General features: G+C 38.0%; 4 protein-coding genes, 2 long non-coding RNA genes and 1 pseudogene across 15 annotated transcripts; 4 read left to right on the top strand and 3 right to left on the bottom strand.

The window, feature by feature from the left end:
• Positions 1-15,290: 15,290 nt before the first annotated feature.
• LOC147273189 (uncharacterized) lies at positions 15,291-16,546 on the bottom strand. The gene is made up of 4 exons (XR_015119774.1): positions 16,426-16,546; positions 16,159-16,260; positions 15,720-15,922; positions 15,291-15,562 (listed from the first exon to the last, which is right to left on the bottom strand). It is a non-coding gene; the product is annotated as an uncharacterized LOC147273189 (long non-coding RNA).
• Positions 16,547-17,212: 666 nt separating this feature from the next.
• On the bottom strand, positions 17,213-19,093 carry LOC147273188 (uncharacterized). The gene has a single exon (XM_086228091.1). It carries the CDS (start codon positions 19,085-19,087, stop codon positions 17,213-17,215), a length of 1,875 nt encoding a protein of 624 aa, XP_086084217.1. The 5' UTR covers positions 19,088-19,093.
• A 3,475-nt stretch (positions 19,094-22,568) lies between these two features.
• Positions 22,569-26,928, bottom strand: LOC147273187 (pentatricopeptide repeat-containing protein At5g15010, mitochondrial-like). 4 transcript variants are annotated; one of them, XM_086227450.1, is made up of 6 exons: positions 24,708-26,928; positions 24,246-24,472; positions 24,073-24,156; positions 23,865-23,967; positions 23,257-23,628; positions 22,569-22,723 (listed from the first exon to the last, which is right to left on the bottom strand). In XM_086227450.1, exon 1 carries the CDS (start codon positions 26,879-26,881, stop codon positions 25,463-25,465), a length of 1,419 nt encoding a protein of 472 aa, XP_086083576.1. In that variant the 5' UTR covers positions 26,882-26,928; the 3' UTR covers positions 22,569-22,723; positions 23,257-23,628; positions 23,865-23,967; positions 24,073-24,156; positions 24,246-24,472; positions 24,708-25,462. The 4 variants fall into 4 exon arrangements, with proteins under 4 accessions (XP_086083576.1, XP_086083577.1, XP_086083574.1 ...); XM_086227448.1 differs by lacking the exon at positions 22,569-22,723 and having other exon boundaries at positions 23,116-23,628; positions 24,246-24,484; XM_086227449.1 differs by lacking the exon at positions 22,569-22,723 and having other exon boundaries at positions 23,116-23,628.
• A 14,859-nt stretch (positions 26,929-41,787) lies between these two features.
• Positions 41,788-47,611, top strand: LOC147273186 (uncharacterized). Of its 7 annotated transcripts, XM_086256934.1 has the most exons (9): positions 41,788-42,291; positions 42,392-42,436; positions 42,805-42,882; positions 43,985-44,088; positions 44,836-44,907; positions 45,092-45,282; positions 45,461-45,583; positions 46,761-46,818; positions 47,304-47,611. In XM_086256934.1, exons 4-9 carry the CDS (start codon positions 44,084-44,086, stop codon positions 47,398-47,400), a joined length of 546 nt encoding a protein of 181 aa, XP_086113060.1. In that variant the 5' UTR covers positions 41,788-42,291; positions 42,392-42,436; positions 42,805-42,882; positions 43,985-44,083; the 3' UTR covers positions 47,401-47,611. The 7 variants fall into 7 exon arrangements, 6 of the variants coding, with proteins under 6 accessions (XP_086113060.1, XP_086113059.1, XP_086113063.1 ...); XR_015124223.1 differs by lacking the exons at positions 42,392-42,436; positions 43,985-44,088 and adding an exon at positions 46,205-46,245 and having other exon boundaries at positions 47,304-47,384; XM_086256933.1 differs by lacking the exon at positions 42,392-42,436.
• Positions 47,612-54,304: 6,693 nt separating this feature from the next.
• LOC147273185 (uncharacterized) lies at positions 54,305-56,038 on the top strand (annotated as a pseudogene).
• A 4,800-nt stretch (positions 56,039-60,838) lies between these two features.
• On the top strand, positions 60,839-61,282 carry LOC147273184 (uncharacterized). The gene has a single exon (XM_086228171.1). It carries the CDS (start codon positions 60,839-60,841, stop codon positions 61,280-61,282), a length of 444 nt encoding a protein of 147 aa, XP_086084297.1.
• A 2,543-nt stretch (positions 61,283-63,825) lies between these two features.
• On the top strand, positions 63,826-66,542 carry LOC147273183 (uncharacterized). Its single transcript, XR_015119728.1, has 4 exons — positions 63,826-63,889; positions 64,403-64,480; positions 65,573-65,676; positions 66,424-66,542. It is a non-coding gene; the product is annotated as an uncharacterized LOC147273183 (long non-coding RNA).
• Positions 66,543-66,599: the final 57 nt, after the last annotated feature.

The raw sequence follows: 66,599 nt of genomic DNA, 5'->3' as shown, positions 1-66,599 counted from the left end.
ACAATAAAATATCAACCCAAACGACCAAATAAAGTAATCCTTAGTCGACATAGATAATATACACGATATAACCTAATTCAAGACTGTCAAACATAGCCACTCATATCGGATCATAAGAAATCAAATGTATCTTTCTGCATAAGCACCTTATGTTCACGATATCGGCACTTGTGTTCACATGAGTCACCACAAGATATAGAAAAGTTTAATATGAAACAACTAAATGTGATTACTGTAACATGCTTCATATCATGGTCCAACTTTATGTCAGTGTATAAACAATGACCCTTTATGCTTCTAAGAAGCTAGTATGCTCATAAGATTTAAGAACACACTTCCATTTATTGTCAAAACCTGAAGACAATAATCTTTCATATAGCTATATATAATCCTTAAGCTGCAACAAAATATGTAAGAAACCAACAATTTAATATTCTTTAAGTTGCAGCTTATGTTAAAAACCAACAATTTAATATTCTTTATGCAATTGCAAAATAATACTAGAATAAATCCAAAGTATCAAGAAAGATAAACAAGCACTCCAAAGTGAAACAAATAATACTGTAAAGAAGCTAAAACCAATTACAGTCTAGTGTCTGTAAAAACGCTCCCACTAATCTATGACATCAAAATTCTCCACTAATCCCATGCTCTTCATGTGCTTGTTGAAAACTGCAACTGGTATGAATTTGGTGAAGGGATCAGCTACCATTTCTGATGTCCTTATCTCCTCAATAACAACCTTTCCTTCCTCAACCCTCTCCCTTACATGTAAGAACCTGAGTTCTATATGTCTCGAGCTAGAAGACCGCTTGTTGTTCTTCGCAAAATAGACATATGACAGTCCAAGTGAAAGAATGTAAGAACCTAATTGGACATATATATAATTATTAAGATTACACAATATTATATGTGACACTGTGCGAATAAAGTAAAAGATAATACATGTAATATATCTAGTAACTATAATATTGTGATTAATATTATGGCATTTGGGTCTAATTATATGGGTTTTAATAAAGCCCAAATAGGATATAAAATTAGGTTAAGATGTATCCTGTACATGGCAGGAAACCTGTAACTGGTAGGTTTCTAGCACATGACATCTATATAAGACAAGGTCCCTGCTCTCACAACTTAATCAGTTCAATTGTCTTTCCCCATTGAGAGATAGAGCATACAGACTATTGGTGAGAGTGGAAGATCTTGTCTTGCCTAGATCAAACCTGAAGGAGATGGCTTCATCAGGTATGTTTTTATTTCATGGCTAATAACATGATTGAACATGTGTGATTGTGTCTTTACCTCTATGTAGTATAAAGAAGAATTATTTGGTTAGATCTATCAAGCGCACCCAGGACCTGCTGCCGTCGCGTATAAATTAATTTATGTTACAATTAAAGTCAATTCTTATACGGAAATATCAATTATTTATGCTTTGAAATAAATAGAAAATTACATTAAAATCAATCAAATATTTCTAAATACTAAAATAGTCAATGTGGAATTTTTTTTAGAGCAAATTAGGCATAGATCCCTTGGAAAAACAGTGCTTAGACAAAAGTCGGCAGTGATTCAAATTCGTAGTCAAGTCCTTTACATTCTCAATTAAGTCCTTTTTCAAATGCCACATCAGACTATTAATTAAACGTAAGCAATTTTTTTTTTTATTTGATTTTTTTCATTTCGCAAATCACCCTTTCCATAATCTATCTAATTACAAAATTTAAATTTTAAATTGATTAAATATTATCGCATTAAATTTAAATTCAAATGATGTTGAGATCGATCACCAGCAATCAATTTGATTTTCAACTCCTTTAAACCCTCTCTCTCTTTCTTTGCGAATTTCATTGTATTACGTTATTGGCAATGTGGCAATTAATGAAGACCATCTAGCATTGTCTTGTGCAAAAATCTATGATCTTATTATTTTTCCTTTTGATTAATTTTCTTGGGTTCCACACAAGAGTCGATGTTGGTACCTCCATGGCTTTCAGGATAGGGCAGTGGTGAATTGGTTTCTTTCTTCTTCTTTTTTTCTTTATATTTATTTATAAGTTTTTAAGTGTTTGTGTTTGGCTTAGTTGATTTATTTATTCTCCTGTGTTGGATTATTTAGTGGCAAGTGGACAACAATGTCAGAAAATGAAATGACAAAAGAAAGCAATTACAATTGACATGCACTAATTGTTTCAATTTGCACGTAGTGTTATTGTCGCATGCAATGATCTTTTTTAATAAATTTGAGAATGAATTGACAGAAGAAAGCAATTACAATTGGCATGATTGGTAACACCACATCAAGATGACACGTGGTATTACAGTTACACACACTAATTGTTTCAATTTGCACATAGTGTTATTGTTGCATGCAATGATCTTTTTAATAAAATTGAGAATGAAGTTGACAACTTCTATAGATGGTCATTACAATCATTTTGGAAAAAAGTAAAAATGCTTTTGAAGTCACTATACAACTAAGCTGATTACACGGCAAATAGTAAGTCCTCAAAACACAAAAAAAAAAAAAATCATATGAAATAGAATGTAGGCAAAGAGGGCGGCAAATTTTGACACGACACGATAACACGACTCGAACCCGATACGAAGTTAGCGGATTTGGGTTGACCATTTCTTAACACGAGCACGAATATGACATGACCCACTAAATACGTATAATAAACTAGTATTATATGAAGATTGAATAGTTTTTCTCATTTTTTAATGTGTATTATATGACCTATTGTAGAATTATGACTTATTTGTATATGGTTTTATTAGTATTATGATTAAATATGTTTTTTATGTTTTAAAGGTAGTGCATAAGTAACTACTTTGGTTTAAAAATACAAGAAATTATGTTTAAGTTTTGGTTCACGAGATATATATGTTAACCCGAAAACGACACGATTATAAACGGGTTGGGTTAGGGTTGAGTCACTCGACACGATTAATTAAACGGATCAGGTTAGGGTTGACTAGTATTTAACACGAACATGAAATGACACGATGTGAACGCTACATGACACAACCCATTGCCAGCCCTAGTCCATTAATGTCATTACTTTTTTTACTTGCTTGAATGGTGTTTATATGCTCTCTTTCTTGTTTCAGGTGTTTGCATTTATGGAGCAAATTTACAATTATGCTTCCAATTTAGAGAAAAATAGACGTCTGCAAGATAGAAACTTTGAATTGGTTTTATTGGGAATCTTGCGATCTAGTTAATGCTGTTTTGTAATAGACTGATGTGCTTAAAAATACACGGATAGTCTCCTAAAATGTTCATGATGAAGAAAATGAAGACATATCATGCTTTTAAATAACCTGTGCTGAGACATGGTGAAGTTAGCAGGAATCTAACTATCTAAGGTCTTGCGTTTTATATTCACGTACAGTTTTATCTTCGGTAAATTCTATGTGTACCCAACATTCTTCTTATTTTACCCAACAAAATTTTTAATCATAAATGGACAATTATGTCCTATGATGAAATAACCATTAAGGACAAATACAACTTTAAAAAAAAAAAAAAAAACTTTGTTTCTTTCTAACCAATAGCTCCAAACTCCAGCACCGAAAAAAAAAATAGCTCTAGAATTCCAGTAGCAAACTAGCAATTGACCAATAATTTTTTTGATCGACCAATAAAAACACCAATAATTAGCTCTTCAACCTAACTAGCTCTAGTTCTAGACTTCCAGTAGCAATTGACCAATTACCCAACCTCTTCCATCTTCATCTTCAACCTCTTCTACATTTTTTTGTGGGTATTAAAAGCTTAAGCAAATTTAGGTTTGCATCTTGTTCGGTGAACTAGCACCGAATACGATGCTATTATTCGGTCAGAGTCCACCGAATGTTGATAACTTATTCGGACGACACCCACCGAATGTTGATAACTTATTCGGATGACACCCACCGAATTCCACGTTCGGTGGGTATCTACCGAATAGAAAAGGCTTGTTCGGCGGGTAGCTGTCGGAGAAAACATTCAGGTTTGGAACTAGTCCGCCGAACCTGCTTTTTTTTTTTTTTTTTTTTTTTTAAGTTGGTGTTCAAAGGGGAAGGAAGAGAGAGGAGCTGGGCACGAGGCGGGTCGAAGGGGAAAGAGAGAGAGAGTGGTGTTCGGAGAAGAGAGAGAGAGGATGGTGGTGCTGTTGGTGGTTCTCGTGGAGGTCCGAGGTGAAGGTGGTGCAACTGCAGGGAGAGAGAGAGAGAGAGAGAGAGAGAGAGAGAGAGAGAGAGGAAGGCGGTGTTGCGGGGAGAAGAGAGATAGAGGATGGACGAGAGAGAGAAGGTGGTGCTGCGTGCGGTGAAGAAGATGGAGGAGAGAGATTGGGTATGATAGTAATTTAGGTTGGGTAAAATGAGAAAATGTTAATTTCAAAAACATGATGGTTGGGTAAATTAAGAAGTTGGGTAAAATAAGATAATTTTTGGGTATGTATAACATTTCCCTTTATCTTCAAGCTTTTTCTTGCTGTCATTCACTAATTTATTATTTTATTTGTATTTTTTTTCTTATTAAATAATCTCATGATTTTTTATGTATAATTGAAGGTTTTCAATATAAATCAATATATTTTAAGTTAATTTGGTGTCAAAGTTTGTATATCAAATAAATAAATAAAAAGTTTGTATATATCAATATCATGTTTGGTGTTGCCCTTGGAATTAGCCCAAAGGTCCTATGCTCAGAGAAATTTTACGAAATAACTCAGTTTAATCTAACTCTCGCCTTTTAAAATTAACAATTATGACTTATTTTGGCATGTGAATAGACTCAATTACCCTTGATATAAATACTTTACTAAATGCCATAAAAATTCATTTCTTTCTCCCCAAACCAATCCACAAAACACATTAATCTGGGCCTTTCCTTGAAAATTTCATTTGAAAACAATTTGACATAAATATATATACATATAAAAACACTATTTCCCATTTATGTTGAGGATCTTATACTCAAAGTCAAGCCCATGACAAGAAATGTAATTTATTTATTGAAATTTTGCAAAACATGTTCATAAACAGTGTCCCACTAGAAATCACAATTTTTAACTAGAACTCGAGATAACAAAACTAAATTAAAACATGAGTCTTCAAAAAATACTTCCAAAACCAAAAGTCCAACTCACTTTATTATTTTTCAATTAACTCGAAGTGTCCAATATGAGTAAACATAAATTTCACAAATATGTTCATAAAACAAGGTCCACTCACAAACCTTTTTAACTAAATCCATTCTCAATTAAATCAAGAAAAGAATTAAATTATAAAATGTGCAAAACATTTCAGAAACCAAAAGTCCACTCACCTCGAGAATTCTAACTTTTATCCTTAGTCAGATCGTCTTGTGCCACGGTAGTCTCGCCTAGAATCAGGATGACTGGCGCTGGATTTGGCTGGAAATTTGATGGAGGAAGTTGCGATGATTTCTGGGTGTTTTTCCAAGTAAAACTTGCGCACAGGGGCTGGGCTGTTCAGGGGCGTCGGTGGGATGTTTGCGCCAGTGAAGGGAGACTTGCTGGTGGCTTGGGCTGGTCGGGTGGTCACTGGAATTGACTGGGAGGCTCTCAGACTGATGTGTGCAGGGGTGTTGCGGGCTGTGTGTTGTGCTCCTCGAGGCTGTGGTGGCTAGCCGGTGAAGGAGGCTAGTCTAGGGGGTTGGCGCCGACGAGAGAAGAGCTTGCCGGTGGGTTTGGGTTGTCGGGGAGGTGGCAGGTTGGGCGGTGGCTTGTGCTTGCAGAGAGGGTTGCGTGAGAGAAAGTGTGTGGGCAGAGTGAGGGAGTTTGTGAGAGAAAGAAAGTGTGTTAAAGAGAGACACAGAAAAGTGTAGAAAATTCTAGAGGGAAGAAAGAGAAATCAGATCTTAGTGCATATTAAAAACCCTTAAGTTAAAAGTCTAAAATACCCCATACTTCATACGTCTATAACTCTTAAACCGTAGCTCTGATTGACGCCTAGTTTGCGTTTACGAGCTCGTGGGCTCAACACTCATCCAACGAGATCAAAAAGAAAACCAAAAACCCAATAGATCAAAAAGTCAAAATTTGGGTCAAACTAACCCTTTACTTAAAATCCTAAAAATCCCCTCAATGAAAATTTAAATAAAAGTTCGACAAATAACTTAGGCTTAAACTCCAAAGGGGTCCGTTCGTTACACAAAAGACTTAGATGTGTGGGTCCTGCATCAGCACTACTATACCTTGACATGGATTTGAGTGTATAATTCCTTTTCTGCTTGAAACGAGAAGGCTCAGCACTTCATTAACCACAATAATGTAAAATTTGATTTATTTATTTTCCCTCATTTAGGTGAGAAGCTGTTGTAAATTGTAAACTTTATATTGTGTAAATCGTTCGACTCAATACATAAATTCAAGACCTAGAACTTCATGATTTTCACAATTACTTAAGGTGGAAATTCAATTAATCATAAATACATATCTTGATTTATGAGAGCAATCTTAAAATAAAGTAAGATGGATGCCTTAATCAATCCATAGACAAACCGTTAGTGTAGAGGGAATAGGTTACTTTCTCTTAGCTTATTGCACGATAAAACCCTAATATGTGTTTTCTTGATACACACAACTAATGGATATGTGCACTATTTATAGGCAGAGAGAGGACCAGTTTCCGAGTGTAACCCTAATTATTTTTACCATCCATTATGGTAAAAGTCGAGGAAACTACTTCTCTTATTTGACCAATAGGATTTTCCAAATAATCTTTATTAAACCTTGATGTCACACATGCTATATCATGTTGGCCATAAAGAATATTAATAAAATATTCTTACATTCTCTCACTTGGTCTATATGACAAATTTACTTTATGGTTTGATAAATAAACATTAGGCGCGCAATAAATTTTGGAATAATCCTTATTGTTAATTGGTTACCAAAATACCATCATTAAGTGATCCACTAATATGGGTCATGGCAGTCATACACCAATAGGCGACATAATCCATTTCATGTACCACAATATTAGCAAATCCCCTAAAATGGCCCATGAGAAGCATCTATAAAGGTCCAACAATAATGTCTTTGTCAAAAACTATTCTAGTTATCATTCATCCAATCTCATACATGTATACATATATTGAAAGACAGGAAATATCAGGAACATAATCAATTATTGAACTCGGAGTGTCAACTCAAAGAAATAAACATTATGCGTCTTTGGTCATAACCCTTTTCCTTAATAGGTTTGAAAGCATAAGCTTTGTCCTTATACACTCATTATTTCTTAACCTCCTTCATAATGACTAGGTATTTTGATTCTTATGTTTAGCATCCAAATCATAAACACCAAGTCCTGAGATAAATTCTACAACTCCAAATCATGAATTGCGGTCTCAAAGCATGCCACAATTTCTACATTAGATGCATAAAGAAAAGGGAAATTTTATTCATACCCAACAATTTTCTTTTCTTACCCAACCTTAATTCTCACTACACCCAACATTAACTTTTTAATTTCTTCATTTTCTTATTATACCCAACTCAATTGACTAGTATACCCTCATTTTGGAATACCCAACACTACCATTGAAATTTCTTTTCTTACCCAAAATAACTTTCATACCCAACATCACCATTACCCAGCCATACCCAGCGTACCCAGGACCCGCTACCGCCACGTATAAATTAATTTATGTTACAATTAAAGTCAATTTCTTATACGGAAATATTAATTATTTATGATTTGAAATAAATATAAAATTACATTAAAATCAATCAAATTTTTATAAATACTAAAATAGTCAATGTGGAATTTTTTTTACCATAATGGTCAATGAGATTTAATATTCTCTTCTATAATGGTCAATGGGCCCAAACCTATTTGTTTATGTAGCCATTTTAAGTTGCATGAATTAACCTAATTTTGACAGGACTGCCCCCGGATTTCACTCTGAAACCCAGAGAGGTCCTGTGGGAATCCAAAATCAAGGAAAATCCTACCGAAAATTCGGCAGAACCTCATCTGAAAATGGACTAACCCAGAAATTTCAAAAACCTGTTAAAAATACTTCTAAATAGCAACCACCTCTACCACAACCAAAAAGGGTCTCAGACCCAACAATACAGAATAACCTTATAATTTAAATATGGTCATCAGAGCCACTACTCCTATTACAAAAATTTTTACAATTCAAGAAAAGGAACTTCCACAAAATGGAAATGATGCTTACAAGATCCGGGAATGGAAAATGGATGCTATGCCTCGACGTGTTTGGCTCGACCTCCACCAAAGCTACTACCTGGGGGAACAATGTAAGACAAAACCAGAAAACGGTGAGATAGGCTCAGTGAGTGGACAATTAAATGGAAATGAAAATTAAAGATTAAATATATTTTCAAAAAAACCCTTTTACACACGTTTAACTCTAAAACCTTACGATGTCCTTTGAAATTCCCCAGTTTTTAAAACGCTTTCAGAAACTCGTTCAAAACTGTTTTCATAATTTAATAAACCAAATAGAAGTATAAGCTATTTATCAAATAGGATTCAAATATTTGCAATTCAGAATAGTTTTATAAATTTAAAATAAATTATCACCATAAAACCGTATAATCCATATATAAAATAACACACCAAGTCAGTTACCCGGAAAAACTGTCATATATGCGCAGAGCCGAGAATCTGTCATACGCATGCAGAGCCATAAATTCTGTCATACATGCGTAGAGCCGAGAATCTGTCATACGCATGCAGAGCCATAATTTCTGTCTTACGTGCACGCAGAGCGGCCCCCAAAGGGCGAAGCATCCCGACACACGGCCCAAAGCCTATATGTGTGCCGTGATGGGTCCCAAAGACCTATCTAATCTGATAACCTGGAAGGGCACTGAAGTGGGTGGTTTGAAAATCAATAACAACTCATAAACTCATAAAACCAATCTCAAGTCCTTTCATTTTCTTTCTAAAACTCCCCGTAACAAGTCTAAACTCATCAAATATGCATTTGTTCAACTCACAATATCTAAATTCATAAATTCATGAAACTTTGAATACAAAAACCATAAATCTCAATTTAAACTCAGGAAAGAAGAATTTAAAAGCCAAATTTTAATTCAAAAATCCTTTAGCTTAAATTTAAACTCAATATAGCCAAGTAATATAATTTAATCATCAACATATAAAACATTTCAAAAAAATTAAAAGTTAGTCCACTCACAGAATAACCAAGCTATGCACAATCCTTTCCGAGATTTGTTTCCTCTCCCGATTCAACACTTGTTCGCTACTAGAAATAGCCGAGAGAGGATACTTTATCAACCTAACTCAACTCCATAAAAAAAAAAAATTATTAAATCCTAATCAACCTCAAATCTCCAAACCAACTTCTCACACTTATCCAAAATCACCATACCAATTACGAAAGAGAGAATTATGGGTTAAACCTTAGCCAGAGCTTGTCCGAGTGCCGATTGGTATTGATAAAGCGTCCATTTGTGTCCTGATTCCCAGTTTCAGTTTCTCTAAGCACTTTCAAATCACCTAGAGAAGGTCACAAAACTATTGGGCAATCGGTGGGTGGCCGGAAACACGGCGGTGGCGGCCTGAGGTGGCAGCCCAAAAGGGATTTTTGCAAATTTCACTTTCTCCTTAAGTTTTAATGGTCGGAAACATCCTACAAGGGTCCTAGGATTTTTTAATGGTTGGAAACTACCTCAAACACACCTGCACCGCCACCATGTGCTGTGGATCCGCAGTGGTTGTGGGTGGTCTAAACGGGTTTCCTATTCGGGTCAACATCAGGCCAAACCAATCATACAAACTTATAGAGAATGAAGAGATGATCGATTTTGATACCTGGGTCGAGGCCAACGGTGGCCGGAGTTGGCCGGAGAACACGAAACCCGCCGGAGGTGCCGCGAGCTTCTCCTCTTCGAATCGCCGCTTACAGTGGTCGTCTTGGCAAGGTGATGACACCTTTGTGCTCGGCTCGTCGAGAGGAAGAGATCTGGGGTGGTCGGAGGTCGCAATGTCGCCGGAGTTGAGAGATCACCGGTGGGTGTCGGACTGTTTTCGCGTCGATGTGTCGTCATCGGCCTCTGCTCGCCGGCCTTTGGTTGCCATGAAGATGGCCGAAGCTGGCCGCGCCGGTGAGAGAAGAGAAGAGTGAGGTGCGGGGAGAGGAAAACAGGGAGAGAGTGCGGGGTGAGAGAAATAAAAGGGGAGAGAGAATATTCTAGAGAGAGAGAGAGAAACTTCTTAAAAAAATCTGATTTTTAAATCTAATTTATCCATTTTATGAAATTGCCCCTCGCTTCAAACGCTCATATCTTTCAAACTGTAACTCGGATCGACGCGTGCTACGTGTCTATGAACTCGTGGACTCAAGACCTATCCAACGGACCCAAAGTCAAAATCGAAAGCCCATTTATTTTAAAAGTCAATTTTGGATCAAACCCAATTTAAAACAAAAATAAATAAAAATTTAAATCATAACCCTTTTTATTTTCCAAAGAAATCTCAAATATTTAAAATACAATTCAACATCCTTTAAAAACTTCTTAAAACCATAATTGAATAAAAAAATTTAAATTTCTAGTGAAAATTTGGGTCGGGTCGTTACAAATTTGCCCTTAACTTCTCTCATATTTACACTATGCAAAATTCAATAACCACTTTTTTTTAGTGGACAACACTCTCTTTGTATCATCTCTCTCTCTCTCCCTTTTTCTTTTTTAAAGTATTGTAATTAATTATGTAATTAGAATATTGTGTCTGTGTGTTGGTGTTGGTGATTAATTGTGTAGGACTCTAATGAATGATGAGTGAGAGAGAGAGAGAGAGAGAGAGAAAAAAAAGTGGGGGTATGACTTAAAAATGGTGACTGTCACATAGTTACCAATTTAGAAACGGTAACTGTGTGACAATTACCAATTCAAAAACGATAACTGTCACACATTTATTAATTCAAAAACGTTAAACTCTCACACAATTACAATTCAAAAAAGGTCACTATAACATAGTTACCAATTAAAAAAACGGTGACTGTCACCAATTAAAAAATGTGATTGTCACATAGTCACCAATTTTGATATGTTAATTACAGTGAATTAACGTTAATGGTAGTTAGTTAGTTACTTTAACCTAAAATTGCCACGTGTCAGCTTGTGATTTTTATTGACATATATGGAATTTTTAAAAATTGAACACTGTTGATGTCATCAACCTGTCAGCTTATGGTTATTGACTTTTTTTGTAATTTTAAAAAATTAGAGAATCTGTAAATTTTTTATTTTTTTTTAAGTCCGATTACTGTCTTTTTTGTTATTTTATTTTAGTCAATGCACATTATTTGTATAATTCATTAACCATTTTGATATTTGAAATTTTTTTTTTTTCTGTAATTGGCCCTTGAATAAATTCATTAAAATTGATTTAATACATAGAAAATTAATTTAATGCATAAAGAATTATTTTAAGAAATAATTATCATATACTACATGTTAACCCATGTATGTAACCACACACCCTATGCTTGATTATGTAACAATTAGGTAATGTGTATTTAACAATCAAGTACTCATTTTAGACATCAAGTACGGCTTGCCATGTGTCCTTCCAGTAGTCAATTTTATTGTTTTTTTTTTCATTGTTTTTTTTTCTTTTCGATATATTTCCAAATCTCACAATTAAGCTCCAGATCTCTCTATATCCCCTTCTGTTTTCTCTCTCTCTCTCTCTCTCCACAAATCCTGTGAGTTCGAAGAGATTGGAAATGAAAAACGGCCTCCAGATCTCTCTCTATCTCCCATCTCTCTCTCTCTCTCTCTCTCTCTCTCTCTCTCTCTCTCTCTCTCTCTCTCTCTCTCTCTCTCTCTCTCCTCGCTCTCCATAAATCGTGTAAGTTTGCAGAGATCAAAAATGAAGGACGGCTGCAGATCACGACCTAGAGTACTAGGCTCCGCCGCCGGCGGAAAAGAGATCGTCATCGGAGCTGAACTCATTCTTCGAAGGAGAAGAGAGAGGAAAGTCACCGCCCACATCTGACATGACATTTTCCGAAGGCCATGAACTTGAGCGACAACTTGGATCCTTGTGGGGAAGGTGTGGTGGCGTCGCAGTGGTAGAAATCACATAAGGGACGTGTTGTTGGTGGCAAGATTGCTTTGTGACATTACAGGCGTTGCTTTGTTTGTGGCATGTGTTTAGTTTCAATTGCGGGTTTAGGTGCAGTTTCAGTTACAGGTTCAGTTGCAGATTTAGTTGTTGTTTCAGAATTCTCAAATTTGTTATACCAATTTGAATATGAAAGGTCTTAGAAATCTTAAATTTTTTGTTATGTAGCAGTTTCTTGATCTTGGAGATGAGATTGCAGTTTCATGTGGTGGTTAATTTCTAATCGTGGATGAGTTGTGCGCATGACATTTGGTAAAGTGAAAATGAGTAGTGTCTTGGTAGTTTGTTTTTTTTTTTTTTTCAAAATGGCTTTTGTTGAGTCCGGTTTGGAAGGTTGAGTTTGTTATTTTTGTTTTTGTCACAAGCGACTGGATGTTTGGCATTTTAGAGTGTGACCTGGGAGTTAAATTTGTGGGATTGAGTGTTTTTGATGAACTTTTTGGGTTGTCAGTACCGTAAAGTTAACGGACTCTTATTTTAAAGCACAAATAATGACATTTTTTTTTTTTAACAAATTGATGAATTTTTCAATTTGTCTGTAATCGTAACATAAACTAAACTACAAGTACCTTATTGAAAACATTGAAACTACATGACTTAATTAGAGAGAGAGAGAGATAAAACATGAAAGTTCCCTTGTAAAACTTTAAAATAGTAAATTGTAGAGGTGTGTAATTGGTCCATGTCATATGGTGAGGATGTAAAGATCCTTAATAGGTATTGTCCTTGAGGAAAAACATGAAAACTTGAAGAACAATACTTGGGTCACCCCTAAGGGTGACCTCAATATACACCCCCACCCCAAAAATACTTGTTCGGCAGTGCAGGCTCAGGATCAGAACCATTTATTTTTTAGATCACTTACTAAAGATCATCTCTGCAAATAATCAACTTCATCATAAATCGTTTGGTTATATAACTGTTATTGAATAAATAAAATAAATAGACAGTTTGTATTTAAAAAATGTTTTATTGACCAAACCGTCCATTTATTCGATAACAGTTATATAACCAAACGATTTCCGATTGAGTAGATTTTTTACAAAGATGATCTTTAATATGTGATCTAAAAAATGAACAAATCTGATCCTGAGTTTGCACTGCCGAACAAGCATTTTTAGGGGGTGGGGTGACCCAAGCATTGTCCAAACTTGAAGTTTCAACAATAACTCCTCTTGGGTACAGAGGCGCACTGCATGTTGGAGAAGGCGGCCATGGGCGCCTCCTCTGTATTGGAAAGTAGGCGGCATTGTTCTTAGGCTTTTTAGCAAGATAACCACCTGAATTTTGACTCGATTTGCATGTTACCACTTAAATTAACCCTAAATTAAATTTTATTTGCAAGTTACCACCTTCATCCAAATCCTCATGGGTTTTTTAGTCTTTGAACTTGGGTGGGGAAGCTTTTGCCACCTCAGCAAGCTTAGTGGCAAGGCCCAACCAATTACAAGTGCCTACATGTAGAATCATTTTTCTATTTCTATTTTCTTATTTTTACAAACTTTGAAAATTAATTAAAAATAGCTCCGGACTCAAAAAAATATACGAAAAATTCTGACGAACTCGTCTTGACTAATAGTAATTTACTATGGAGTCAAATTATTAATTTGCACTCCAAGAGTTTCTAGAAAATTTGGGAAGTCCAAATTTATTTCTAAAAATTAAATACTCTAAACTCTTTGAAAATTCATAGGATAATTTCCCGAACTCCAAAAAATACAAGGCCTACACCATTGGTTTTTTTAAAAACAAACACTACCTTTCTCGTAAACATTTGCTACCCAAAAGACCTCTCGGTCTTAGAGGAAAATAAATTCAAGAAAAATTCTAGAATTTTCATAAAATCTCGAAAGAATTCTCTAAAACAGGCTTTTGGTAATTTCCAAAATATTTTTTATAATTCTTCTGAGACTTTACGGAAATTTAATAATTTTTGTAGAATTTATTTTATGGCAGGAAATTTATTTTAATTTTTTTAAAAAGAAATTTGGACTTCCCAAATTTTCTGGAAACTCCTCGGAGGGTAAATTGGTAATTTGACTCTATTGTAAATTAGTATTAGTGAAGACGAGTCCATAAGAATTTTCTGTGTATTTTTCTGAGTCCGAAGCTATTTTTAATTAATTTTTAAAGTTTATAAAAATAGGAAAATAAAAATAGAAAAATGGTTATACATGTGGCCACTTGTAACTGGTTGGACCTTGCCACTCAGTATGTTGAGGTGGCAAAAGCTTCCCCAACCAATTTCAAAGACCAAAAAACCCCTAAAGATTTGGATGGAGGTGGTAACTTGCAAACAAAATTTAATTCAGGAGGCAACTTGCTTCAATTTTTAATTTAGGTGGTAACATGCAAATCGAGTCAAAGTTCAGGTGGGTATCTTGCTAAAAAGCCTTCTTCTTATTGTGCAAACGTAGATATTTTGGTATGTAACCATATTCATTTTACCTTTTTTCATGTGAGGTTTTTTTCTTTTGTTATTTTCTCTTACATTTTCATGCTAAGATTCATGGAGAAAAAGCAAGTTATTGTGATTTCTAGGTACACTACCTCTGGTTGCTTTTATTTTTTATTCTTTTTGGGTTACTATTTTTGTTTCTTTTCTTTATTTGCTTCGGATCTCGAATTTTGTCTATAGTATTCTCATTTGTTCAACATTTTCTCCTCTTTACTTGAGTCTTTTCTTTGTTTTGGTCCTTCAAATTCAACAAAGCAATCGCCATTTTTCTTCCATTGTGATTTGGCTGTCTGTGCTAGAGGTTTTTTTTTTTAATTATACGTATATCAATACTACATTTTTACAATAGAAATTGTTACTTATTTAAACCTCAAATTTAATTGTACAACACTTGCATGGATAATGCCTTTTCACAACATATCATAACTTCTTTGAAAGAAAGTGCCTTATGTGTGGAGTGCGTGCCCTTTAGTTTATGTTTTTTCTTATATTTTTTTATCGTTAATTAGAAACCACTAAGTTTGTAATGCAGCTACTCAACAAACAATCCTAAAAGCTTTTAACGGTAAGGTAAATCAGACCTCAATGTTTCTTCTTAGAAACTGTGATAATATCAAATTAATAAATCCCAAACTCCATCACTACCGAATAGTGATACAACTTTACCGGCCGATTTGGAACTCATAACATTAATGTTCATCTTGCAAAGGCTTAGACAATTCATAGTTCAATCCTATAAACTAACAAATCTTAATTCTGTTGTTTCCAAAGAAAAGAAATCAAACGAAGCAGAAGTTTAAATCTCAATTATTAAGACCCAAAATGAACTCAATAATGTGTCATACCTTTAACTTCAAGAAACACTGATTACAGATACAACTGTCTTCTTCACCAGTATTTCTACCTTGCTTTACGGATCTTTTTTCAGTCAATTCTTTCTACTCGATCGCCCTATGCATCAGACTTACTGTTAGCATATACATGTCAGCCATAAACTGCAGAAGAAGAAAATACATTGAAAATGACTTTGTAGGATTGAATAAAAGTAATAAAGGACACAATTGCAGTAAAACAAATGCAAAAGAAAAGAAAAAAGAGGGTAGAATACCTCATAGTTTCTCAGCAGCCAATAGTTTCCTCCTGCTTTTCCACTTCAAATATTTCAATTCAATGTGAAGACTAAACATGTTTATTGCATGGGAGCTCTGTTTAGTGCAAGTTGTTTTATTTGATTGGTCCTCCTCCTCAACCCTCTTGATCAAAGGTCCTTCCTTTTTCTTTGCCATACTTCAAGGTCCTTCCTTTGTCTCTCTGTAAATGATTATAGAGGGACAATGATCATATTCAAGTGTTGTTTGGATTTCAACTACACAGAATTAAATGACAAAAAAGGAAAGGAAAAGGTTCAAAATACATGTTGAATGTGAGTTCATAATGCAGCAAGAAACTTACAGAACCCTAAAATTTTCGTTTCTGACCTCAAACAGAGAAAAAAATGGTAAGAAATTAATATAAACAAAGAAAAGAAAAGAAATCACAGCAAATACCCTTTAAATTCTGGCATTTACGTATTTCCTCGCCACTCGCCAGCAATAGTACAGTAAAATACAGTAGTGGATTGATTACTGTGTGAACGGACTACAAATGCTCTGGTGGAAGAGAAAAGAAACTTTAGGATGACATTGCCAAAAAAAAAAAATCAATTACACAGACATTTATCAAATATATTGCATTCATCATATACTATCCCGCATAATATAAAAATGAGGACATAAATAAGTTTTAAGAGAAGAACAAAGAACATAAATGATTACCTTTACATGAACTCGTTTTTCTCTGCCATTATTCGAGCTGCATGCAAAGAAATGAACAAAGCAGCTGAGTATTCAAATGCAAAGAAGAACCCAATTTTTAGAGAAATAAAGAGAAATAAACTACTTGGAACATTTCTATGGCAGTTGTGAGGCAACTTGGAGATGCAAAAGTATGCAGCATTAGAGTGCAGCAAAGAAAATGGAGAGAGCGGTCAAGAAAGAAACATAAGTAAATTGAGCAACGGTAAATGTACTGAGCCTCTTTGGCTCTTTGTTTAAAGAAAGTAGTGCATTACCAGGCCAAAAAAAAACTATTTCTCTTCTCAAAATTAAGCATATAATCGTATGTGTATTATAAACTTTTCCATAAAAGAAGACTGTAAGCATCTTAATTAATTCATGTTTTCTCGAAACAATTAGAGCCCATGTGACTTTTTAAGGATTTTTCTTTTTCTTTTTCTTTTTTTAAGAGTAATGGGATGACTGCCCTTTTGTTTGTGTCAGAGAAATACCCCATTACCCCAATATAAACCATAAATTGTTCATTCAAGTAGAACAATATGATTGATTAGAGCTTCTTAAAATCACCAAAGAAAAAGGGGTGTGTACCTTAGAGGGGCTAATAAAAATTCATGGAATACTGATGTTGATGTTCAGTGACGGATCCAGGAATTTGATTCCGGGGGGTCATAGTGTATACTATGCCATAAATTTTTTTTACAAATATAACACTAAAAAAATTAAATGATAATTGTTTCATTTATAATTCATAATAAAAACATACAAGTTACAATTGTCCACGACGAGTTTTCATATTCTGAAAACGTGTCATTATAGCTTCATTATCAATGCAATCAAAAACATCTTTCTCAATGTAAACAATCAAGCTATCGCTCAACCATTGATCTCCCATTTTGTTGCGGAGTGGACCCTTGATAATATTCATGGCGGAAAATGCCCTCTCCACTGAAGCAGTTGCAACCGGTAAAACCAAAGCCAATATAATAAGCAAATACACATAAGTATATGTCCGATCCAACCTTTTCTCCACCAATTTTTTCGCAAGATCACCAATTCCTTTCAATTCTGAAAAATCACTACTTGAACGCATATGATGAATATAAATCCTAAGTTGATCTTCAAGTGCCAATAGATCTCGATCCGAAAAATCTTGAGGATAAAATTGAGCAAGACGAAGTAACTTTTGTATGTCAAAAGCTACGAAAGAATTATCCGGACTCAAACATGCCAAGCAAATAAGTAACTCACTATTTACCTCATTGAAGCGATCCTCCAATTCCACAAGTTGCTCATCAATGACATAAACAAAGAGCTCCACACGATAATGATGATGATATGTTTTTATTGGAGCATTGCGCCGTGACCTCCCTCGAGCTACATATGTCTCATCCATGTTAGGAACCTCAATATGATTTTTAGCACAAAAAGAAGCTACTTGGTCAACCAAAAGATCAAACTCATTATTTCTCATATGGTGTAGTCGTTCCTTACATGCTTTGACTAAAGCCATTGTACTCACAATCTCTTGATCTTTCTTTTGTAATGCTTTTGACAAAGCATTTGTGATTCCCAATATATATCTCATCAAAAATAGGTGAAACACAAACTGAAAAGATAGTATTTCTCCCAATAATCTATTTGCTTCACCCACACTATCATTGTAGCGATCATCAACAATCAATTCAAGCACCTTCACAACCGATGCAAACATAGAAATCAAACTAATCAACGTACCATAATGGGAGTTCCAACGTGTATCACCGGCACGTTTGAGACTAGATTCTTGATTTAAGCCTCGACCCGTTTGAAGACAATCATTTTCAAAGGCTTCCATAAGCTCTTTTTGGAGTTGCTCTCTCAATGCATCACGACGCTTACAAGATGCTCCAACAATATTAACCACACTATTACAAGATGTGAAAAAAGTGGCAATGTCGGCATTTTTCTTTGCAATGGCAACAAGAGCTAGTTGAAGTTGATGAGCAAAGCAATGAACATAAAATGCACAAGGTTGTTCTCTCAAAATCTTTGTTTTAAGACCATTGAACTCACCTCTCATATTACTAGCTCCATCATAACCTTGCCCTCGTAGCTTGGAAAAGCTCAATTTGTTGAAAGAAAAGAATGCATCAATGGCATCCTTTAGTGCACTAGAAGTGGTTTCGGCAACATGTTGGACCCCCACAAACCTTTCAATTACTTGCCCTTTGTCGTCCACATAACGCAACACCATAGCCATTTGCTCCTTTATTGAAATATCACGTGAATCATCCACCAATATAGAAAAGAGTCGATCTTTCATATCATTCATGATAACCCCAATGGTTTCCATGGCACATGCATTAACAAGATCTTTTTGAATTGAAGGAGCTACTAACTTGAGATTCCCCGGGGCATTTTCCAACACAACGGCCTTAACTTTCTCATCATGATCTGCAAGAAACTGCAAAAGCTCTAAATAATTCCCCATATTGCTTGAAGTGGCACTTTCATCATTGCCACGAAAAGAAAGTCCTTGTCGCAACAAAAACTTTGTGCAATCAATTGATGCATTCAAGCAAGTGCGATAAGCAATACGAGCTTTGTCTGACTGTTTTTGCACAACTGTTTCAATATGTGAATTTTGGTTCATTAGATTCATAGCAGCTTCTCTAGATCGATTGTGAACACTATCAACTGGCCCAACATGCGTGCTAAACTTTTCTCTCCCTTTCTTCCAATTCCTGAAGCCTACCCGAGTAAAGACGTCACTACCCGCTTGTTCAAAATTGGATTTAAATAGATAGCAATAAAAGCAAAATGCGGCATCCTTAGATTGACTATACTCCAAACAATCAAACTCATCAAACCATTGGGTAATGAAGCGTCGATCAATTCCCGATTGATTAGTTTGTGGGAATATATGACCTCTAGGTTGACAAGGTCCCTTTTGTAGATATGCTCTTCGGATCTCATCTCGAATATTAGGGCTATAATCCGCCATTTGAGTTCTTAGTCCAGGGTCTGCTTGAAGATTAGCCAAAATATCATCTAACCCACTTAAAGTTGAACCAAAACTTGAATTAACCGAATTATTTGAACTAGGCCTCACCAAAAAGCCCAAGGCCCGAAGCCCACCCGAAGCCCGCCCGGCCCATTAGGCCCGAAGCCCGATTTGGCCCGAAAATTGGGCCGGCCCGAAAGTCTCTTGGCTTGGGCTTGGGCCATCCCCTTGAAGCCCATGGGCCGCCCGAAGCCCGGCCCGTTTAGGCCCGCCCAAAGCCCGACCCAAAGCCCAATTTGGAAATCATAACATATTTAATAGGTTTTTTATTTGTTTACTATAATAAATTATTAATATGCTTATTAAGTTATTATATAATACTATAATGTTAGTAAATAGTAATAGTGTAAATTATGTAATACCATAAATAATAAAGTAATAAACTTTTAAAATTATATACAACATTATAAGTATAATAAAATATAAAAGTATATGTGTATATACAACTTTTATAATACAAGTATAATTAAAGTTATTAAACCACAATCGTCATTTCATTAATTCAACGATTTGAACCGTTTATTTTCTATTTTCATAGTCAAAGATCATCCTTACAAAAAAATCGCCTAAATCAGCATTCATCTACCCATTCGATTATCATTAGAAAAACCACGATCGTTCATTAATTCGACCACCGTTACATTTAGAAAAATCACTTTTACATCTTCGATTAAACTAATTTTTTGCAAGAATTCTCTTTGAGTGGAGAACTAAAACTTGAACGGTTCGGATCGTTGAAAACAAGATCGATATGTGAGCTTCTACATATAAATACACTTGAAGAGTATAATTTTAATAACTTTCCCATTGAAACCTTATTGTTTCCATAATTATGAAGACCACAACGTGATTTCAACAATCTGACCTGTTCATTTTCTATGTTCATAGTCAAAGATCATCCGTACAAAAAATCGGCTAAATCGAAATTCATCTACCCATTCGATGATCATTAGAAAAACCACGATCGTTCATTAATTTAACCACCATTATGTCACTTTTACATCTCCGATTGAGCTAATTTTTTGCACAAATTATCTTTGAGTGAGGAACTAAAATTTGAACGGTTTGGATCGTTGACAACACAATTGCATCGTTTGTTTATAAAAATATGTAATAAAATATATAATAATACATATGTACATTTATGTTTTATTATAGTTGTAATATTGTATATAATTTTAAAAGTTTATTATTTATGGTATCACACTATTACTAACATAATAGTATTATATAATAACTTAATAAGCATATTAATAATTTATTGAAGTAAATAAACGAAAGAGCTATTAAATATGTTATGATTCACAAACTTGACAAATAAACTAGTCAGCTCAGTTGGTTGAGAGTTGAAGCTTGTTATTTAAGGTCTCATGTTCAAATCACAATATAGCCAAAATCCTTTTTTTTTTTTTTGAAGATATATATGTGTCTAAATAGGCTTTGGGCCCATTTTGGGCCGCCCGTTCGGGCCTAGCCCGGCCCGGCCCTCCAAGCCCGCAAGCCAAAGCCCGATGGGTGGGCCTTGGGCTTGTGTATTAAAGCCCAAGCCCGGCCCGGCCCGGCCCGAAAGCCCTATTGGGCTTCTATAATTCAAGCCCGAGCCCGGCCCGAACCCAAAAAATTTGGGCCGGGCTTTTGGGTTCGGGCCGGGCTAGCCCGGCCCGGCCCATTGCCGACCCCTAATTTGAACTACCCGTTGGACATTTTCTCTTAAAATATCGTTCCATAATTCTACACATATAAACCAATTTTCAATAATCAATTAAAGTCCAATAATCAATTTATCAAATTTATCAAAGTAATAACAATAATCAACCAAAATCCAATAATCAACTTAATATAATAAAAATCCATAATCAATTAATCAAATTATCAAAATAATAACAATAATCAACAACAATCCAATAAATCAATAATCATATTAATGCAATAAAAACCCACAATCAATTAATTAACCAATAATTAAATCAACATCAATAAACCACTAATTAGTCTAATTTCATTACAATAATCTTATCAATTAATTAAAAAACAACATATATTATAAATTTAAGGTGAATTGAAAATTAGGAATTAGAGTTTGAATTTTAAACTTACTTGAAAAAATAAAATTGAAACTTCAAACTTGAGTTTTGAGAGGCACTGGGCAGCAGCCAGCAGGGGCGACGGCGGGTGGCACTGCAGCAGGGGCGATGGCGTCACGACTGGCTGGGTTGGGCACTTCGGCTCTGACCTCTGTGTGTGGCTGTGTGGCGACTGGGTTTGCTGTTAATGAATAGGATTGATTATTTGATATTGACGAAGAGCGGAAGTGGCTGGGAGCAAAAGCCATTCTGTTTTGTTTTAATTCCTAGCTCAAAACGACGTCGTTTTGAGTAGGAACTTAAAAAAAAAAATACACAGCCCGTAGGCCACAGCCCACTAGCCCAGCCCACTAGCCCAGCCCCTAATTCAGTCTTTTTTTTTTGGCCACGCAGCCCACGCCCCCACGCAGCTCCTCTTCTCCTCTCTCTCTGTTTTTCAATTTTCAATTTCTCAGTGGAGCAGCGGAGCTTTCATGACGTTTCATCACCTGGAAGGCTGGAGGCTGGAGCAGCGGAGCCCTGGAGGTCGCCTTCTTCACGTGATCACGTCGGGCTGTCGTCGGGGTCGGGGGGTCGCCTTCTTCACGTCGGGGGGTCGCTGGTGTCGCCGTCCAGAGGTCCAAGCCTTCGTGCTCCGCCGTTCGGGGGGTCGCCCGACCCCCCAAGCTTGGCCGTGCGTCCGTCCCTGTTGATGTTCACAGTAAACCTTTATATTATTTAAAAGTAATATTTTAAAAAATTAGATTAAAGTAAAAGATTAGAGAGAGAACTGAATCTACCCAAATTCACCGACTCCCAAATGGTGAAATTTTAGAGGAAAAATATGAACTAAAAACCTCCTCTCCGCCTGGCCAAAAGAAAAAAAAAAAAACTCTTCTCCCCACCTTTCCATCTCAACCAAGGCATATGTCATGGCACACTGCCAGCACAACAAACTTATTCCCACACTAAATTGCACTTAAGCAACCGTAAGTGGATCATATGACGAACAAAAAACAAATCATAATTCAGAGCCTAGGTTTGTTCAGAGCTGTTAATCTATATACATGCCATGAAGACCATCAGCTTTAATAACTTTATGTAGGACATCAAATGGTCTTTTGCAGGATGTAGTTCCAGGAAGACCTTGCACAATTAGTCTCTGGCAAATCTGAGAATGCATCAAGTACAATTATAGTGAAGAGGACATCACAAAAGATCCATTTAACACACAATATTGAAAGACAGAACTGCTTTATCAGCATAGATGAAAGGCCAAAACAATAAGCTACAATGATGTCATGATAAAAAAACATAAAACTTATATTGAATGAACGCCAACATCAAAGATCACAATTCACATGTTTTCTACTCTCATCCTACATACAAACTGTTACCAAAAAGGTTTTATGTTTTGATTAGCCTAAATTATGCCAAATTTAGAGTCTTTTAATCCTTCTAAACTGTATGGAAACTATACAGCACATGACATAATGGCACTGGATTTGTAAATGGAGAATCATAAGCTCTAGGGTATTTGTTCAGTAGCACAAAAAGTGACAGTAAAAGCTATATGAACATGACATACACATAGGCAATTCATTTACCATGTCTTTCTTATTTATTCCAATACACTTTTTCCTAACTTGGTTAATAAATACGGCAACATAATTATAGGAAGCCGGAAAGAACTGGTTTACCAACCACATCCAAGGGCACAAAGTATACACACGAAACTAAATTCAAGAACATGCCCGCCACTCCATTTGCAATGCCAACACATGTAGCCTTGGGCATGTCTGGGAAAAAACACATACCCAATTAGGCACATAAAAATATTCTAATGAAAAAACTTGCAGAAAAAACAGCAATCCTCGACATTGTCCAAGTAAAACCATGTGATTCAACAGTTAATTATATGGACATCATTAACCCATAATCAAATTCACAAAAGCCCAATGAAACAGAAGGGAAAAAGACATGAGTAAAGATGTACCAAAAAATGCGTAAGAACTCAAAACATCGATGATGCTCGATTGGCGGTGTTCTTTTAATTTAGTTTTCAACCAAAATCCTCTAGCAAAACAGAAAAGGAAAAAAAAAAAAACAGAAATTTAATTAGCAGATTATGGGAGTGGATAGCAGAGATGGAAAGGACAATCAATCACATAAAAAAAACTCAGAAAAGGATAAAACCACATATTGGAAGAACAATATTTCCAACTAAAAGCCCACATTTATCTCCATAAATAAAAATCGCTTAAAAAAAAAAAAAAAAAAAAAAAGAGCATATTTTTGTTCAAACTTGGTACCTGTTGTTGAACCAAATTAAACTCATGATTTCTATCCTAATCATACTTCTTCTTGAAGAATAGATCAAGCTTCTTGAAGTGAAAATCCCTTTTTGACATATATCTACAGCAAAAAAAAAATTAAGCAAACCCAAGCATCACAATACCCTTGCAACATAGCTAACGATGGTTAAAAATAAGTTTGCCTACATAAAAATGTTTGTATTACCAAGTGATCAATGCTGCCGGAAAAGAAGAGAATGATGAATCACAATTTTTCTTCTTGATTGCAGCCAATTTCTGTGGAAGCTCTCTGCAGCACAAAAACCCCATCTTTCAAAATCATTTAAAAAAAATTCCTTACCACTTCACTATTCAGGAATGAAAAGTAGAAGAAATTACCATAAAGTAGAAGACAACATTATGGTTTTGTCACTGCCTGCTTGCCTTGATTTGTTCTTTTGCCTTAAGACGTTTCTTTGATTTCAAAGAGAGGCGGTACCATTTTTCTTCCCCTTGAGCCTCTATCAGAAGTCCCCTTCCGACCTCACCTCGTTGAGGGTGCAGCCGCCATCAATGGTGCATCTTCCCCTCCACTCTGAACAGAGGCTTTATTCAGAAGTGGGCCTCTGCAAAATTGGCTTTACAAGTTTAAAACCCAAGTCAGCTAATGTTGCCATAGTTTTTCACTCCCATGTCCCAATACAGATTTGCTTAAAGCATATATAAAAGCCTAGTGCTACTCAGATTTTTAATTGTAAATTGATTTGCATTAGAGAATTTGTGGTTTTACTATAATCAAGGAATCAGTCTTCAATCCATGAGTCATCAAAGGGGAGAAAAATGGATCCAGAGATGTCAAACCTGCACCATGGGCTGTCATTTACATTCCAGGCAACAATCCAACTCTGTCTCAAGCTATAGGCACCAATTTGTCAAAACAAGTATCATTAATTTATTACTCTCAGATTACAATTCGAGTACAGCATATGCCCTGATGAGAGCCCATTGAGCAAACCTTGCAAAGAAATTGTCAAAAAGGCATTAACAAGAACCAACGATAATCAATAAAAAGTACCAAGCGCCAACGTGCAGTAAAGTACGAGAGCTACCAAAGCTCTCAGCATGTATATGCAGCTTGGTGATTTTATTGTCACGGAATAAAAGCTCTGAAAGCATGTCACAGGAAGACTTTCATACAGGAATTCGATAAAGGAAAGAACATACAACCATCTGCAGGAACTTTTAATTATATGAAATCAAAATCAAACCGAATATGACAGAAGAGAAGAGCAAAATCAAAAAAATAAAAGGCAAAAGGAAGCGCAGGGAGAGACAGAAAAGAAAAATAGGCTAGACAGCTACAAGAGGCAATTTGTAGAACACTAGTTAATCATAAAGGTGGCAACCAAAGAAAACAAAAACCTACTTGTTCTTGAAAAACAAAACAAAAAAACACACTTTCCACCAGGGATTATACCTCTGCAGGGAAAGACTACATAAAAGGCCAGAACTTCTTTACAGATCGAAATAAGAAAGACCAGAGCTTCTATACAGATCAAAATCAGAAAGACCAGAACTTCTGTACAAATCAAAATAAGAAATCTAAGCCACCATGTCTAGCGAGCCAGTGAGCTCTTCCACCGCCTTGCCAAGCCATCATATTTATCCCTTGCACCTCTCCCGTCCTTATAGTAGGCATTCTTCAAGCTCGCCATGGTAGATTCATATATGCTGACCCTCCTATTGAGCATATCGTCAGCGTTCCTCTTCAACTCTGATAACCTATCTAATCTACAAAGGCCCAGGAGCAAGGCATTAGCAGCCGGATCAAGAGGCTCGACATGATTCTCAACCATAAAGTTCCAAATCCCAAATCCCATTTCTGGGTCGTAGCCATCAAAAAACATGGTGATGGCCGCAGCAAAATTAGCATCTGTTGGGAGCCACTCATTTTTCACCATCTCGACAAAGAACTTACTGGCCTCGCGAACCTTCTTGTTCTTAATCAAACATTTAAAAATCACATTATAAGTGAAAGAATCAGGAAAAGCACCATTGAAGACCATCTCATCAAGGAGCCTAAAGGCATGATCAACCTCATTGTTATCACACAATAATTCAATCATCGCATTGTACATTGGCAAATTCGGAACCAACCCATTACCAACCATAATATCCCAAACCAAAATGGCATTCTTGGAATCCTTTTCTTGCTTAACAAGAATATCAAGAGCATTGGAAAAGAATTTCAAACCTGGCAAGCAGCCATTCTTCTTCATCACTCCCATGAATTTAAGCGCCTCCTTCACTTCTTCCCCTCTCACTAGAGTCGTCAGGAACGCATCGTAAGCCGACACATTCGCCGGGCTCCACCCAATTCTCACCACCATCTCCCCGAACATCGTCTTGGCTTTGTTCGGATTACCTTCCTTCTCCAGGCCTTGGAACAAAATGGCGAACGAGTCCGCGTCGGGAGCGATGTCCAGCTTCGTTTCCATGGTCTCCAGGAAGTCCAGAGCCTTGGAAACGCCGCCGTTTTCACGGCACATTGCGGTTAGTAGAGAATTGACGGCCACGACGTCTTGTGGAATTCCGTACTTGTCCATGACTTGGAAGGTCATAAGGGCGTCTTCGAACCTTCCAGAAGCGCAGTAATTGGCGAAGACGGAGACGAATGTGGGCAAGGAGAGAGCGTTTTCCTGTCGCATTGATCGGACGGCGTCCCACACGGACTCGAAGAGGCGGTTGCGGCCTAAGAGGTCCACCATGAGGTTCCAGGCCTGGGCCGAATGCTTGTGGGCCAGACCGGCCCACTGGAAGAACTTCACGGCCGAGAAGGGGTAGTCGAAGGAGAGGTTGAGGACTTCGATCACCACTTCTGAAGTGGGGATTATTCCAGTGGAGGCGAGAGCAGGCACAATTTTCTGCGGTGATGTTCGAATTAGGATCTCGTAGATGACCCTGGCCGTTGATGAGATCGACGCCGCCGCTGGAGGGTGGATCGGCTGCGCCAGTGGTTGTGAGTTCTCGGCCATCGCCTCTAACTTGTACTTGAAGGAGCACCCTATTTTACTTTCAGGAATAAACGGATCATGATTGTCTGCCTTTACAAGTGTGCTGTCCTCTTCCTTTAAACAAATTTTGACCATTTATTTAATCCAACGGTTTAAGATACACAGTCTTATTATTTTTTGGGTAATTAAGTCTTATTTTTTAAAAAATAAATGATTATAAAGTCCAGTTTTAGACTTCTATTCCCTCTTAAGCCCACCTATTTAATTGGATTTCCAAGCCAGTTCACCTTATTTTTTTCTAGCCTACTTTTAATTTTTCATCTCTTCTCCTCTCTCTCTCTCTCCTACTCCCTCTCTCATTTCTCTCTCCTCACTCACACCCAGCCACCCTTCCTCCTCAATATGTGTCGTCCACGTGGGTTCGGAGGTTGAGCGATGGTACTCGGACGGCGTTGCGATGCCAATCTCAGAGCAGCAAGGTTCAGTGGCTTCGCTACCACCGTCGAGCTACTGTTTTGAGTCCGATCGACAATACCGAAACAACTTGCGCTACCTTCAATGTTGGAGTCGATGCGATTGCCCTAGGTGGCGTAAGAAGCCGAGGCCTTGGCCATAGCCTGGAGGTAGTTGATGACAACGTGGGTCAGGATTAGAGGGCATAAAGCTTTGTGTTTCTGAAGCCAATCAATTGAAAGATCTAAGACACTGCAACTCTAGTTATGGCGAATGATGAGGTTAACTATTATGTTGGTGGATTTTTATTTTTGAGGGGTATATGCCATCAAACAGTGCAGACACAGCACCTCTGAAATCTGAGTAAATTTCAACTTTCTTTCTTTTCTTTTGCTTTTTTCAAGGCAGCTGATGCTTACTTATCCCAAAAAGAAAGACGGGTCATTCATTTAGACATGGCATAGAAACCTAAAAACAAAGCAAGTAATGGTTCATTTGATCTCTATTTTCCTCTGTCAGTGGTTTGAGGCTTGGAGACAGACAAATGGGGTAGTCTACAGTGTTAGATCTGTGGTCATCACTTGAAAGGGCCCCACTGGGAAATCACAAGGTCAAAATTCATCACTATGTAGCAGTACTAGGGATTACATAATCATGTTCATTATTTCATACCTAGGCTTTGGCAAGTAGTATACAGTGTTTAGGCCAAAATAGTTGTAATCGATGGGTTTGGGCCTTCTGTTGTGTTAGGGTTAACTCTTATTTTGGTGGTTTGCGTTTTTTGTTTTTTGTTTTTGGTCTTGGGGTCAAGGTGGTAATCTGATGCCGTGATGGGGTTAACTCAGTGTTGAGATATAAATTTTCAAAAAAAAAAGGGAGAAGATTAAGGACATGGGCTCACGTTTTTAGGGCCCAGCAGATCAAAATGCCTGCAAAATAAAATACCAGAAGATAAGATAAGTTTTTGCTTTAAAAGAATAGAGGATGAGGGATAAATGCAAAAAATAAAAATAAAAATAAAAAAGAGGATAAATGCAGGAGATTGGTTATCTATCTGCAAGTTTTGAATTCAATTTTTTGAATTCATAGCTAATCCTTAGCCTCTTTGAAGCTGATCCTCTACCCATTATGATGCCTATAAAATGGGGGCAGCATGGAGTCAGGAAGATTATTGAGAAAATAACACCGAAAGGCTGCAGAATAAGGCGAGTTCTCTAAGAAGGAAGCAAAGGAACGTGCATCCGCCAAAGCTTCGCTATCACTAGGTAGACGATACTTCTTTTCATGGCTCCTTTCAATTTGGTTTCGGCTGAAACCACAAAGTTTATCAAGGATTCGGCTGAATCCATTCTCTTGTAATCGGTTTCGACTGAAACCACAAAAAAAATTCAACAACGGATTCGGCTGAATCCATCTCCCATTTGGTTTCGGCTGAAACCACAAAAAAAATTTCAACAAAGGATTCGGCTGAATCCATCTCTCATTTGGTTTCAGCTGAAACTATAAAGGATTCTGATGAATCCATGTACCTCAAATATCGAGTGGATTCTGCCGAATTCATGGTATATTGAGTTTCAAAAGGAAAAGGTGCAATCGGTCTGCTGATTAAGTGGATATTAAGTTTACCTGCAAGGAAACAAAAATAAAGGGTCAGTTTTAAAAAAAAACTAATGGCAATAAAAGAGTTGAAGTAAACAAAAATTGTTTCTTTCCTCAAACGAAAAATGCCGACCTTTAGATTTGGAGCCTCAAAAAATAAGGAAGTTTCTTGTTTCTTTCGTTCGCTGCAAAGGAAAAGAATGGTCCTCACGCACCTTGATCACTCCCTACACAAAGCAAGCAATTTTAGAAAATATGCATACAGGAGATGTCTATCTATTCCATATAGGAGGAGTTGTTTCTCACCTTTTGGCTACGGAACCTGCAGAAAAGGAGAAGTATGTCAAAGGAGGAAGTTATGTGGAGTGCAAAAGTTAAAAAAATATATAAATAAAAAAGGAGGAAAAGGAAGATATTTAAAGTAAGACAATTTTGGGAGGCTTTGTTTCTGACCATGTGAGCTATGACTAACGTAAGAAAGAATTAAAAGTCTTCAAGTCTCTTAAGTCAAAAAGTCCTTGAAATCTACACCAAACAAAAGAGAAAATATGTGAAAGAAAAAAAAAAAAAGGGGATCAGACCTTTGAAAAAGGTAAAAGAAGGAGAAAGATATTTGTTTTGCTTTTGAGAGCTCCACATGGCAAATTGACTGGAGATTTCTTTGGCTGTTATAAGGCTTGCTAAGTTAATCTAATTGTTGTGGGTGGCAATAAAAGGAAAAAGTCACGAGCAATTTTTCTTACCCCAGAGCCTCACAAAAGAATCTTGCAGATGTGCAATCAGTCTGTCTACTGTGAACTCGCAGCAAGCTTTATCTTTCTCTCCTTGGGAATTTCCTGCAAATAAAAAAAAGAGAAGTCGGCTGTTGTTTTCAAGAAGTAAGAGGAAGTATGAAAAAAGGGTTTAGAAAGAGAGGTCGCATACTTTTTTCTCTGAGAGTTCTCTACAAAACACAATTGAAAGAGGCGTGTATTGTGCAAAGGTTCATGGCTTTCATTTATAGCCGCCGATGCAAGTCTGGCAGGTTCAACTATGACTTCTTTTCCCAATTTCAGTGGGACTAGAAGTATTGATGGTTGCTTACTCTTCCAATCTGGAAGTCAATTGAGGCAATGAAACTTATGTGCGGTGGGTCTCAATTCAAATTGGCCAAAGTTTGGATAAATGGGCTGGCAAGATCGTTAAGGCAGCAGAGGAAGAAAACTAATTTGCAATTCGGTCCTTATTGGATGGGTTCACAAAATTTCTACCCATCTTAGTGTTCTACAAGCCCAAAATTTTAAATGACCTAAACTAATCTAAATTAATTACTTACACTTAAAGTGGTTAATTTAATTTTTTGGGTCAAGTTCACGTACCTCAGATGTAAAAAAAAAAATCTTAAGTCTTCTTTTGGTACAAAACCAATCAAGCTAAATTAGAAAGTTATTCCTCTTTCAAAAATTCAAATCCTAAACCCCAAAATTCAAAAGGCTAAAAAATGGTACAAAACCACCTCTCAAATTGGTACAAAACCAACCCTCCAAAATGGCATAAAGCCAACCAAGTCAAAACAAAACAACCCAAATAAAATCTCTCAAATTTGTGAACTACGTCCGGTTTGATCCCACAATGGGTACGTAGGCAATGTGGATTAAATTCACATACAACCGCGGTCAAATCAAATTTCTATTACTCCAAATTTCTTTGAAATTAATTCTCACACAAAGTTACCGAATTAATTTTGCAATTTCTCAAATTTCATTGTAATGAACTACATTCGGTTTGATCCCGGCATGGGTATGTAGGCAACCTACTAAAATTTAGGTGCAACCACAGTCAAATCAAATACATCCAAATTTTCCAGAAATTTGTCTCACACTTAAAGTCCCTGAGTTAATTTCTCAAGTAGAATCTAAGGGCTCTAAAATTACACAAATCATTTAAATAGGTCATCTACCCATTTAATTCCCAAAAATTCGGAACTACGTACGGTTTGATCCTGCAGTGGGTACGTAGGCAACCTAAAATACGGGTGCAACCGCAATCACAAATAAATTCTATTTCAATAGGTCTTTTATCTATTGGAAATCTAAACACTCACAAAGTGATCCGTTGGTTTCATTGCATTTGGAATCAAAGGGTGTTCCCTTGAGTCAAGGAACTATAATTAAGAGATGTACTCCATCTTGAATGGGTCGTACCCAAAATAATAAAAACCCTTATTCCATAAATGAATTTGGGTGAAATTATGTTGGGTAATATTTATTATTTATTTAAAAATTTTGTTCAACATAATTTTTGGCACGCCCGGTGGGACCCATTCTCCATTTCATCTCCAAAGTGATGAAACTAATCTTTCGTGATGTTTTGACTCTCAGGATTCTTTTCAAAACACACAAAGAGAAACAAATGGCACCTCAAATCACTGTCTACTTTCATGCTCTTCCTGAAGCTCAGTCTGTCGAAGGACGAAAGAGAAAGGCAGGATACAAAAAGTCATTTGTGCTCAGTCAAACCCCGCTCTCAAGCTGCATCCCGAGAGCCAATGGATTCAGGGCTACCACAGCTGGAGTAAGGGTGGCAAGGAGCTAGTTGAAGAGGGTTCCTTCTAAGAACGCTCTCCGTAATGCAAGAAAGAGGGCCGCAAGAGCCCAAAGGAAGAGAGAGGCCCAAGCCCAGACAATCGAGGCCATACTGGCTTCGATTGCCTTTAAAGCCCCGAGGGTAGAAGTTCCCAAAGTCGCTAAGCCTTTGAACAAGGCACCGGTTCCCCTTTACATCATGGTCGGATCAGTGCCTGTCTATTTACCCATCACAGAGTCAGTGATGGTCACCTCCATTGAAGAGGAAGACGAGGCTCCTATTAGCCCTAAAACCCAAAACTCTGAGTCCACTCATTCTTCGTTTCAGACCTCTGACGAATCAACAACGGAACCCATTGGCTTCGAAAAAGAAGGGGTTGTTGCAAGTCTCCACCGGAAAGATCAAGGTTCAGAATTCTCTGGTTCGACAAAGGGGGTCGGTAAGTGTATTGACATTGCATTCCCAAAGAAACAGAGAACATCCAGAGTGCACAAGAGAGCGTTCTCTGATGACGAAGTTTGGAAGCAAACGAGTCAGTTGCATGGGGCAATCTCTAAATCCCTCACGCAGTTGGGGGAACCTCCCAAACTCCAACTTAGGTCTTCTTCCTTTTCAGGCCCTATCACTCGGTCGAAAGCTCGTGCTTTGGCAGAAAACCCACAAGAATTGGCCGCCGACATTACCACTAGGCTAGAAGAGCCGAGGCATTCTGTTAGAAGACAAGAACAGTCTGACAAGCTGGAAAAGTCACAACATGTAGTTGACGGACTTATTCATAAAGGGATAACCAAGCTCATGACCATATTTGATGAGCCACTTCGACAGCAGTTGTTCCTTATTCAAGACACAACACCTCAACTCCAACATTTGGGCATGCCTAGGGATGAGGATTCCGAAGGAATGCAGGTGATGATGACCGGCGCCTCAAACATTGGGGAGCAAAATCAACAATTGTTGAGGAGGCTCGCCGGTAGAAGCTAAAATGAATGCCATGAGTGCACGACAAGAGGCTGAATTAAAAGCTATGAGAGAACGGCAAGAAGAAGAAGTCTTACGACTCGCAGCAGAATTGGTCGCTAAAGCCAATTTAAAATAAAAAAATGCCCTTGAAAATGAAGAGTTGAAAAGACGGGAAGAAGAAAAAAGATGGGAAGAAGAGAAAAAGAAAGAGGAGAAAAAGAAAGTAATGGAGAAGGAAGGCTTCTCAGGCGGGATAACTCCGCTAGAAATCCAAGCGATGATAGCCAAAGGGATCCAGGATTTCCAGAAGTCATTAACTCGACCTGTGCTCGGGTATCAAAAGCCGTATCCCGACTATTTTGATACTATACCTTTTTCCAAGACTTATCGTCAGCCAAATTTCGATAAGTTTGACGGAATAAACATCACTCCTCACGAGCATCTAGCTCATTTTTATTCGGCTTGTGGCGAAACTTCCCAGTCTGATGCCTTATTGGTTAGGCAGTTCATTCAGTCTCTTAGTGGCTTCGCTTTTACATGGTACACTCAGTTAGAACCGGGATTAGTTAAAACTTGGGATGACATGCAAAAGGCATTCCTCGCCCAGTTTGTCAATTCAAAGAAAAAAGTTACAATTACTGATCTGGCCGAGACTAAACAAAAAGATAATGAGGGGGTAAATGACTTCATTACCAGATGGAGAGGCCTTAATTTGTAGTGTCCAGAGAAGTTCTCCGAGTTGGGATTAGTACAAATGTGTATGAACAATCTCTCACCAGATGTTGCAACATTTGTGTCAACCGCAGAGCCTCAGACGTTTAATGCTCTAGTATCCATAGCATGTAACGTCAAGAAACAAATTGCCCGCCAAAAAGCTAAGACCCCAACTCCGAAAATACAATTTGGAGGAAAGAAGACCGATAACAAAAAGTTGAATACGAAGAAGAAGTCAATGTCTACCTTTGTCAAGACAGATAAGGGAAATGATAAGGGCAAGGCTAAAGAACCTCCAAGAAGATTAACTCTTAAGGAGAGAAAAGAGGTCAAGTATTCTTTCGACGTCGATGATATCGAAGAGTTGTTTGACAATCTCCATGAAGCAGGTCTCATCAAACTTCCTAAGCCTAAGCGGCCAGCTGAAGTTAATAGAACCAATGATCCTAAATATTGTCGGTTTCATCGAATTGTTAGTCATCCTTTAAAGGACTGTTACGTTTTCAAAGACAAGGTGCAGGAAATGATTAACAACAATCAAATAACGCTCGATTCTCCCAAGAAGGCAGATGCAAATATGGTTGAAGTTGAACCCATTCCAAGAATTGAATATATTCCAACTGTCTCATTACCAGAGGGTGCAGTGTCTGTAGAGTTCAAGGTCGACAATGAGGTCACGGTAGTACAAGCCTACCCAAACATGCCAAGGGCTGGAAACCCTAATATCCCGACCTTATACGAACTTATGACAGCACCAAGTCTAAATATTTGGGAAGATTCATCGTCATCATCAGATGAGTCTACAAAGGGATGGAAAACTTTCAGCCGTAGGGTTAAAACAATGCCCATGATTCCCTCATCAGGAATTTCCACTCGCCCTGGTATAAAATTTCGGGGTAGACCATCTTTGAAGAATAAGAAAAAGAATAAACGAGCACAAAAGAAGGTTCAAGTCCCTCAAGAGGAGGAGTATGAACAACCACCAAGGGTGCCAATCACCCTTACAGAGTTTTTACCTACTGAATTCTTCTCAAGTGATTCCGGGGAAGAAGAGGACGAAGTTATGCAATGCTGTGTGACCTTCGTTCACGATGAGGGTGAGAAAGAAGTTGGTGAAATCACCTTGCGTTCTGGTCAACGCATTCCCTCTGCTGACAAAAATAAAGACAAAGAAGTGGTTAACCCATCCTCTAAAGAGGATAAGACCAACACTAAGAAGATTCTCATGCCGTCCCAAAAAGAAAGCACTTCGAATGAAGCCCCATTGTTTACTTTAGTGGCAAATGAACCTAAAAGGGACAAAGCAAAGATGCTGGTCAAAGATACTCAAAAGCCGCATAAGGCCAAATATGATGTTCTGGCCCATTTGAAGCGCATCCCAGCTCTTTTGAGTGTTTATGACGCTCTACAAATGTCGAGCGAGCTTCGGGAGGCGCTCATTATGGCACTAACCAGTCCAGAATCCTATAAGGAAAGTATGGAGACAGCAGAATCAGCAGTTGTGACACAAAAAGCCTGCACTTGTTGTCTATCCAAAATCACATTTGATGACAGTGATCGATTACTTGGGTTTCAAGATCATAACCGACCCTTGTATATTTCAGGCCAAATTGGAGACACGCCGGTTAAGAGAATCATGCTTGATTGTGGTTCTGCAGTAAGCATTATCTCATTAAAGACACTCCGCTCCTTGGGGATGGAACATCGACAATTATCTCCCTCAACAATGACAATCCAAGGGTTTAACCAAGAAGGACAGAGAGTCACGGGTACCATTGGATTACAATGTAAGATTGGGGAGTTAATCTCAAGAGCTTTCTTCTATGTGATCGATGCCAAGACGTCCTACAATGCCTTGCTTGGGCGGCCGTGGCTCCATACATATGGAGTTGTGCCTTCAACACTACATCAGTGCTTCAAGTTTGTGTTGGATGGAAGAGTCAAGAAAGTTGTTGCTGACACTGACCCGTTAAAATTTGAGGAAGCCAACTACTCTGATGCAAAGTGGTATAAGTCGCCTGGCTTTGTTATTGTATCACAAGATGACGAAACCACTAAAAGCATGGGCTTTAAAACAGAGCTGGAAAAGCAGAAGGTCGAAGCGTTGAAACAATCTAAACAGGTTCGAATTAAGCTTACAGGCAAGTACAGAAAAGATGCCAAAGTTAACGAACAAAAGACTTCAGATTCGGAAGTATCTAAAGCATCAAAGTCAGCTCAGACTGGAGAAACACTTCACCGAACCAGTTCTTTGGCTAGCAAAAGCTCAAGCAACCTCAACTCGAAGTCAGAAGTGGTTTTCAAATATTCTCTAAAGGCTAAAAGAGAACCTAGTCAGAAGGCATTATCTCCAGTAGAAGATACAATGACATCATTAATGACGAGCTACACTCGGCCTTTACGGAAAATTGATCAGTCAATCCCAGGGAGCAGCTTAGTCATTTATGTCCAGAAAAGGGGAGACTACAGTAAAAGGGTGGTTTCCTATAAGAATGCAACTACAATGCCCACACCGTTTCCACTGAAGATAAGAATCGAAAGGCGTAAAGCCAGGAAAGAGACGACTCATCTCACAGTGCAACATGAAAATGGCATATTTAAAGCATCTTTCCCTGAACAAGAACCGGAAAGCCTCGAGCCATGTACTCTTACAGACCACGAGAAGAACATGTTCCGAGAGGTTCAATCAGATGTGGTTCCTCGTTCCTCAGTCTTTCAGCGGTTGGGAAAAGTTGAAGCTAGACCTCGCAAATCAGTCTTTCAGCGTCTTGAGAACCCAAATTCATCACACACTTCAGTTTTTCAACGACTTGGGATGACTTCAACAAAAAAATCTCAAAAAAGCAAATGGAAATTGAATAAGAAGAGAAAATTTAGAATAATAGTCAACGATGCCGAGAGACAGGAAGAAACAAATTATTCCGTCGAAGCCAATTGTGTTTCCATTGTTGAGGAATCTACAAAGGACCAAGGAATCGCCAGCAGTGAAAGAACAGAAGAATTCATTGATATTGCCCAGCCAGCTCCATCTCAAATTAAGGACAGAGGTCAAGCCACTATTGATGAACTTCAAGAAATTAATCTTGGAACAGCCGACGAACCAAAACCTATCTTCGTTAGCGCGCTGTTGACTCAAGAGGAACTACAGGCTTATGAATGTGTCCTACAAGAATATCAAGATGTATTTGCATGGGGATATCAAGACATGCCTGGTTTAGATCCAAAAGTCGCGGTTCACAAGTTGAATGTATCAAATCAATGTCGTTATGTGCAGCAAGCTCGACGCCGGTTCCGCCCAGAGCTGGCAATCCAAATTGAAGCAGAAATCGACATGTTAAACGATGTTAGTTTCATTCGAGAGGTCCAGTACCCTACGTGGCTTGCCAGTGTTGTTCCAGTCAAGAAAAAGAATGGTCAAATACGAGTCTGCATTGATTTCAGAGATCTCAATGAAGCATGCCCAAAAGATGAATTCCCACTCCCTATTACCGAACTCTTGGTGGATGCTACAACCGGATTCGAAGCATTGTCCTTTATGGATGGCTTTTCGGGCTACAATCAAATTAAAATGGCGCCCGAAGACGAGGAGCTTACAGCATTTCGCACTCCTAAAGGAGTATTTTGCTATACTGTAATGCCTTTCGGTTTGAGAAATGCAGGAGCAACTTACCAGAGAGCCATGATGGTCATCTTCGACGGTATGCTTCATAACACTATTGAGTGCTACGTCGACGATCTAGTTGTCAAGACTAAAAAGAGGGAACATCATCTGAACGATTTAAAAAGGGTGTTTGACAGACTCCGAAAGCATCAACTCAAAATAAACCCCTTAAAATGTGCATTTGGGGTTACGTCTGGAAAGTTCCTTGGTTTCGTCGTCAGATATCGAGGAATTGAAATTGATCCCACTAAGATCAAGGCGATCCAAGAAATGCCTCCCCCGCGCAACTTGAGGGAATTACGAGGACTACAAGGAAGGCTAGCCTATATACGAAGGTTCATTTCAAACCTTTCTGGGAGATGCCAACCATTTTCAAGACTCATGAAGAAGGACGTACCATTCATTTGGGATGAAGCATGTCAAAATGGTTTTAACAGCATTAAAGAGTATTTGTTGAGACCTCCAGTGTTAATGGCGCCAATTAAAGGGAGACCCCTAATCCTATATATTGCTGCATTAGAGCGTTCCCTGGGGGCATTGCTCGCTCAAAACAATGATGAAGGGAAAGAGAATGCTCTTTACTACTTAAGCAGAATACTTGTGGGGGCAGAAAATAATTATACCCCCATTGAAAAGGCATGTTTGGCCTTAGTGTTTCCAGTACAGAAGCTACGACACTATCTTCTCTCTCACAGTGTCACCCTGATCTCAAGAGTAGATCCTCTCAAATATTTGATGTCAAAGCTAGTACAGTCAGGGCGCCTAGCAAAATGGTCTCTGCTGTTGTCGGAATTTGAGATCAAGTTCGTGCCTCAGAAAGTCATAAAAGGGCAGGCACTTGCAGATTTCTTAGCTGCATATCCTGTTCCAGATAATATGAAACTACCTGAAGATTTACCAGATGAGGAAGTCTTTACAACAGAGGCTTCTCCATGGAGACTCTATTTTGACGGGTCATCCACGAAAAGAGGGGCGGGGGCAGGTATAGTGTTCATCACACCATCAGGGGGCTTGATCCCGTATTCGTTCTCCATTATAGCCATATGTTCAAATAATGTGGTAGAATATGAGGCGCTCATCATTGGCCTCGAAGTTGCTATAGAAATGCAAATTGACTGTCTTCAAGCATTTGGTGATTCACAGCTTATTGTTAAACAGCTAAATGGCCAATATGAAGTCAAAAGTGATGCACTACTTCCATACCACCAGAGAGTGAAGTATCTGATGTCACAATTCCAAGACATTTACATTAGCCATATCCCAAGGTCCGAAAATGATAAGGCTGATGCATTGTCTAAATTGGCAGCGTCTTTGACATTTCCTGATGAAAGAGATATACAAATTACCGTTGGGGAACGTCGACTATTACCCCCAGCATTGGAACGTATTGAAGAAATTAATGAAGCCAATAATGTGACTGTATCTGAGGGTGAGGAAGAAGCAGATTGGCGTCAGCCTATTGTAGAATACCTTCGGCAGGGAAGACTACCGACCGACTCAAAGAGAAGGGTTGATGTAAGGCGAAGAGCCACCCAATACATCTATCAAAATGACACTTTATACAGGTGATCCTTCGACGGGGTACTCTTGAGGTGCCTATCTAAAAATGAAGCGGCCCGTGCTCTTTCTGAAACTCATGCTGGAACTTGTGGTGCTCATCAGGCTAGTCCAAAACTCGCAGCCCAGTTAAAAAGGTTGGGGTACTATTGGCCGACAATAGTACAAGATGCAATAAAGTTCGCAACCACCTGTAAGGCATGCCAACTCCACGCAGACTTCATACATCAGCCTCCACAACCTCTCCATCCGACAATGTTGTCATGGTCTTTCGAAACTTGGGGACTAGACGTTGTCGGTATCATAAGGCCTAAATCTTCTCGATTGCATCAGTATATTTTGGCTGGGACAGATTATTTCTCCAAATGGGCAGAAGCGATTCCTCTTAAGGAAGTCAAAGCAGAAGATGTTGCAGATTTTATTAGGAACCACATAATCTACCGTTTTAGGGTTCCATCAAAGATAATTTCAGACAACGCCACATACTTCAAATGTAAAGCTTTAGTCAAGCTGTGCGAGAAGTACAATATCCGGCACTCATTTTCTGCAAGTTACAACCCATCGTCAAATGGTCAGGCAGAAGCTTTTAACAAAGTGCTATGTAATATTCTGAAGAAAATGATGTCCGGAAATAAAAGAGATTGGCATGAACGTCTCCCTGAAGCACTATGGGCTTACAGGACAACCGTTCGTACATCGACTGGATGCACTCCGTTCAATTTGGTTTACGGTTCAGAAGCGGTCTTACCTTTAGAGGTCCAACTACCGTCCCTGAGGGTGGCCATTCAATTGACGGACTCGGATGAAAATGTAAAGGTCAGATTAGCAGAGCTAGAAGCGCTTGATGAGAAAAGACTGATAGTTCAACAGAAACTTGAAGTCTATCAAGCCCAAGTGGCAGGCGCCTATAACAAGAAAGTAAAATTCAGATCTTTCTCAGTGGGAGACTTGGTTCTGACTGTCCGAAGACCGGTTGTTATTACCAGAAAGACCCATGGAAAATTTCAATCAAAATGGGAAGGACCCTACGTTATTTCTAAGGTTTTTTCCAAAGGGGCCTATGAGTTGTCCGATGCTGATGGAGATCGTATTTACTCTTGTGTAAATGGCAGGTTTCTAAAAAAATTTTACACTTAAGCCCATTGGATTGAAAACCCGAAAGGGCGGTCCAAGCAAAAATTAGGGCCAAAAAAAAAAAAAAAAGGGCTCGCTAGATTGAAAAACCCGAAAGGGCGATCTAGGCAAAAGTTAGAGCAAGCCCGATGGATTGAAAATCCGAAAGAGCGGTCCAAGCAAAAATTAGGGCAAAAAAAAAAAAAAAACTCTCTGAACTACGGATGGCTTGATCCCTCAAAAGGGGTACGTAGGCAGTCTGGTCTCAAAAACTAGGTGCAGCCACCCAAAATTCAAAATTTTCTTTTCCCTGGAAAACAAGGGGTGAACAACGTTTGGCTTGATCCCTTAACAGGGTACGTAGGCAATTTGGTCCCAAAAGTCAAATGCAGCCATAGTATTCCAAAACCAAATATTTTCTTCCATCAATGATATTAGTATACATCAGGCAGTATTCAAGAATTTTGAATGCAGGAAAGAAAGAAATGTAACTTTTCTTTATTAAAGAACTCAGGTTGAGAGGATTACAAGACAAGTCCTACTAACGTCAACAGTAAAACTAAAAGCAGATTTTGCAAAAAAATGAATGATGGAAGAAATAAAATAGAATCTCTATTTCTCCTTGCTGCAAAATGAAATCAGGGAATCAACCAACTCTCTAAATTTTTCCTCTTGAGCTTCCATCAAAGCTCTGGCAGCCTCAAAAGCTCAGAATTTCCCCTCATTCGCAGAAATCCTAGAATGTCGGAGCTTTTGGTTTAGTTGATCTTGATCATTTATGAACCCATCGAGGCTTCTTATTTGTCCATGAAGGAAACTTTTTCAGGCTTCAAGAAGTTCTCTTTTCTGACGAATCTGCATCTCTACCTCGGTGATATGCAGTTCTTCAACGGTCAAATCCTCAATTCGTTTTAAAATACCAGCCCGCTGTGTGATAAAAGTGTCTCTAGCAGCTAGGCATTCTTCATTGCGATAAATCAGGGCATGAATGAGCTCAAGGTCAACATCGTCATCAAGTCTAATCGTTGCAGCATGAGCAGAAAGTTCCTTTGCGGTCTTAAAAACTTTGTCAATAACTTCCGAAAGCCATTTAAAATGGTCATGGCCGACTCCAATCACACGGATCAGGGATTGCAAAACTTCAAGTGAGCTATAAATTTCCTTTTGATGGGCCAATAGCTCTGCTGGTGTCTTGGAAGTGGAAAGACGATCAAAGCTGATTTCTATTTCACTCGCTATGAAGGCCTGTCTTGAAAAAGCCACATTGGGACCAAAAATTTCAAAAATGGAGGCCCCTATTCCCACAGGCTTAGGAATAACTACAAGTTTGGCCACAATAATCGGAAGGTCAGCCGTTTTAATTGGAGAATTGGATTCAGTCCTTTCTGTGATAATGGTATTCTCCGTGTCAACTTCACTTGGAAGATTACTCAAAGGATCTGTCAACGATCTGTTCTCTACCTCGGCTGAGATTGTCTTGTGTGTAATGTCATCCATACCAAGGACGTCTGTGGATGGTTCCTGAAAATTAACGGATGCGTCTGATCGCGAGCGCTTTACGCCTGCGTCTTGGTGACGGTATTGGGAATGGCGTTTATTGGACCGTTCACCTCTATTTATCTTCCCATCCTTTTTGGCAGGAGAACGAGAACTTTTGCTTCGCTGATCTGATATGGACTGTGTTTTGTCTTCATAAAGGTTTTCCTTTCTGGAAAATATGGAAATGTCCTTCAGCCTCGAAATAGGAAAGTCTTTTCTCCTATCAACAACACGAGTCATATTTAAAGTCTCATAAATGTCCCACACATTTAGTTTCAAATACGGTGCGCAAGTTCTCATCCACCATGAACAATACCACCATGTACACTGTTTGTGATAGTAAGAGTGTGGGATGTGAAATAGAGCTGATGTGTTGCTCCTATAAAGTGACCTTTGAGCCGTCGCCATGTCCAGGAAACACTACTTCAATAATATAAATACACAACACTACCTACACAACGGTTTTGTTAAAATTGTTGTGTCATTTTAAAGGATAACGGTTTTTAAAAAACTGTTGTATATATGCATGAAATCTAATGATTTTCGGAACGATAAATTTTTGAGTTTTCCCTACACAATTGTTATAATATGTGACCGTTGTGTAAGTGGAATAAAATGAAAAAACCGGTCTACAGTAACTTCATTAAAAAAATTTACTGTTCACTGATATGTTGGTTCCTTCGATATTTTCACTTTCCCTCTGTCACTTTCAATCTCTCGATCTATTCCCTCACTTTTTCTCACCTTTCACGCCTGACCTCCAAAATCAAAAGAGATCTGAGAGAGAAGCCACCCTCTGCGCACCGACCTGACCTTCATGCGCACTTGTCTGACCCTCCATGCGACCTCACAAGCCCACTCCTCTCGATCTGCTCTCTCTCTCTCTCTCTCTCTCTCTCTCTCTCTCTCTCTTTCTCTCTCTCTCTCTCTCTCAAACTCTCTCAGTCTAGTCACACCCACCTCCCGTCAGCCTTCCCTGCGCCCCAGTTGCACCCACTTCTCACAGATATCAAAATCTTCGATCTTCTATTTTAGTCACCATTCTCTCTCCTACCCTTGAATTCCAAGGTCAGAAGCTCTTTGATCCATCTCTCTTTCATTACAAAGTACAAACCCTAGCTTTCTCACTCTTTCTGCTATTTTGAAATTAGAAAGTTAGAAACCCATATCTGAGAACTACTACAAATCAGTGAATAACGAAATCTCAGGGCTTCTTGCTCAAGTTCGGGCAACGGATGTGCTTTTCCCTTTGCCGATTTCAAAAACTCAGGTGGGTGTCTCCTCTAGTTTCAAAAGTTATCAGTTGGGGAAAATTGAAGAATTGAGTTTTTCTATTCGACGACCTGAACTTTTCGTCTTCTTTTTCTTAGTTCAACCTTCTATTAGTATTTTTTAACATCGTCGCTCACCACCAGGTAGGAATCTCATATGCTCTTGTTTTTTCTATGTGATTTTTGGGTCTTTAGGTTATAATTTCAAAAATGTCTCTGTTTGATTTGATTTAGGGTTTGGATGATTGATTTTGTTTACTTTATGTTTCCATTTTGAATGGGCTTCGGGATTCTTAAGCAAAATCATGAAACTGGGATGATTTCTTTGTTGTTTTCTTTTATTCTTTATGCATCTTCTTGTAATGAAGATAATGACCAAACAAATGCCAAACTTTCTAAAAAGAATGGATCATTGTTCGGCTAAGATTGACTAGCTGCTACTTGGACGACAGTTTTTTAATCCCTTAAATATTATTAGTACATTTCTCAAGTTAATCACTTATTTGGTGTAGCGGAAACTTTATGAAGCCTTTTTAAAGAGTGAGCTGGTCCTTTCGGCTTTTGATGGCTCATCATTGGCTGCACTTACGGTACTGTTTGTTCTTGGTTCTTGGTATTCTATTTATTTCTGAAGTAGCTGGTTCTCTCTCTTTTTTTTTTTTTTTTTTCTCAATTTTCCCCAAGTACAGTTCTAATGAAAACAATGGTAACTTGTTTTTAAATCCTTTGTTGTTGCTCTGCCTTTAATGTACTGAAAAGATGAAAAGTTTTTGTCTTTCTTGGTTATAATACTGATCATATATATTTTTTTTCTTTTTAAGATGTTTGAGTTTGTATAACTATGTAATAGTGAAGTCAGTATACTTATTCACATTAAATAATTGTATAAAGATCCAACAAAGTTAGAATGCATGAATTTCTTTTCCTTTAGCAGTTTCAGATTTGTTTTTTTTTTTTTCTTGGGAGAGAGGGGGGGAGGTTGATGCATGGCATACTTGATATGTTGGAATGAAAGTCGATTGGGGTAATTATACAATAACATATAAAGTTATGGTGTAAACATTTGACAAGGTATGATTTGAAGGTCATGGAACTTGTTGATCTTGCAAAACTAGTTATCTTTGTATACAAAAAATTCATATTGTGATGAATGTTAGTTCTTTTTGAAACCTGACATCCCTGAAAGATTTTCCATTATTAGATTTTGGATCAGAAATCCAGGAGAAACATTGTCTTGCACTCTCCATGATTTTAAAATATTATGATATTTAGCCATTCTATAAGAGAATTGAAATATAAGTTTAGGTTGTCAATTTTTGTTTGAACAGGATGGTGATGAATAACATTTTTATACAATGCAGATCCTGAAGAAAATAATGAACATTTTCTACATGTTATTTTATTTTGGTGAGATGTGGAGTGATGCTCTTATGAACATCAAATTTTCTTTGTTAATTTTGTTATGTATTATTATCTTTCAGCAGTTACTAAAGGAGAAAAGCAATGAAAAATCAAAAAAATCTATGAAAATTGACTGATTTTGGAAACAAGCTGATCATGATAGGCAATTTATATATCATTAATATGAGCTTTTTATCATAGTAGTAAAAGAAATCTGTATTAAACCAAAATATATTTCTAATACTATTTGCAATAGGGGCTAAGGTATTGACAGTTTGTTGTTTCTCATAGTGAGGTGAAGATTTAAGGGCTTGAGACACTCGACTACTTAGACATCCTTTGTCAAAGAGAACATTTTACAGAATAAAGGAGATGCCATAACTTTTGAATATGAGGTAATGTTGTTTAGTTTTCTTATATGAAATGGGTGGTTTTTAGTTATATAATAGGAAGACCCCAGTGGTGGGCACAATTGAGGTAATTAGTACAATTTCATTAACTGGGTGGGTCTGTGGAAAAGAAATTATAATCTTCAATGTGTGTGCTTAGAGCTTTGTCTCAAAAAGAATGGCTCTAGTGCACTTTAGTGTAGCTGTGCTTTGAGTTATCATATTTTGTGTTAAATTGCTGGTTGGTAAGTAGTGGAGGATATGTATGCATGCTTTTCCCTGTTGGGTATATAACACTGTGCATATGTTGCTCAACCTCAATATGTGTAATTGGGAACTTTTTTTTGAAAGACATGTTTCTGGACCTTGTGTGGCCTTCTAGTGTGGTTTAGATTTACTGTAGGTCAGTAGGTGTAACTTTGTAGGCTAAAGTTTATTGTCAATATCTTGATAATATCTACATTTGAGTTTTTCGTATAGATTAATTTGTTATATAAATTCACATCCAACTAAAGAACCTATTATAATTTTTTAATGGCAGTTCCAAAAAAATGCACCTTTATTTCCAAAAAATGGATTCGTAAAAATATTTGGAAAAGGAAGGGATATTGGGCAGCATTGAAAGCTTTTTCGTTAGTGAAATCTCTTTCTACCTCTTTCTACCGGGAGTTCAAAAAAAATTTTTTTGTGTGACAATCAAATCTACTTCCCATGTATATTTGAAATGATAATTATGTAATTTGCAACATATAGGTCAGTGATATTTCACTGGTGGACTACGTTGGAGTGGAATCAGCCAAGCATGCAAATTGTGTACCTCACAAGGTATTGATGCTAATGTTGGATGTCTTTTGGTTAAAGTTATTGTTGAACCTCAAGTGGCCTTTGATACAAATTTCTCCTGATTAGATTTCGATCTGTATGACCTTTTTTTTTTATTCTTTCCCTTTTCCAGTTTAAGTTTCATCACACATTTTATTTATTGTATATGTTTTTTAGTGACAATCAGTGGTCCACGTGAAGATGCAACTCGTATTGGATCTGCTGGAGTTGTTAGGCATCAGGCTGTGGATATCTCACCTTTGAGACGTGTTAATCAATCTATCTATCTCCTTACAACTGGTGCTCGTGAATCTGCTATCAGAAACATCAAAACTATTGCAGAATGTCTGGCTGATGAACTTATTAATGCTGCAAAAGGTTCCTCTAACATGTACTGATGGCCTGGTTTCTGTATGCTTATTTGCCTAGTGCTTGTTTTTTCTCCCAAAGCTCTCTTATCTAGTTTATTTTGATTTTTGTTATGTAGTCTGATTTTATTTCTTTTCCTTGATTCATTTTTTTCTTTTCTTACTATAGGTGCTCTACATGTGTGTAGCTATGCCATCAAGAAGAAGGATGAGATCGAAAGAGTTGCCAAGGCCAACTGTTGAGGGGCTGCATAATACTTTGATGCAACAAGGAGAGTTTTGTCTGCATTTGTTTAGTAAACTGCTGGTTGGTAAGTAGTGGAGATTCACTTGGTGCTGCTGGGGTACAATTGAAGGATCAGTTCTCTTGTGGAAATAACTACGCACCCATGGTTTCTACTTTTAGTTGTAATGGGCCTTGTTTAGTTGTTGTTGGTCTCTACTTTTCAGATTATTGATTGTTCTCCGTGTATTTGCTTGGATAATATTTTCTGAATTTGCTATTTCATTTTTGAAACATAAATAGTCACTTTCTTGCATGTCTCCTCTGTTTCATTAATGGAAGGCTTGGTGCTGCCGGCTTCATAATCTTTTCATGTTCGTTTTGTTGGCCGTGGGTCTAACTTCACCAAAAAGAGACCAAGTGAAAAATTCTCTGTAATGCCTAGTATTCTATTCAAAATTTCAATACCCATTGTTCTAGTAAACAACGGAGGCCATTAAGATTTTATTTTTAATTTTCTGGTCCATGATTTTGTCCATACTAACCATAGATATTTTGTTTAAGCTTCAACTTTTTGACTGATTGTGAAGCCTTTTTATTTTTATATTTTTGTGGGGTTGCATGCAATTTACTTTCCCCTTTGTGAGCTAGTCATAGTACCTTCTTTGTTGATGAAATAATAACTTACTACTATTTGTAATCCTTGTAGTCCGTTGGGTTGCATTGAAGATGTGAGAACTACACTCTCAGGTAATTTTATTTTATTGTGAATTGTTTCTTTTAAATTCATTAAGGTTGGATTGGATTTATTCATTTATGTTGTTTTTAGCTTTATATTTCTTTATGCATCTTATGTTCATACTTGTGCCATGTTGAAATGCTGAGAACAAGAAGTCTATTAATTAATTTTCTCTTCCATACATATTCATGATTTTACTATGGTAGTTAATTTATTCTAATTCCCTGAAAACCTTAAAGTTGTGGACTTGTGGTTTGTTATTGCCTATCTTCTTTGAAGTCATTTCTCCATTACTAGCAACATTTGATTCATAAATTTGAAACTTAAGTACTGTCTAATGTATCATTGATTTGCTTCCACTACAAGTTCCTATAGAGTCTTGCTATATGGGCTCTAACAACTCTTGCTTCCTATAGCAGGGTTCAAATCCATTGTCAAATTTCTATGCCTATATATTGCAAAAATTTGAGTTTCTTAATGCATTGATTATTGTTGTGAACCCTAATCCCTTACATTTTTTTTGCAGGTAAAATAACTGATTTCAGTAATGCAGATGTTGCTGTTGACCCCATTCTGTCCAACAAGTGAGACTATTATGTATCCCTATCATTGTGCTTTTACCCTTTCCAATTTAATTTTTTTAAAGGCATCCATGTTTCTCATAAACAAAAAATATATGGAGCCAAGTCAAAGCAACCTTTCAAATATTACACAACTGACCAAACATCATTGAACATATATAAATTGAAAATTTATTTTTTGGGAGATATTGAACTTATTGATAGCCAGATTGACATAAAGCTTCAAAGTTCAAGGAAATTCACTTGTTGTTATATGCCAACTCTTGATTTATAATGTTGGGTTGTAGGTAATTAATTACAATTGGCTCTCCTTGTTATTGTTTTTGAATTTCTTGTGTGCATTTGCAAACTTGTTTCATTTGTATTTTTACTGTATCTTGTGTGCATACCCTTTTGTTATGTTTGCATCTTTTGCTTGAGTTTAATAGTAATACAAATCTTTTTTTCTTTTTCTTTTTTGTTGAATATTGTTGTTTTTTATCTTGCAGAGTGGAAAGTCTGCAACTATATATCTATGCTTGTGCACAAGAGGAAGGGTTTGTTTACAAGCCTTGTAAAAAGTGCAAGAAGCTAGTATGGGAATAATGCGGATGTAGAAAGGTTCAAAAGTTGGTCTCCAAATTTTTAAGCCATGCCTTTATAGTTTGTGTAACAAGTACTTTTTTTCAATGTATATCAAGCTACTTTACAATTAATTTTTTGGGGTGTTAATTGGCAATGTATGTGTGAATGGGTTTGCTATGACTTTGTAAATTCCAATTCCAATTTAATGAATTCATGGATCTTTTTGAGTTCATATTTGTGGATTTAATTGGATGCAAGTAGGGATTTAGTGAGATTTAATTCAAATTGGATGCAAGTAGGAATGTTAAAATGTGAATCAAACAAACAATATTTGTCAATTTAAAGATATTGTGTTAGTCAAACCTAGACAACGATTTTAGTTGAATAATCATTGTGTTAGTCAAATCTCAACAACGGTTTTAGAGGAAAACAAGTTGTGGATAATTAAATTACACAACGGTTTTATGTTATAAAACAGATGTGTATATGTGATTAAAACAACATGTTTTTCTTAAACCTGTTGTTGGGAAATAAATTATACAACAGTTTTAAATAATAAACAATTGTGTATATTCTTTTCAAACAACATGTTTTAGTTAAACCTATTGTTGGGCTATGAATTACACAATGGTTTTAGATTATTAACAGATGTGTATATGCTTTACTAACAACATTTTTTAGCCAAAACTGTTGTTGAGTGCCTCTACTAACACCATTCCTACCAAATGTTTAAAAATACATCGGACAACATTTATAGTATATAACTATTGTTAGACATTAGTTACTACAATAGTTTTATATCTATAAACGTTGTGTATTCTATTGTGAGACAACCGTTTTTGATGAAAATCATTCATTTTGGTGGATACTAGACAACAGTTTTAAATTATAACTGTTGTATGTATTCACTCAGACAACAGTTTTAACCGTTGTCTGAATATGCTATAGATGTCACTCGCCTAGACGACGAAATTTTGGGTAAATAGACAACGGTTTTTCACCGTTGTTTATTAACTTCATTGTTGTAGTGAAACTAAAATGTTCTCTCTGTTGGACACTAAGAACAAGTTGCTTCATAGGAACACTTTGGTCAAAGCCAAACTGCCTTGCAAATCTATTCGGATAATACGGCTCTAGCCAAGCATATTCACCTACTCTCACAGGTAGTAATGCGTGGAGAATGCAAATCAAGATTTCAAGTTGGTCCTTGGATAGGCTACCATTATCCATAAAGGTACCTGCTTGTCTATCGTCCCAGGAACAAGCCCAATAATGCGCAGAGTCGACTCTAAAGACGATTCGAGCATGATCCATTTTTAAGCTTCTTGCTTCAATATCGGCGTATCTCTTTAGATGGGGATATCGCTCAGGATATGCACTGTCAGGATTTCGCTGGTAATAGATAAGGAAAGTATTCGCCTAACCAGCTAATAACGTAGTGAAGTGGAAAGCAGGCACGAGATTTACCAGGGCCCCTTGGGTCAGTTGCAATTTCCCCAAGATCGTGATAAATGTAGCCTAAGACAGTTGGTGCAAGAGAAACTTTGATCCCTTCAGCCATTAGGCATGCCATGTAGAAAGTTTCTGGTCTTATTTTCAGGCTATTGGAAGGTAGTACAAATCTGCTAAGCCAGAATGCTATAAAAGCGGCACAAGATCCTTTTTCAGAGACATCTAACGGCACTGGTCGCTTGACCTCATATTTTCTGTTGTCTGGGTCATAAAGATTTTTCCCTCGATAAAAATGAGCAGACCATTGCTCTAGGTAGACGTAGTTTCCCCCATGGGCAAGACACAAGTCCGAATGGATTCTCAAAAGCTCGTTAACGGTAAGGGGGTATTTTGCTTCTCCACGTAAATATTTGTTCTCAGGGATAAATTCTTCGTACGGAACGCCTAAAATTGGCAGGCCACCAATTGCCTTGAGATCCTGTAAAGAAATGCTCATCTCACCAGCTACATGATGGAAAGTATTAGCCAGTGGGCCCCATAATTCGCAAAATGCTCGTAAAACGTCTGGGCAATAATCATAGGAGAAGCGAGAAATGCCAACCGCACCAAATATACATGCTTCTTCCAAGATGTCCCCAAAATCTCTCAGTATAAGAACAGTCCATGAAGAGATACGTGCATTACTGGTAACTCGGCCCCTGCAGTTAAGCTCTGTGCCCCAATCTTTCTTGTCTTTCAACATATTGTCTAGTACTGGATAATATTCTGGCCCAACTTTCTCCGCAATGTCTCCATCGGGATCGTTATTCACATTCATTAAAGTGTGAGCCTGAAATAAGTTGCCGTATGTTTGACCCAGCCTCAAAGCCCCGTCTTCTAGATACGGGTCGAATTCAAAACGATCGGAGCGTATGTTGGTGGTGGAAGACCAAGCCACTAGGTCTTGAAGATGTTTCTTGTCACAGTGAATGGAGGACAAAGATAAGGATCTCGGGTAATGGGGGCCATTTGAAAAAATATGACCGCGATTATCGTACGCCCGGTCTGCAGTAAGTTGACCTCGTGCATCCATAATCTAAAAGCAAAGTAAAAAAAAGGGAGTTAGAATTGGCAGCACAATGAAAGAGATCATCAAGCGTCGTACGTAGAAAGTTGTTCTACAAACTCGCTTGAGGGGGCAACTGTTGAGATATAAATTTTCAAAAAAAAAAAAGGGAGAAGATTAAGGACATGGGCTCACATTTTTAGGGCCCAGCAGATCAAAATGCCTGCAAAATAAAATACCAGAAGATAAGATAAGTTTTTGCTTTAAAATAATAGAGGATGAGGGATAAATGCAAAAAATAAAAATAAAAATAAAAAAGAGGATAAATGCAGGAGATTGGTTATCTATCTGCAAGTTTTGAATTCAATTTTTTGAATTCATAGCTAATCCTTAGCCTCTTTGAAGCTGATCCTCTACCCATTATGATGCCTATAAAATGGGGGCAGCATAGAGTCAGGAAGATTATTGAGAAAATAACACCGAAAGGCTGCAGAAAAAGGCGAGTTCTCTAAGAAGGAAGCAAAGGAACGTGCATCCGCCAAAGCTTCGCTATCACTAGGTAGACGACACTTCTTTTCATGGCTCCTTTCAATTTGGTTTCGGCTGAAACCACAAAGTTTATCAAGGATTCGGCTGAATCCATTCTCTTGTAATCGGTTTCGACTGAAACCACAAAAAAAATTCAACAAAGGATTCGGCTGAATCCATCTCCCATTTGGTTTCGGCTGAAACCACACAAAAAATTTCAACAAAGGATTCGGCTGAATCCATCTCTCATTTGGTTTCGGCTGAAACTATAAAGGATTCTGATGAATCCATGTACCTCAAATACCGAGTGGATTCTGCCGAATCCATGGTATATTGAGTTTCAAAAGGAAAAGGTGCAATCGGTCTACTGATTAAGAAGATATTAAGTTTACTTGCAAGGAAACAAAAATAAAGGGTCAGTTTTAAAAAAAAACTAATGGCAATAAAAGAGTTGAAGTAAACAAAAATTGTTTCTTTCCTCAAACGAAAAAATGCCGACCTTTAGATTTGGAGCCTCAAAAAAATAAGGAAGTTTCTTGTTTCTTTCGTTCGCTGCAAAGGAAAAGAATGGTCCTCACGCACCTTGATCACTCCCTACACAAAGCAAGCAATTTTAGAAAATATGCATACAGGAGATGTCTATCTATTCCATATAGGAGGAGTTGTTTCTCACCTTTTGGCTACGGAACCTGCAGAAAAGGAGAAGTATGTCAAAGGAGGAAGTTATGTGGAGTGCAAAAGTTAAAAAAATATATAAATGAAAAAGGAGGAAAAGGAAGATATTTAAAGTAAGACAATTTTGGGAGGCTTTGTTTCTGACCATGTGAGCTATGACTAACGTAAGAAAGAATTAAAAGTCTTTAAGTCTCTTAAGTCAAAAAGTCCTTGAAATCTACACCAAACAAAAGAGAAAATATGTGAAAGAAAAAAAAGGGGATCAGACCTTTGAAAAAGGTAAAAGAAGGAGAAAGATATTTGTTTTGCTTTTGAGAGCTCCACATGGCAAATTGACCGGAGATTTCTTTGGCTGTTATAAGGCTTGCTAAGTTAATCTAATTGTTGTGGGTGGCAATAAAAGGAAAAAGTCACGAGCAATTTTTCTTACCCCAGAGCCTCACAAAAGAATCTTGCAGATGTGCAATCAGTCTGTCTACTGTGTACCCGCAGCAAGCTTTATCTTTCTCTCCTTGGGAATTTCCTGCAAATAAAAAAAAGAGAAGTCGGCTGTTGTTTTCAAGAAGTAAGAGGAAGTATGAAAAAATGTGATAGAAAGAGAGGTCGCATACTTTTTTCTCTGGGAGTTCTCTACAAAACACAATTGAAAGAGGCGTGTATTGTGCAAAGGTTCATGGCTTTCATTTATAGCCGCCGCTGCAAGTCTGGCAGGTTCAACTATGACTTCTTTTCCCAATTTCAGTGGGACTAGAAGTATTGATGGTTGCTTACTCTTCCAATCTGGAGGCAATGAAACTTATGTGCGGTGGGTCTCAATTCAAATTGGCCAAAGTTTGGATAAATGGGCTGGCAAGATCGTTAAGGCAGCAGAGGAAGAAAACTAATTTGCAATTCGGTCCTTATTGGATGGGTTCACTAAATTTCTACCCATCTTAGTGTTCTACAAGCCCAAAATTTTAAATGACCTAAACTAATCTAAATTAATTACGTACACTTAAAGTGGTTAATTTAATTTTTTGGGTCAAATTCACGTACCTCAGATGTAAAAAAAAAAAATCTTAAGTCTTCTTTTGGTACAAAACCAATCAAGCTAAATTAGAAAGTTATTCCTCTTTCAAAAATTCAAATCCTAAACCCCAAAATTCAAAAAGCTAAAAAATGGTACAAAACCACCTCTCAAATTGGTACAAAACCAACCCTCCAAAATGGCATAAAGCCAACCAAGTCAAAACAAAACAACCCAAATAAAATCTCTCAAATTTGTGAACTACGTCCGGTTTGATCCCACAATGGGTACGTAGGCAATGTGGATTAAATTCACATACAACCGCGGTCAAATCAAATTTCTATTACTCCAAATTTCTTTGAAATTAATTCTCACACAAAGTTACCGAATTAATTTCGCAATTTCTCAAATTTCATTGTAATGAACTACATTCGTTTTGATCCCGTCATGGGTATGTAGGCAACCTACTAAAATTTAGGTGCAACCACAGTCAAATCAAATACATCCAAATTTCCCAGAAATTTGTCTCACACTTAAAGTCCCTGAGTTAATTTCTCAAGTAGAATCTAAGGGCTCTAAAATTACACAAATCATTTAAATAGGTCATCTACCCATTTAATTCCCAAAAATTCGGAACTACGTACGGTTTGATCTTGCAGTGGGTACGTAGGCAACCTAAAATACGGGTGCAACCGTAATCACAAATAAATTCCATTTTAATAGGTCTTTTATCTATTGGAAATCTAAACACTCACAAAGTGATCCATTGGTTTCATTGCATTTGGAATCAAAGGGTGTTCCCTTGAGTCAAGGAACTATAATTAAGAGATGTACTCCATCTTGAATGGGTCGTACCCAAAATAATAAAAACCCTTATTCCATAAATGAATTTGGGTGAAATTATGTTGGGTAATATTTATTATTTATTTAAAAATTTTGTTCAACATAATTTTTGGCACGCCCGGTGGGACCCATTCTCCATTTCATCTCCAAAGTGATGAAACTAATCTTTCGTGATGTTTTGACTCTCAGGATTCTTTTCAAAACACACAAAGAGAAACAAATGGCACCTCAAATCACTGTCTACTTTCATGCTCTTCCTGAAGCTCAGTCTGTCGAAGGACGAAAGAGAAAGGCAGGATACAGAAAGTCATTTGTGCTCAGTTAAACCCCGCTCTCAAGCTGCATCCCGAGAGCCAATGGATTCAGGGCTACCACAGCTGGAGTAAGGGTGGCAAGGAGCCAGTTGAAGAGGGTTCCCTCTACGAACGCTCTCCGCAATGCAAGAAAGAGGGCCGCAAGAGCCCAAAGGAAGAGAGAGGCCCAAGCCCTGACAATCGAGGCCATACTGGCTTCGATTGCCTTTAAAGCCCCGAGGGTAGAAGTTCCCAAAGTCGCTAAGCCTTTGAACAAGGCACCGGTTCCCCTTTACATAATGGTCGGATCAGTGCCTGTCTATTTACCCATCACAGAGTTAGTGATGGTCACCTCCATTGAAGAGGAAGACGAGGCTCCTATTAGCCCCAAAACCCAAAACTCCGAGTCCACTCATTCTTCGTTTCAGACCTCTGACGAATCAACAACGGAACCCATTGGCTTCGAAAAAGAAGGGGTTGTTGCAAGTCTCCACCGGAAAGATCAAGGTTCAGAATTCTCTGGTTTGACAAAGGGGGTCGGTAAGTGTATTGACATTGCATTCCCAAAGAAACAGAGAACATCCAGAGTGCACAAGAGAGCGTTCTCTGATGACGAAGTTTGGAAGCAAACGAGTCAGTTGCATGGGGCAATCTCTAAATACCTCACGCAGTTGGGGGAACCTCCCAAACTCCAACTTAGGTCTTCTTCCTTTACAGGCCCTATCACTCGGTCGAAAGCTCGTGCTTTGGCAGAAAACCCACAAGAATTGGCCGCCGACATTACCACTAGGCTAGAAGAGCCGAGGCATTCTGTTAGAAGACAAGAACAATCTGACAAGCTGGAAAAGTCACAACATGTAGTTGACGGACTTATTCATAAAGGGATAACCAAGCTCATGACCATATTTGATGAGCCACTTCGACAGCAGTTGTTCCTTATTCAAGACACAACACCTCAACTCCAACATTTGGGCATGCCTATGGATGAGGATTCCGAAGGAATACAGGTGATGATGACCGGCGCCTCAAACATTGAGGAGCAAAATCAACAATTGTTGAGGAGGCTCGCCGGTAGAAGCTAAAATGAATGCCATGAGTGCACGACAAGAGGCTGAATTAAAAGCTATGAGAGAACGGCAAGAAGAAGAAGTCTTACGACTCGCAGCAGAATTGGTCGCTAAAGCCAATTTAAAACAAAAAAATGCCCTTGAAAATGAAGAGTTGAAAAGACGGGAAGAAGAAAAAAGATGGGAAGAAGAGAAAAAGAAAGAGGAGGAAAAGAAAGTAATGGAGAAGGAAGGCTTCTCAGGCGGGATAATTCCGCTAGAAATCCAAGCGATGATATCCAAAGGGATCTAGGATTTCCAGAAGTCATTAACTCGACCTGTGCTCGGGTATCAAAAGCCGTATCCCGACTATTTTGATACTATACCTTTTTCCAAGACTTATCGTCAGCCAAATTTCGATAAGTTTGACGGAATAAACATCACTCCTCACGAGCATCTAGCTCATTTTTATTCGGCTTTTGGCGAAACTTCCCAGTCCGATGCCTTATTGGTTAGGCAGTTCATTCAGTCTCTTTGTGGCTTCACTTTTACATGGTACACTCAGTTAGAACCGGGATCAGTTAAAACTTGGGATGACATGCAAAAGGCATTCCTCGCCCAGTTTGTCAATTCAAAGAAAAAAGTTACAATTACTGATCTGGCCGAGACTAAACAAAAAGATAATGAGGGGGTAAATGACTTCATTACCAGATGGAGAGGCCTTAATTTGTAGTGTCCAGAGAAGTTCTCCGAGTTGGGATTAATACAAATGTGTATGAACAATCTCTCACCAGATGTTGCAACATTTGTGTCAACCGCAGAGCCTCAGACGTTTAATGCTCTAGTATCCATAGCATGTAACGTCAAGAAACAAATTGCCCGCCAAAAAGCTAAGACCCCAACTCCGAAAATACAATTTGGAGGAAAGAAGACCGATAACAAAAAGTTGAATACGAAGAAGAAGTCAATGTCTACCTTTGTCAAGACAGATAAGGGAAATGATAAGGGCAAGGCTAAAAAACCTCCAAGAAGATTAACTCTTAAGGAGAGAAAAGAGGTCAAGTATTCTTTCGACGTCGATGATATCGAAGAGTTGTTTGACAATCCCCATGAAGCAGGTCTCATCAAACTTCCTAAGCCTAAGCGGCCAGCTGAAGTTAATAGAACCAATGATCCTAAATATTGTCGGTTTCATCGAATTGTTAGTCATCCTTTAAAGGACTGTTACGTTTTCAAAGACAAGGTGCAGGAAATGATTAACAACAATCAAATAACGCTCGATTCTCCCAAGAAGGCAGATGCAAATATGGTTGAAGTTGAACCCATTCCAAGAATTGAATCTCTTCCAATTGTCTCATTACCAGAGGGTGCAGTGTCTGTAGAGTTCAAGGTCGACAATGAGGTCACGATAGTACAAGCCTACCCAAACATGCCAAGGGCTGGAAACCCTAATATCCCGACCTTATACGAACTTATGACAGCACCAAGTCTAAATATTTGGGAAGATTCATCGTCATCATCAGATGAGTCTACAAAGGGATGGAAAACTTTCAGCCGTAGGGTTAAAACAATGCCCATGATTCCCTCATCAGGAATTTCCACTCGCCCTGGTATAAAATTTCAGGGTAGACCATCTTTGAAGAATAAGAAAAAGAATAAACGAGCACAAAAGAAGGTTCAAGTCCCTCAAGAGGAGGAGTTTGAACAACCACCAAGGGTGCCAATCACCCTTACAGAGTTTTTACCTACTGAATTCTTCTCAAGTACGTGATTCCGGGGAAGAAGAGGACGAAGTTATGCAATGCTGTGTGACCTTCGTTGACGATGAGGGTGAGAAAGAAGTTGGTGAAATCACCTTGCGTTCTGGTCAACGCATTCCCTCTGCTGACAAAAATAAAGACGAAGAAGTGGTTAACCGATCCTCTAAAGAGGATAAGACCAACACTAAGAAGATTCTCATGCCGTCCCAAAAAGAAAGCACTTCGAATGAAGCCCCATTGTTTACTTTAGTTGCAAATGAACCTAAAAGGGACAAAGCAAAGATGCTGGTCAAAGATACTCAAAAGCCGCATAAGGCCAAATATGATGTTCTGGCCCATTTGAAGCGCATCCCAGCTCTTTTGAGTGTTTATGACGCTCTACGAATGTAGAGCGAGCTTCGGGAGGCGCTCATTATGGCACTAACCAGTCCAGAATCCTATAAGGAAAGTATGGAGACAGCAGAATCAGCAGTTGTGACACAAAAAGCCTGCACTTGTTGTCTATCCAAAATCACATTTGATGACAGTGATCGATTACTTGGGTTTCAAGATCATAACCGACCCTTGTATATTTCAAGCCAAATTGGAGACACGCCGGTTAAGAGAATCATGCTTGATTGTGGTTCCGCAGTAAGCATTATCTCATTAAAGACACTCCGCTCCTTGGGGATGGAACCTCGACAATTATCTCCCTCAACAATGACAATCCAAGGGTTTAACCAAGAAGGACAGAGAGTCATGGGTACCATTGGATTACAATGTAAGATTGGGGAGTTAATCTCAAGAGTTTTCTTCTATGTTAACGATGCCAAGACGTCCTACAATGCCTTGCTTGGGCGGCTCTGGCTCCATACATATGGAGTTGTGCCTTCTACACTACATCAGTGCTTCAAGTTTGTGTTGGATGGAAGAGTCAAGAAAGTTGTTGCTGACACTGACCCGTTCAAATTTGAGGAAGCCAACTACTCTGATGCAAAGTGGTATAAGTCGCCTGGCTTTGTTATTGTATTACAAGATGACGAAACCACTAAAAGCATGGGCTTTAAAACAGAGCTGGAAAAGCAGAAGGTCGAAGCGTTGAAACAATCTAAACAGGTTCGAATTAAGCTTACAGGCAAGTACAGAAAAGATGCCAAAGTTAACGAACAAAAGACTTCAGATTCGGAAGTATCTAAAGCATCAAAGTCAGCTCAGACTGGAGAAACACTTCACCGAACCAGTTCTTTGGCTAGCAAAAGCTCAAGCAACCTCAACTCGAAGTCAGAAGTGGTTTTCAAATATTCTCTAAAGGCTAAAAGAGAACCTAGTCAGAAGGCATTATCTCCAGTAGAAGATACAATGACATCATTAATGACGAGCTACACTCGGCCTTTACGGAAAATTGATCAGTCAATCCCAGGGAGCAGCTTAGTCATTTATGTCCAGAAAAGGGGAGACTACAGTAAAAGGGTGGTTTCCTATAAGAATGCAACTACAATGCCCACACCGTTTCCACTGAAGATAAGAATCGAAAGGCGTAAAGCCAGGAAAGAGACGACTCATCTCACAGTGCAACATGAAAATGGCATATTTAAAGCATCTTTCCCTGAACAAGAACCGGAAAGCCTCGAGCCATGTACTCTTACAGACCACGAGAAGAACATGTTCCGAGAGGTTCAATCAGATGTGGTTCCTCGTTCCTCAGTCTTTCAGCGGTTGGGAAAAGTTGAAGCTAGACCTCGCAAATCAGTCTTTCAGCGTCTTGAGAACCCAAATTCATCACACACTTCAGTTTTTCAACGACTTGGGATGACTTCAACAAAAAAATCTCAAAAAAGCAAATGGAAATTGAATAAGAAGAGAAAATTTAGAATAATAGTCAACGATGCCGAGAGACAGGAAGAAACAAATTATTCCATCGAAGCCAATTGTGTTTCCATTGTTGAGGAATCTACAAAGGACCAAGGAATCGCCAGCAGTGAAAGAACAGAATAATTCATTGATATTGCCCAGCCAGCTCCATCTCAAATTAAGGACGGAGGTCAAGCCACTATTGATGAACTTCAAGAAATTAATCTTGGAACAGCCGACGAACCAAAACCTATCTTCGTTAGCGCGCTGTTGACTCAAGAGGAACTACAGGCTTATGAATGTGTCCTACAAGAATATCAAGATGTATTTGCATGGGGATATCAAGACATGCCTGGTTTAGATCCAAAAGTCGCGGTTCACAAGTTGAATGTATCAAATCAATGTCGTTATGTGCAGCAAGCTCGACGCCGGTTCCGCCCAGAGCTGGCAATCCAAATTGAAGCAGAAATCGACATGTTAAAAGATGTTAGTTTCATTCGAGAGGTCCAGTACCCTACGTGGCTTGCCAATGTTGTTCCAGTCAAGAAAAAGAATGGTCAAATACGAGTCTGCATTGATTTCAGAGATCTCAATGAAGCATGCCCAAAAGATGAATTCCCACTCCCTATTACCGAACTCTTGGTGGATGCTACAACCGGATTCGGAGCATTGTCCTTTATGGATGGCTTTTCGGGCTACAATCAAATTAAAATGGCGCCCGAAGACGAGGAGCTTACAGCATTTCGCACTCCTAAAGGAGTATTTTGCTATACTGTAATGCCTTTCGGTTTGAGAAATGCAGGAGCAACTTACCAGAGAGCCATGATGGTCATCTTCGACGGTATGCTTCATAACACTATTGAGTGCTACGTCGACGATCTAGTTGTCAAGACTAAAAAGAGGGAACATCATCTGAACGATTTGAAAAGGGTGTTTGACAGACTCCGAAAGCATCAACTAAAAATAAACCCCTTAAAATGTGCATTTGGGGTTACGTCTGGAAAGTTCCTTGGTTTCGTCGTCAGATATCGAGGAATTGAAATTGATCCCGCTAAGATCAAGGCGATCCAAGAAATGCCTCCCCCGCGCAACTTGAGGGAATTACGAGGACTACAAGGAAGGCTAGCCTATATACGAAGGTTCATTTCAAACCTTTCTGGGAGATGCCAACCCTTTTCAAGACTCATGAAGAAGGACGTACCATTCATTTGGGATGAAGCATGTCAAAATGGTTTTAACAGCATTAAAGAGTATTTGTTGAGACCTCCAGTGTTAATGGCGCCAATTAAAGGGAGACCCCAAATCCATATATTGCTGCATTAGAGCGTTCCCTGGGGGCATTGCTCGCTCAAAACAATGATGAAGGGAAAGAGAATGCTCTTTACTACTTAAGCAGAATACTTGTGGGGGCAGAAAATAATTATACCCCCATTGAAAAGGCATGTTTGGCCTTAGTGTTTCCAGTACAGAAGCTACGACACTATCTTCTCTCTCACAGTATCACCCTGATCTCAAGAGTAGATCCTCTCAAATATTTGATGTCAAAGCTAGTACAGTCAGGGCGCCTAGCAAAATGGTCTCTGCTGTTGTCGGAATTTGAGATCAAGTTCGTGCCTCAGAAATCCATAAAAGGGCAGGCACTTGCAGATTTCTTAGCTGCACATCCTGTTCCAGATAATATGGAACTACCTGAAGATTTATCAGATGAGGAAGTCTTTACAACAGAGGCTTCTCCATGGAGACTCTATTTTGACGGGTCATCCACGAAAAGAGGGGCGGGGGCAGGTATAGTGTTCATCACACCATCAGGGGGCTTGATCCCGTATTCGTTCTCCATTCAAGCCATATGTTCAAATAATGTGGTAGAATATGAGGCGCTCATCATTGACCTCGAAGTTGCTATAGAAATGCAAATTGACTGTCTTCAAGCATTTGGTGATTCACAGCTTATTGTTAAACAGCTAAATGGCCAATATGAAGTCAAAAGTGATGCATTACTTCCGTACCACCAGAGAGTGAAGTATCTGATGTCACAATTCCAAGACATTTACATTAGCCATATCCCAAGGTCCGAAAATGATAAGGCTGATGCATTGTCTAAATTGGCAGCGTCTTTGACATTTCCTGATGAAAGAGATATACAAATTACCGTTGGGGAACGTCGACTATTACCCCCAGCATTGAAACGTATTGAAGAAATTAATGAAGCCAATAATGTGACTGTATCTGAGGGTGAGGAAGAAGCATATTGGCGTCAGCCTATTGTAGAATACCTTCGGCAGGGAAGACTACCGACCGACTCAAAGAGAAGGGTTGATGTAAGGCGAAGAGCCACCCAATACATCTATCAAAATGACACTTTATACAGGTGATCCTTCGACGGGGTACTCTTGAGGTGCCTATCTAAAAATGAAGCGGCCCGTGCTCTCTCTGAAACTCATGCTGGAACTTGTGGTGCTCATCAGGCTAGTCCAAAACTCGCAGCCCAGTTAAAAAGGTTGGGGTACTATTGGCCGACAATAGTACAAGATGCAATAAAGTTCGCAACCACCTGTAAGGCATGCCAACTCCACGCAGACTTCATACATCAGCCTCCACAACCTCTCCATCCGACAATGTTGTCATGGTCTTTCGAAACTTGGGGACTAGACGTTGTCGGTATCATAAGGCCTAAATCTTCTCGATTGCATCAGTATATTTTGGCTGGGACAGATTATTTCTCCAAATGGGCAGAAGCGATTCCTCTTAAGGAAGTCAAAGCAGAAGATGTTGCAGATTTTATTAGGAACCACATAATCTACCGTTTTGGGGTTCCATCAAAGATAATTTCAGACAACGCCACATACTTCAAATGTAAAACTTTAGTCAAGCTGTGCGAGAAGTACAATATCCGGCACTCATTTTCTGCAAGTTACAACCCATCGTCAAATGGTCAGGCATAAGCTTTTAACAAAGTGCTATGTAATATTCTGAAGAAAACGATGTCCGGAAATAAAAGAGATTGGCATGAACGTCTCCCTGAAGCACTATGGGCTTACAGGACAACCGTTCGTACATCGACTGGATGCACTCCGTTCAATTTGGTTTACGGTTCAGAAGCGGTCTTGCCTTTAGAGGTCCAACTACCGTCCCTGAGGGTGGCCATTCAATTGACGGACTCGGATGAAAATGTAAAGGTCAGATTAGCAGAGCTAGAAGCGCTTGATGAGAAAAGACTGATAGTTCAACAGAAACTTGAAGTCTATCAAGCCCAAGTGGCAGACGCCTATAACAAGAAAGTAAAATTCAGATCTTTCTCAGTGGGAGACTTGGTTCTGACTGTCCGAAGACCGGTTGTTATTACCAGAAAGACCCATGGAAAATTTCAATCAAAATGGGAAGGACCCTACGTTATTTCTAAGGTTTTTTTCCAAAGGGGCCTATGAGTTGTCCGATGCTGATGGAGATCGTATTTACTCTTGTGTAAATGGCAGGTTTCTCAAAAAATTTTACACTTAAGCCCATTGGATTGAAAACTCGAAAGGGCGGTCCAAGCAAAAATTAGGGCCAAAAAAAAAAAAAAAGGGCTCGCTAGATTGAAAAACCCGAAAGGGCGATCTAGGCAAAAGTTAGAGCAAGCCCGTTGGATTGAAAATCCGAAAGAGCGGTCCAAGCAAAAATTAGGGCAAAAAAAAAAAAAAAACTCTCTGAACTACGGATGGCTTGATCCCTCAAAAGGGGTACGTAGGCAGTCTGGTCTCAAAAACTAGGTGCAGCCACCCAAAATTCAAAATTTTCTTTTCCCTGGAAAACAAGGGGTGAACAACGTTTGGCTTGATCCCTTAACAGGGTACGTAGGCAATTTGGTCCCAAAAGTCAAATGCAGCCATAGTATTCCAAAACCAAATATTTTCTTCCATCAATGATATTAGTATACATCAGGCAGTATTCAAGAATTTTGAATGCAGGAAAGAAAGAAATGTAACTTTTCTTTATTAAAGAACTCAGGTTGAGAGGATTACAAGACAAGTCCTACTAACGTCAACAGTAAAACTAAAAGCAGATTTTGCAAAAAAATGAATGATGGAAGAAATAAAATAGAATCTCTATTTCTCCTTGCTGCAAAATGAAATCAGGGAATCAACCAACTCTCTAAATTTTTCCTCTTGAGCTTCCATCAAAGCTCTGGCAGCCTCAAAAGCTCAGAATTTCCCCTCATTCGCAGAAATCCTAGAATGTCGGAGATTTTGGTTTAGTTGATCTTGATCATTTATGAACCCATCGAGGCTTCTTATTTGTTCATGAAGGAAACTTTTTCAGGCTTCAAGAAGTTCTCTTTTCTGACGAATCTGCATCTCTACCTTCTTAAAATGGTCATGGCCGACTCCAATCACACGGATCAGGGATTGCAAAACTTCAAGTGAGCTATAAATTTCCTTTTGATGGGCCAATAGCTCTGCTGGTGTCTTGGAAGTAGAAAGACGATCAAAGCTGATTTCTATTTCACTCGCTATGAAGGCCTGTCTTGAAAAAGCCACATTGGGACCAAAAATTTCAAAAATGGAGGCCCCTATTCCCACAGGCTTAGGAATAACTACAAGTTTGGCCACAATAATCGGAAGGTCAGCCGTTTTAATTGGAGAATTGGATTCAGTCCTTTCTGTGATAATGGTATTCTCCGTGTCAACTTCACTTGGAAGATTACTCAAAGGATCTGTCAACGATCTGTTCTCTACCTCGGCTGAGATTGTCTTGTATGTAATGTCATCCATACCAGGGACGTCTGTGGATGGTTCCTGAAAATTAACGGATGCGTCTGATCGCGAGCGCTTTACGCCTGCGTCTTGGTGACGGTAATGGGAATGGCGTTTATTGGACCGTTCACCTCTATTTATCTTCCCATCCTTTTTGGCAGGAGAACGAGAACTTTTGCTTCGCTGATCTGATATGGACTGTGTTTTGTCTTCATAAAGGTTTTCCTTTCTGAAAAATATGGAAATGTCCTTCAGCCTCGAAATAGGAAAGTCTTTTCTCCTATCAACAACACGAGTCCTATTTAAAGTCTCATAAATGTCCCACACATTTAGTTTCAAATACGGTGCGCAAGTTCTCATCAACCATGAACAATACCACCATGTACATCTTTGTGATAGAAAGAGCGTGGGATGTGAAATAGAGCTGATGTGTCGCTCCTATAAAGTGACCTTTGAGCCGTCGCCATGTCCAGGAAACACTACTACAATAATATAAATACACAACACTACCTACACAACGGTTTTGTTAAAATTGTTGTGACATTTTAAAGGATAACGGTTTTTAAAAAACTGTTGTATATATGCATGAAATCGAATGGTTTTCGGAACGATAAATTTTTGAGTTTTCCCTACACAATTGTTATAATATGTGACCGTTGTGTAAGTGGAATAAAATGAAAAAACCGGTCTACAGTAACTGCATTAAAAAAAATTACTGTTCATTGATATGTTGGTTCCTTCGATATTTTCACTTTTCCTCTGTCACTTTCAATCTCTCGATCTATTCCCTCACTTTTTCTCACCTTTCACTCCTGACCTCCAAAATCAAAAGAGATCTGAGAGAGAAGCCACCCTCTGCGCACCGACCTGACCTTCATGCGCACTTGTCTGACCCTCCATGCGACCTCACAAGCCCACTCGTCTCGATCTGCTCTCTCTCTCTCTCTCTCTCTCTCTCTCTCAAACTCTCTCAGTCCAGTCACTCCCACCTCCCGTCAGCCTTCCCTGCGCCCTAGTTGCACCCACTTCTCACAGATATCAAAATCTTCGATCTTCTATTTTACTCACCATTCTCTCTCCTACCCTTGAATTCCAAGGTCAGAAGCTCTTTGATCCGTCTCTCTTTCATTACAAAGTACAAACCCTAGCTTCCTCACTCTTTCTGCTATTTTGAAATTAGAAAGTTAGAAACCCATATCTGAGAACTACTACAAATCAGTGAATAAGGAAATCTCAGGGCTTCTTGCTCAAGTGCGGGCAACGGATGTGCTTTTCCCTTTGCCGATTTCAAAAACTCAGGTGGGTGTCTCTTCTAGTTTCAAAAGTTATCAGTTGGGGAAAATTGAAGAATTGAGTTTTTCTATTCGACGACCTGAACTTTTCGTCTTCTTTTTCTTAGTTCAACCTTCTATTAGTATTTTTTAACATCGTCGCTCACCACCAGGTAGGAATCTCATATGCTCTAGTTTTTTCTATGTGATTTTTGGGTCTTTAGGTTATAATTTCAAAAATGTCTCTGTTTGATTTGATTTAGGGTTTGGATGACTGATTTTGTTTACTTTATGTTTCCATTTTGAATGGGCTTCGGGATTCTTAAGCAAAATCATGAAACTGGGATGATTTCTTTGTTGTTTTCTTTTATTCTTTATGCACCTTCTTGTAATGAAGATAATGACCAAACAAATGCCAAACTTTCTAAAAAGAATGGATCATTGTTCGGCTAAGATTGACTAGCTGCTACTTGGACGACAGTTTTTTAATCCCTTAAATATTATTAGTACATTTCTCAAGTTAATCACTTATTTGGTGTAGCGGAAACTTTATGAAGCCTTTTTAAAGAGTGAGCTGGTCCTTTCGGCTTTTGATGGCTCATCATTGGCTGCACTTACGGTACTGTTTGTTCTTGGTTCTTGGTATTCTATTTATTTCTAAAGTAGCTGGTTCTCTTTTTTTTTTTTTCTCAATTTTCCCCAAGTACAGTTCTAATGAAAACAATGGTATCTTGTTTTTAAATCCTTTGTTGTTGCTCTGCCTTTAATGTACTGAAAAGATGAAAAGTTTTTGTCTTTCTTGGTTATAATACTGATCATATATTTTTTTTTTTCTTTTTAAGATGTTTGAGTTTGTATAACTATGTAATAGTGAAGTCAGTATACTTAATCACATTAAATAATTGTATAAAGATCCAACAAAGTTAGAGTGCATGAATTTCTTTTCCTTTAGCAGTTTCAGATTTGTTTTTTTTTTTCTTGGGAGAGAAGGGGGGAGGTTGATGCATGGCATACCTGATATGTTGGAATGAAAGTCGATTGGGGTAATTATACAATAACATATAAAGTTATGGTGTAAACATTTGACAAGGTATGATTTGAAGGTCATGGAACTTGTTGATCTTGCAAAACTAGTTATCTTTGTATACAAAAAATTCATATTGTGATGAATGTTAGTTCTTTTTGAAACCTGACATCCTTGAAAGATTTTCCATTATTAGATTTTGGATCAGAAATCCAGGAGAAACATTGTCTTGCACTCTCCATGATTTTAAAATATTATGATATTTAGCCATTCTATAAGAGAATTGAAATATAAGTTTAGGTTGTCAATTTTTGTTTGAACAGGATGGTGATGAATAACATTTTTATACAATGCAGATCCTGAAGAAAATAATGAACATTTTCTACATGTTATTTTATTTTGGTGAGATGTGGAGTGATGCTCTTATGAACATCTAATTTTCTTTGTTAATTTTGTTATGTATTATTATCTTTCAGCAGTTACTAAAGGAGAAAAGCAATGAAAAATCAAAAAAATCTTTGAAAATTGACTGATTTTGGAAACAAGCTGATCATGATAGGCAATTTATATATCATTAATATGAGCTTTTTATCATAGTAGTAAAAGAAATATGTATTAAACCAAAATATATTTCTAATACTATTTGCAATAGGGGCTAAGGTATTGACAGTTTGTTGTTTCTCATAGTGAGGTGAAGATTTAAGGGCTTGAGACACTCGACTACTTAGACATCCTTTGTCAAAGAGAACATTTTACAGAATAAAGGAGATGCCATAACTTTTGAATATGAGGTAATGTTGTTTAGTTTTCTTATATGAAATGGGTGGTTTTTAGTTATATAACAGGAAGACCCTAGTGGTGGGCACAATTGAGGTAATTAGTACAATTTCATTAACTGGGTGGGTCTGTGGAAAAGAAATTATAATCTTCAATGTGTGTGCTTAGAGCTTTGTCTCAAAAAGAATGGCTCTAGTGCACTTTAGTGTAGCTGTGCTTTGAGTTATCATATTTTGTGTTAAACTGCTGGTTGGTAAGTAGTGGAGGATATGTATGCATGCTTTTCCCTGTTGGGTATATAACATTGTGCATATGTTGCTCAACCTCAATATGTGTAATTGGGAACTTTTTTTTGAAAGACATGTTTCTGGACCTTGTGTGGCCTTCTTGTGTGGTTTAGATTTACTGTAGGTCAGTAGGTGTAACTTTGTAGGCTAAAGTTTATTGTCAATATCTTGATAATATCTACATTTGAGTTTTTCGTATAGATTAATTTGTTATATAAATTCACATCCAACTAAAGAACCTATTATAATTTTTTAATGGCAGTTCCAAAAAAATGCACCTTTATTTCCAAAAAATGGATTCGTAAAAATATTTGGAAAAGGAAGGGATATTGGGCAGCATTGACAGCTTTTTCGTTAGTGAAATCTATTTCTACCTCTTTCTACCGGGAGTTCAAAAAAATTTTTGTTGTGTGACAATCAAATCTACTTCCCATGTATATTTGAAATGATAATTATGTAATTTGCAACATATAGGTCAGTGATATTTCACTGGTGGACTACGTTGGAGTGGAATCAGCCAAGCATGCAAATTGTGTACCTCACAAGGTATTGATGCTAATGTTGGATGTCTTTTGGTTAAAGTTATTGTTGAACCTTAAGTGGCCTTTGATACAAATTTCTCCTGATTAGATTTCGATCTGTATGACCTT

This window comes from Dryas octopetala, chromosome 9, assembly GCF_963921425.1.
Source record: "Dryas octopetala chromosome 9, drDryOcto1.1, whole genome shotgun sequence".
Classification (NCBI taxonomy): domain Eukaryota; kingdom Viridiplantae; phylum Streptophyta; class Magnoliopsida; order Rosales; family Rosaceae; genus Dryas; species Dryas octopetala.
The sequence above is the reverse complement of the archived record's forward strand: the minus strand, read 5'-3'. Positions and strand labels throughout refer to the sequence as shown.

What these genes read in the sequence shown, in the direction of transcription:
- LOC147273187 (XM_086227450.1), bottom strand. Translation starts at nt 26,881, where the DNA reads ATGGCCGAGAACTCACAACCACTGGCGCAGCCGATCCACCCTCCAGCG.
- LOC147273188 (XM_086228091.1), bottom strand. Translation starts at nt 19,087, where the DNA reads ATGAATCTAATGAACCAAAATTCACATATTGAAACAGTTGTGCAAAAA.
- LOC147273184 (XM_086228171.1), top strand. Translation starts at nt 60,839, where the DNA reads ATGTCCGGAAATAAAAGAGATTGGCATGAACGTCTCCCTGAAGCACTA.
- LOC147273186 (XM_086256931.1), top strand. Translation starts at nt 42,857, where the DNA reads ATGGCTCATCATTGGCTGCACTTACG. An exon ending in CATCATTGGCTGCACTTACG is followed by an intron (nt 42,883 to 44,835) that starts GTACTGTTTGTT and finishes TGCAACATATAG; the next exon opens with GTCAGTGATATTTCACTGGT. An exon ending in ACTTATTAATGCTGCAAAAG is followed by an intron (nt 45,283 to 45,460) that starts GTTCCTCTAACA and finishes ACATGTGTGTAG; the next exon opens with CTATGCCATCAAGAAGAAGG.